This window comes from Paralichthys olivaceus, chromosome 17 (assembly GCF_024713975.1).
Source record: "Paralichthys olivaceus isolate ysfri-2021 chromosome 17, ASM2471397v2, whole genome shotgun sequence".
Taxonomy (NCBI): domain Eukaryota; kingdom Metazoa; phylum Chordata; class Actinopteri; order Pleuronectiformes; family Paralichthyidae; genus Paralichthys; species Paralichthys olivaceus.
In genome coordinates, this window is record NC_091109.1 from 13,780,913 (window position 1) to 13,841,860 (window position 60,948).

The 60,948-nt window shown below is 40.8% G+C and overlaps 1 protein-coding gene across 4 annotated transcripts; it reads left to right on the forward strand.

Moving 5' to 3' along the window:
- The first annotated feature begins 1,932 nt into the window (after nt 1-1,932).
- Nucleotides 1,933-60,526, forward strand: LOC109638397 (E3 ubiquitin-protein ligase HECW1). 4 transcript variants are annotated; one of them, XM_020101376.2, is made up of 30 exons: nt 1,933-2,388; nt 9,012-9,069; nt 10,123-10,444; nt 11,544-11,651; nt 14,893-14,987; nt 22,217-22,292; nt 23,332-23,501; nt 29,417-29,559; nt 29,897-29,997; nt 30,531-31,495; nt 32,087-32,651; nt 36,612-36,710; nt 39,832-39,985; nt 40,841-40,944; nt 41,134-41,240; nt 41,922-42,107; nt 42,391-42,525; nt 43,555-43,657; nt 43,772-43,868; nt 45,231-45,314; nt 45,449-45,555; nt 47,232-47,346; nt 47,956-48,069; nt 48,517-48,669; nt 49,576-49,674; nt 50,586-50,715; nt 50,920-51,066; nt 51,222-51,336; nt 52,893-53,091; nt 54,960-60,526. In XM_020101376.2, the coding sequence occupies exons 2-30, from the start codon at nt 9,043-9,045 to the stop codon at nt 55,069-55,071; spliced, it is 4,932 nt and encodes a 1,643-aa protein (XP_019956935.2). In that variant the 5' UTR covers nt 1,933-2,388; nt 9,012-9,042; the 3' UTR covers nt 55,072-60,526. The 4 variants fall into 4 exon arrangements, with proteins under 4 accessions (XP_019956935.2, XP_069368992.1, XP_069368990.1 ...); XM_069512891.1 differs by lacking the exon at nt 36,612-36,710 and having other exon boundaries at nt 1,934-2,388; XM_069512889.1 differs by lacking the exon at nt 9,012-9,069 and having other exon boundaries at nt 1,934-2,388.
- The last annotated feature ends 422 nt before the right edge of the window (nt 60,527-60,948 follow it).

Consider the following 60,948-nt stretch of genomic DNA (forward strand, 5'->3'; position numbering starts at 1 on the left):
ACAAAAGGGTCACGCCATGCAACATCTCAAATACATGTAATTCTGGATCTTTTTATAGAGCATTTAGTCAAAAACAAGTCAGCTTCTTCACCTCTAGGTGGCAGTGACGTCAAGACAATGTGGCAATATCAAGGTGCAGGTCTTTAAAATGGTCAACCAACCGGAGGGTTGTATTCAACAGTCCTTTAAATCAAACTTTAGAACTCCACATCTATCTATCTATCTATCTATCTATCTATCTATCTGTCTATCACCATGGCAGCAATCAACACTGCTCTGAAGGAACTGACGGTCAAAAGAAGAGGATGCTGGATGAGACAGACTCTTTAGTTACAGCGAGAAAGGAGAAATGACTTGACCTGCAGGTGAAGACTGCGAGAGTCTGAGCTCAAAGAGATGAAGAAGAGGTTGAGAGCAAAGGAAAGAAAGGTCAAATCCTTGAATGCTCATCTCTAACCCTAACCCTAACCCTAACCCCACATCATCCTTGAAAAGGATAAGAGTAAACCAATAAAAGCCAGTATCACAACAGAAAATATGTCACTTGTGGATAGAAATCTGGAGCTCATGGCCAAGCTGATGGCCGTCCACACAGAGAACCTCCAGAGCGAGACTGACATCAGTCAATGCTACATGGAGGAGAGTGTGAACGGGAAGAGAAGGAGGCATGCTTTGAGAAACTGAAGGCGCAGGAGACACCAAACACAAGATGTTTGAATATGTTATCTGACACTGGGTATTCCCTTTTCTTCACTATTTTATTTTGGAGTCATTAGATTCTTTTTACATTATTTTATGGACAAAACACAAAACTCTGTTGATCATTTGGAAAATGATCAACAGATTAATTAGTGGCAGCTAGTATCCATAATGTGGATATTTTGAGGGGTGTCCAAGATCATACTTGTTATATATAAATTGCATAGTAACTTCAGAAAAACAACAAAATTAAAATAAGCAGTGATTTATATTGTTTTTAAAGTGATTAAAGTATATATGATAAGTCATGTTGGATGACACAAGTATAATTGCACTTTGTTCTGTTAATGTTTTTATACAGTTTGTGGTTTGAGTTTGAAATGAAAAATGTTCATTGTAGTATTTGAAATTCCAATTTGTAGAGCGGAACCGAACAGTTACACATTTTAATAACTATGAAGCTTGGTGGAGGGATGCAGCATGAGTCAGGGAAGAACTCATCAAATTTTGATGCGGATACAGATCATGGCGCTGATCCAGGATTTTTTTTATTCCCAGGGAAAAATGAATGATGAGGGGAAAAAAAAAATTATTCACCCACAGGATTGCAATGCCATTAAAAGGAATTATTCTCTAGTCTATATCCCACCTATAGCCTGTTCTAACAGTGACAAGTGAGCGGGCCTCCTCGAATCATCTGCATCTCTCTGACAGAGGGGAGACACGAGCAGGAGGGAGGGAGGGAGGGAGGGAGAGACGTATGTGGATGGATGGATGGATGGGTGACTGGCGCGCGTGCGTAAGCTGCGTGTTTATGCGCGCGTTGTCGGGTGGAGGCGAGGAGATGAGGAGGCAGCAGCGCACGCGAGGAGAGAAGCGCCTTCCCTGATTGGCTGTAGGGCTCTGGTACCCAGCTACGTCAAGGTGGAGATGTTTACGTCGACTATGACAAGGGAAACCTTCAAAATAAAAGAGTATTTTCACACGGAATTGCGTAATTTGATCAGACTTGTCTTTGTTATTATTATAAATAATGATAATAATAATCAACTGCCCTTTAAATAAAATTCGGATCGAATTGCAAGTGAAAACACTCTTCTATTTTGAATGTTATTTTTATTAAAAAGAATAAATATGTTTTTCATTACAAAGTGCCTCATGACGGGGACAAATAAAAACAATACAAAACATCAGACAAGAAGCAGTGCCATTTAAAACCAAATACTTCAAATTATACAGTACACAATCTAAAAAACAAAATAAAGTAATTTGCAAAATATAAAAACAAATAGGAACCATTCGTAACAGGTGCGTTTTGAGGGAATGTTTTATTTATACTAATCACAGATTAGTTCAAATTTTAAATAAAACATCCAGAATATCCCACAATAAAACGTGATCGCCAAAATGTTTGAACGTGGTTTTAACTGTGACCGGAAATGCTCCGTAGTATTGTATCTACCTTGACTGAGGTCCAGAGGAAGAGGAGAGGATGTGACTCTCTCTCTCTCTCTCATGTCTCATCCCTCTCTCCCTCCCTCTCTGTCTGCTGTTGTTTGTCTCCCTCCTTCCTCGCTTCAACCAACGGGGGGAAAAAAAATGGAGCTCTGCGGAAATTAGCCACCTCTCCCCTGTCCTCACCGCCACCGTGTTTGGAGGATGATCCACCGGCAGCTCGTTTTGTCCCAGGTAGGTCTCCTCCGCGGCCTCCATTGTTGCTGGGTGAACGCTGCGGGCGATGCGATGGAGCCTCGCCGTCATGTCAGCCCCCAAGCAGCGGCCCAGCAGCTCTTCCTCGTCGGGGGGTGGCGGGGGGGACACGCTGCGCTGAATCCTGCTCTGGACGTCGAGTGTTCGAGCGGAATTCACGCAAACAGGAACCGGGGGGAGGACGTCAGGTTGTTTCTGTTTCTTGCCTCTGACTGGACCACACGGGCTTCACTGTCCTCCGCCAGCTCTCCACGAAACCGCCTTTCAGAGGCATCCTAAATTCTGTACACATCATCCCTCAAAGTTGATATTTCCTCAAATAAAAAAAAAGATTGCATTCGTCATTACGAGCGATTAGATCTTTGCCGAATTAAAGAGGGACCGCGGGCGAGAGAGGACATTCAGTCATCTGCCATGGAAAGAAAACTATATTCCCCAGTGAGCAACGCAACATGAAATTCATTAATTTTCTAAATGGTGTTTGGCGCTGGAGATGCCAGGGCCCCACAGCCTTGTCCTAGTTTCTCCTGAATCAGGGTCTACTACGACTGGGAGGCTTCCCCTTCCCCTCTTTGTGTGGGGGATTCCCATTCCCCCTGAAATCCTCTTAAATCCTGGAGCATCCCACCACACATGGGGGCTTTCGGTTTTTGTGGTCTTTTGTTTTGTTGGCAGCTTAGTGTTGAAAATCTGAATGGTGCTGTTATAATGATAATTATAATAATAATATTTCATGGGTGCCTTTCAAGACGCTCAAGGACACCACAGATATAATAATCAAAACACTGCAGAATAGCAGGACTACAATAAAACAACAAACAATCATAAGCCAATAGAATCAGTATGAAATAAGAAAAACCAGATTTCAGTTGACTTCTGTTATTATGAGGATGTAAGAAAAATAATAAAATGTATTTTCAAAAGAGCAACAGCAACAACTTTTTACAACAACCACTACCAATATCTATTTCTACCACTAACGTATTCTCTACTAACACAGTCACATCTCCTCTCACAGTGTGTGATGGTAGAGTTGGTGTGAGGTTGGTCTTGTCTCTAAAGCCACGTGAGGGCATGACACCCCGGAGTGTAGTGGTGAACCCAGGAAGTCTCGAGCTGTGTCTCAATTCAGGGGCCGCATCCTTAGGAAGGACACGGTCTGGTCTTCTGATTGCAGCACCAGCTTGTCCCGCCCTTAAGACCGTCGCCTAGCAACAGATACGGACGAGAAAGTTCTTTGGTTGATGAAAGATGCTGAAAAGATTTTCTTAACATGTGCACCGTTAGCTTGAGTTGAAGCCCATACGTAAATCTTCTCCTCACTTGCTGCTGCCAACAGTTGGTCTCTGAAGTGCAATGAATCCTGGGATAGGTTTTGCGAGGAAAGATCTACATGGTGGAGTCTCCGTTGCTCGGGGGTGGAAGGACACATTTGTCACATTTAAAGGTGCCTTGGAATAGGGACAGACTAGTTGGACCCGTCCCCTTGTAGATACAGTGCTGACTGAGCACTGTGATGTTTTGTCACAATGGCTCTCATCTGACACAGAACCAGCTGACTGCACCGCCTGGTGTGACGATTCTTAAAATTCATCATAGTGACGTTCACCACAACGCCCTGTCCACACTAATGTGGATATTTTGCCAAACAAACTTTTTCCTCTGTGTTTGGGCCTCTCGCCCACATGCACGCTGTGTAAGTCTCTTATTTTACAAACACTTCCAAAGTGCACTTTTTCAAAAGCTGGTTTCTGTGTATCTGTGTTTACGTGCAAAACGGACTGTTTGGGAAACAATGATGTCACAGCTTACTCAACATGTGTCTAATGTTGCTTTGTGTAAAGAGCTTGCACCAGAAACAACAACAACATTTGTAGCTATATAGCGTTTTCTCATTGTTTGGTTAGCACTGCTAGATCGAATTACAAGTTTGCAGCTGAAATTGCTGTAAAACTGTCACTTTTGAAGGACTGTGAGATTTTTAGAGACAAAAGACTTCCACAAATTATTATTTTCATCACTCATGACTGTGCATTAATATTACAGTTAGTACTTTAGTCAGTCAAATGTAAAAAAAAAAAAAATCACACTCTCATAGAGTTGAAGGAGACTATAAATTGCAGTCCTAAACCAAAAGATATTTTACTTATATGGATTAAACAGAAATATTTTGCAAATATTTATTACTGGAAATAACTCCACCATTTCCATTGTCATTGCTGCTCCCTTCATTTCTATCAAACATTTTCTTCTGAATACATACTTTGACACACCTCTATGGTAAAAACTGTTTCTTCTAATCAGTGTTGCAAATATTGTTATTTTGTTGATGTGTTCAGTTACACACAGCATCTATTGCACTTCTGTCCGTCCTGAGAGAGGGACCCCTCACATGTGTCTCTCTCTGAGGTTTCTATGTTTTTCCCTCTGTTACTAAAGTATTTTAGGTAGTTTTTCCTCACTCTTATTGAGGGTTAAGGACAGAGGATGTCACACCACATGAAGCCCTATGAGACAAGTTGTAGTTTGTAAATATGTGCTATACAAATAAAAGCAGCCATTGGAAACATAGTGAATAGGCTGTTTGCCTGTGGTGATGCAGGTTGCAACTTTCTTTATGACACTAAAAGTGACCTGCAATAGAACAGACAGAAAGGCAGACAGAGGTTTATGCCAACGGTATAAGTTAGTATGGCATTGATTTTCAATAGCTGTCCCTATAGTTTATATGATTGTGCTCATTACTCATCACAGGAAGAGAAAGCCCTGGTTCCTGTAGGTTATTTGAGGACATGGACATGTTCAACTCAGTCCACAGGCTGCCTGTTAGCACACTGCCCCACCCCCAGTGACAGCCACAGATCCAGGGTATGTGTATGCTAATTGTATTATTATTGAGATATGGCGTGTCCAAATTGCACCACATTTGACACTGGGCTTTCTTGTTCTCAACATGTGTGTTCCACACACAGACAGGTTTCTGTCATGTCACAATGCTTAAAAAGACCCCCTGTGATTTTATACTATATACTATGTTGTGAGATTAGTATTACTGATGCATTGATCTATAAGCAGGATGTAATTGTTGTTGATGGATGAGCTTGAGCTCATTTTAACTATTTTGTATCAGACTGCAAATAATGATTATCCTCATTTTTTAGATGAATCAGCTGATAATTTTCTCCATTAGTTGATTGACGGTTTGTTAAAGTTCACATGATAGTGAAGGTGTCATCAGTCAGTTCTCAAAACGATGATCAAAGATATCCAGTTCCCATTCTTTGTAGGTGCGCTGATTCTGTCTGTACCTTTAACACACACTCACTTAATGGGAACGTTTGTGTGTGTTTCCTTATGAGCTCAGATCCATCTGTGATCTACAAAGATGAGTGGTGGTCTCGAATGTGGCCTAACATGTTTGATGCACTTCCCCCTCCTTGACCTTTCGCGTCCACTACCCCTAAAGGCTGACCCAAAAATATGATCCCATTTGACTGGTTATTGGTCTGAATTTTACCCTCAGAGATCACACACACACACACACACACACACACACACACATCCAAGTAGGACATGAGTCATCTGAACCTTTCCTCTTCCACATTTGACAGTGGTTGGTGATCAGAAAATGTGAATTCCATTTTTTGGGCTGATATTTCTCTTGGTTTCTGTCCTTGCTGCAGGGTTGTTGTTGTTTCAATGTTTCAGTGAACAGTGATTGAGTTGCTCTCTCTCTCTCTCTCTTGCTCTCTGTAGCCTTGCAATTTGCAAATAGATTTTTTTTTTACCTCGTAGAACTGCAAGAAAGGTGTAGCCAAAGTAGCCATTTTAGTTTTTTTCACTATTGAGAATGAATATTAGCTGATAACAATTGGTGGCTGATTGACTTGAGCATTCTTATGATAGATAGATAGATGGATAGATAGATGGATATATAGATAGATAGATAGATAAAACTGTCCCTTTAAACAACCCCCTTCCACACCCTCCTCAATCAATTAAATCAGTTAGAAAGCAACACTTTATGTCTTGCAAATTTTTGGCAAAGCACGTGATATATAGGACACAATAACAGTGAGGAAGTCAACCTAACTCCTGTTCTTACAGCTGACTGACGAAGGTCAGAACAGGCCTGGCAGTTGTAGCAGCAGCAGATGCTGTGACAGTGTTGAGGAACTTTAAAATCCTTAGTGTCTTCTCTTGTTCTTGGAGTTATAATGGTCAAATCTAGATAAACAGACATCATACACATAATTAAGGCCTTACACTTTTTGAGATATCATTGTATGCGTGTGTCCACCACAAAAATAAACCATCTTGGACCTGCTTAAAAATAATATAAAGAAGATTGGGTCATGTTTCAACTTATGGTCAGTCACTGAATCTAAAGTAACTTTACAGTACTGGTGGAATAGTAGTTCAGTTTTGTGGAATATACACAAGTAATAATAGGACCGACAAGATGTATTATTAATTTGAAGGAAGGTGGTGTCAGTGTTCTCTCTCAACTCTGAAACCCACTTAATCATATAATGTAGCTGCTGTAGAATATGTTTCCATGACATTTAGGATGTTGTAGATACTGTATAGAATTAGTAATGATTCATAATAGGGTAGTAGATTTATAAATATAAGAACAAGCAGGCTTATTAAAAATGTTTGGCAAATTGTCTGGTTAAAGTAGCTAGAGTGGAAACTGGAAGCAGATAATGCATGCAACATGCTGTCCTGTGCAGCCCCTAAATGGCAGCCATTAAATTCACAGAGAGACATTTAAATAGTCACAACAGGGTCAGGAAAAAGTTAAATCCAATTGAGATATCTCCCGCTGTTCCTGATGTCTGACTATAAAGGGTCGTTTTACCTCTGTGGCACACATACCTAATGAACCGCCATTTAGAGTAGGGATCAATGAAACCCATCCAACTTAACGTTTGTTAAATCTACCTCTCTTTTTCTTTCAGCCTTCTCAGCTCAGCAGGGTGTCACCACCTTTATCCGTCGTTTCAAATTAAAAGCCCTCTTTGTTGGGCAGCTGCTGCAAAATGTATATAAGGGAAACCCTGGATCATTAATAATAAGCTGAAGGAAGACTACAATTAGATCGGTTACGGAGGTCATTCCAGAGCCATAGTTCTGGATCATCTCAGGTCCAGCAGAGGCTTTTTAGGTTCTTCTACATCTGCTCTACATGTGCACTGAATTCATAATCACGCCGTCTTGAATGCAATTATATCGGTTAATTACACAAGTGTCTGAGTAAGTGGGAAGAACAACTGGGGACATTTCCCTCGAGATGCCACTACCAGCTACGACATCGCAGTAATATCCTGCGATATGACTAATGAGGACTGTGGGGATTTGAGCGTAACTTTGAAATGTGTTTGTATAGTTTTCATATGTGCCCGACCCTGCTTATTTGCATATGTGTGTCACCGTGCACACCCTTGTGGCCTTGAGCTTGTATGTATTCCCACCTCTTTTGGTAGTCGTAGCTACAGTAGTCACAGCCACCGCTGGAGACTGTTACAAGATTACTACAAAAGTCCTCATAGACACAATATAAGAATGGACTCACTCTATTGACTAACAAGGGACAATAAGGATATATTGACCTGATTGACCTGGATCGCTTCTTGCGTCCTGTGAGGACAGTGAGAGTATCTGTGAGAGTATCTGCTGTTTGCAGCTCTGATAACCATGTTTGATGCTTTTCATTATTAATATCAACATGTGACTTGACTTGTTTCTTTTTGGGAAGAGAGGAAGAAGCAATATTTGGTTTCATTGTCTGATATGAAAATTCTCTTACAATAAGTTATTATATAGGTGGATTTATGTCAAACGCTACATTTTTGTAATTGGGATGTCATGTTGCTTTTGGAGAGAAATAGTTTGTAATTAATGTTTCCACAATACACCCAGCAAGGTGTGAAGCACAGGGAGCATTTGTAATGAGAGCCGAGCCCATGACACAGCAAGTCTTATGAATTCATTTCTCCACAGACGCCACAGAGTAAAAGGTTACTGTAGCCACAACTGACCAGAGGTTAAAGTCCTCTGATGAAGGACCAGTGTGGTCCTGATGAATACTGGCCACAAAAAGCACTTTCATATCCGAGGTGAACCACATTCACTGGCCCAATCACGTTTCAAACAAAAGCGTACACATCACTATGTTGCTGCTAATGTTGGCTTCATTTGCAGGCTTTCCTCTCCGCTGCAGCAATGCAAGCAAACCATGTGACCATCGAGCGATGCACATGAAAATGATGCCGAATCTGTCGCTGAATTTTTTTTGAGTTGTCCATCATTAGACGCTGATGTTGTTGTCTGTTTGTCGTATATAAGCATTCCGTCATTCTTCTGTGTGGAGGTCACAGTGTCTTTGTCTCTGTGTTTCCTGTTGTCTGTGCATCTGTGCTAACGCTCCTCAATAATTCATATTCTTATCTAACAAAGTATAAAAGTATGATGATGATGAGCATCCCCCCCCCCCCCCCCCATCCTCTAACACGAGCACACACACACTTTCACCTGCTACATTCACTTTTTGTTCTGTGGTTTGTAACACACCACCCTTCTCCTCCCACTTCCCGTAGGTTTTGGTCTGCTTTGGGTTGACTGGTCATTATGCTGATGCAGCTCTGTAGTTTCAAGGTCAGTGCCCCCGCTTCCACCTGCCACCACAATGTCCCAGCTTCTCTTGTGCATGCTGACCAACATGAAGCACTCAGTTTGTCTTTGTCAGTTTCACCCACCGCTATATGTATCTATACATATATCTATATATAGATATATGTATATATATATTTATGGCTTGTGTGTTCATATCAAAATTGTAACTGTTTTTAAAAAAGAACAGTGTTTTCCAAAGCAACACACTGGCAAACTTTAGTAATATAGTCATATCACATGGTGACAAAAGCAAACAACATTAAAATTGTATTGGGTATACCCTTCATCATCAACAGCACGCACACAGTGCTTCAGCATTTAGACCGATCCGTCAATGCTGGCTGAGTGGTGCCCTGAAGCTGCTGTCTAAACTGGAACATTCTCTGATCTGATCTGAGATGCCAGGGTGGAAAACTCTCTCCCTTGCATGTGGACTTCCTGGTAACGATGCTGCATCTTGCAGTGATCATAGCATCCACGCTGCACAGACACAGAATTCTTAGGCCACATGTTTAAACCATTTCTACAGGTTTGGCTAGGTTCATGTTGACAAGTTACTTTTCATTAACTGATTCTGAACACAATGCATTTGTGGTGTTTTATATTTTGGTTATATATTTGTTATATAAGCGTTTATTACTTAAAAAGTGTTTCTGATATTTTATCCACCCATTACTGGGAAGTTAATACAACGGACATTAATTATAGTTGTTTATAATTACAGGGTGTGTATGAGGTGATTCAGTTTTGTATTATTGACAAAATCCAGTGCCAAGATAACACACAAAACTATAATAGCTGTAAATCAGTATTTATTAATAAAAAAAATAAAAAAAACTCAACCTGTGCTCGAAGGAAGGTTGACATTTTGTATTTTTTAATGACTGTTAATTTAGCTAGCATTCTTTGCATTAGTATTAATTATTCATATTTTTGCCATATGTTGTCCATTGATATGATTTATTTGTCTTCAGAAAAAAAAACCTTTACCTTTTTATTCAGCTAAAAAACTTCTGGTGGTGTATTTTGTTGTAGAACTTGTACCAGAATCGGTTCCTGGGCCTAGCGGCTATGGCCTCCCCAACTCGCAGCAGCCAGACCCGCCAGCGCTGCAAGGGTGCGGTTCGTCACAGCTACGGCCCTGACAGCTACGCTGTCAACGGTCTGAACCAGGAGGCCTTTATGCTGGGGTTGGCAAGGTCCACCAGTGACACCGATCTGGTCTCGCCGGATGCCCGATCCACCCTCACCATCAGCTCCTCCCACTACACCATCGGCCAGTCTGAAGACCTGGTTATCACGTGGGACATCAAGGAGGACGTGGATGCTGGAGACTGGATTGGAATGTATCACGTTGGTAAGTGAGACAGGACATGATGACTCTGAATGTTTGATAAAAGATGAGTTATACTATTTGTCTAGTTTAATGACACTCGCATCAAAAGCTACAAAATAGGTTGACAATGAATCTTGTTTTGTTTATAATGTAATATAATGCTCATTTAATAATCTGCCTAAATACAACAATGCCCACTGGTGTGCAAAACTAAATTGTCTCTATTTATATAGCTCTTTTCTAGTCAGTATCTTGTCCAAGGACACCTTGTAAAGTGTAATTGCAGAGATGGGGATCGAACGGCCGACCTTCTGGTTAGAGGACGACCCACTCCACCTTCTGAGCCACAGAGCACCATAGACAAAGACATTGTTCATCGTCAGTCGCTGTTTACATTTGGACTTAGCTGTTAAGTGTTGGGTTTAGCTGTGTTAGCAGTATGACTCAAGGGATGACAATGTTGGCCTGTTTGTTGATCCATCACTTTGGTGGCGGGCCATGGCCGGGACAATTCCCATCTGGAACCCAATTTATTTTCGATTTCCAAGTGGCGTTATAACAGTCACAGAATATATCTACAACCAACTAGAAGGGAGCTCTGACAGTGTTTACCTCAGCGAAGGCTAATGCCCTATCTCACCGTGTCAATGCACTGTTTCCTATTAATTATCAAGACTATGTAGTTTGCCATATTCTACTTTGTCCTGCTACAGTTTCAAAATGAACCAAAAAAATGCTCACCCCTCTCATAATAAAGATCTTGTGTCCCTAAAGCTTTTACTGTCCGTGCAGACAGTCAGACCACATAATTTCAGCTGTACGGACCTGCAGTGCTGTCCTCTCTCATGTGGGAGCTTGTCTTTCACTCTTCACTTCAGAAAAATGTAAACAGACTACAAACTACTTGTTTGTTCTACTAGAGAAAATATAACATCCACCTCGTTTCAAACTAACTTGATAGCGGATTCAACGAACCTCTCCACAACTGTGACAGCCATCTTGGTTGTTAATAAATACTTCCGCGCTGCTCCCCTTTGGCAGTCCTCACTCAGTCATCAAGTGGTGTTATCAATACACATACAAGTAAGACTGTGGTTTCATCAGTTTCATCTCTTTCCAGATGAGGCTTTGTCGGAGAACTTTCTGGACTATAAGAACCGAGGGATCAACGGCTCTCACAAGGGACAGATCGTTTGGAAAATTGACTCCACCTCCAATGTGACCGACTGTAAGTGATAAAAACCCTGCAAGGCAACAAGTTTCTCATTAAAATCAACTCAAGTTAAGGTCCTTTATTAACAGCCACTATCATAATGTATGATCAATTTAACTACAAGTCTTAGCTGTTTTACTTTATCATATTATATATGATACAATTTTGCGCATTCCTGTTTGTAGTTCACTGCAAGCTCAGTCAGAAGCAGCTAAATTAACCTTCTATGCACAATATTAATAAATTAAAGTCACATAGTTGTTTGAAAGATGGACACATTCAGTCACTTTGTTTAAAGGTGCTGAAAATACCTGTCTGTGTCATGTTCACGCTGACCTCACACTGTGGGAAATATGAGGTCATGTGAAGATGGAAGAAACGTATTCATCGGTTAGTTACAATGATGTCATTCCACAGAGGGAAATCATTTCTGAAGACTGACAGCAGCTCATGCAGCAGTTTACTGGACACAGTGTGTCACAATGAGTTCACTTTACACTTCCCTGTTTTAGTTCAGTTGTCACTGTCATCAGTCTTATCTCCAGTGGCAGCAAGCAGACGTTTTCAGTTAATGCTGATTTAAGCTTTTGTTTCAAACAAAACAAACTGCAAAGCTAGTACCACATTGTCTTATGGTCTCTGAAGCCAAACAGACAAACACAGCAGAGTTGCACTGAAGGGGTCAGACGTGAGGCAGCTTTCAGCTGTTTTCAGCCATGACCTTCAGAGGATGTCAACAGAATTGTGTCCGGACTTTCTCTGGAGTTTGCCTTTCACGCATGCAGAGCGCAGCAGGGGAGACTCTGCTCTGATGAATTCACAACATCACAGGCTCTCTCAGAATCTCTGAATCTGAAAAATCTCTAATGCATGTCTGAAAGCAGCTTTAGTTGGAGGTCAAATATGAGTGTTCATAAATACAGTACTTTCACATATCAAGGTATCATTTTACAGTTATAATGCCAGGTAGACTTCACTGTGGTGCTTTCTCATCTGTTCTATCGAAAACAACAGATATATTTGCAGCAGCACGTTAACAACAGTCTCTGGAGAAGTATCAGCGATTCTTGTAGAAGCACATCAGAGTGAAAACGGATGCAAAAATAAGAGACAGTCACAAATGGTGCACAATTGCTGCATTTAGGGGCGCAGGGAACGGTGTGCGGGAGTGAGAGAGACCATATGGATGCTCACATGAAACAGTATAAATGTATGAGCATAAAACCGTGCAGGTGTTTCCGTTCAGTAATACCATCCACTCAATCACAGACAGAGGAGGCTTTTTACACAGAGTTTAGGCTTTATTGGACTGAAGCTGTTAAATTAAACCGTTATTGCATATTTATCTATGTCATGAAGCCTCTGATCCGTAAAACATATAATAAAAAAATGATGCACTCCCTTATAAATGTATTCCTCACCGATAGAAAATAAGTTCTAGTTTTCATCTGTATTTGGGAAAGAGAAATTTCATATTATGTCAGGCAAAAATAGCACATAAAGAAACAATCAAGTTCACAATTGATTGTAAAGAAAAACTGTCACAGTCACAGGTGGGAGTCAAAGGGATTGCTGAAGCACAGAACACATTCCACCATTTTCCATCATCATATTCTGTTCACAGATCTGTCTCTCAAAAAACAATTTCACATTCGATCCACATGTGTTTTGAACCTCAGACCCGACACAGTTTTTTATATATTTCCAAAATGAATTAAATATCCATTGGACATAAATACACTGTCTTTATTGACAGAAGCCACATTTGTAGACCAATTACGTCACAGCAACGCGACTAGTGTCTCAATTCGAAGGCTCCAACAAATGCGTCCTTCCACCCTTGAGTAAAGGAGGCTCCACCAGGTGCATCTGTCCCTGCCCAACATATCTCATGATCCACTGCGCTTCAGTGGCAACAGGTAATGAAGAGGTAATGGCGGCAGTAAGCGAGGAACAACAAACAAAACAAACATGTTAAAGTAAAAAAAAAATCAACTGAAGAACATTTTCATCCGTAGATCTTTTCCTAAGTGATGTCTGTAAGGGCGGGACAAGCTGGTGATAGGAAGACCAGACCGTCTCATTTTGGTTCTAGGCGGCTGTTGGAGGATGCAGCTGACGTCGGCTGCGTAGACCTGGTCCTCCGAAGGATGCGGCTGCTGAATTGAGACACAGCTTCTGTTTCTGAAATGCTTGGTATTAGTTCCCGTCACTTTAAGGCCCACCTCCTGATAAAACCCAGTTTGCTCTGATTGGCCAGCCGTTCCACTTCGTTGTGATTGGTCAACCAATTCCAGCTTGTAGAGGAAATACACTCTTGCTTAATCTGGTTTTATTAGGGGGCGTGCCCGACTCAAAGCAAATTGCCAATTGCTTAGTATTGGATTTAAGATATTACTCTATCAGTGTGGTGTGGTATTTATCATTTGTAGAATAAATAAGTTTAGAGCAGAGAATCTCAGGCCGTGAACCAACATGTTGATGACCAATGGTTCAAGCATTGAATATGCTCTTCATTAAGTTGAATTCATTTTGTCGCCAGCATATTCAGTGATAAAAGCATTGTTTGAAGAACTGTCGAATCTCTTGCGTGTCCTTTGTGAACAGCTCAACTGAAATTTTAACAGTTTTGACAATGTCATCAAACCATTTAAGGCTGCCAGTAGGAATGAAATTGTAGTATCATCAGTGAGCTTACACTGAAGTGTCGCTGTGTGTTTCCCCTCCTCTCATCAAACCATCTGAGTGTGTCTGGTCAACCAGGGGATTTACTATGACCTTAATCTGCTCATGTCCCCCAAGCATTTTGCTTTTTTTGCTCTACTTCCCCTGTTGAGTCCCACAAATCATAAATGTTGCTGACTAGTTATCTCTAATTACTTCAATAATATATCTTATATTGGTTCATTCCAATTCATAAAAGCATGAAAAACTGAAAACATGTGTGATATAGTATGATCTAGCCCCTATTCATTTATTAATGATACAAATCAATTATGTCAGATGTTTTAAATACCATTTGATTCGACCTCTGACCTCATGGCTGCCCCTCCTCAAAGTCAGAGAGGCTTTATTGACATGATCATAGTAAGATACAGAAATGTCAAAGCACCTTGGACAGAACATTTGTTGTGTAACAGGCACATTTGGGAAATTCAGGTATAAAGATGTAAAATTACATCCAGTGTTGAGATTAAACTAATCCTTGTTTGATTTTCTCCTCCCTCTTTACCTTCCATGTGTGTGTGCTCCTCAGCTGAGACCCAGGTCTGCTTCAGGTACTACCACGGTGTCACCGGAGCACTGAGGGCCACCACACCAACCGTAACCATCAAGAAGGGCCCAGCACCCGTGAGTCACACCATCCCTCATGGCTTTATTTTGACATATAGAGCTGTCTGAGAGTTGTGGGCCTTCAATGGTCACTCAGTGTTGTTTGTCCAGTGTCTAGTGGAAAAAGCTGTCAGCTCCTTAAGTTTGGTTTCAGGCAGTCAATCAAGCTTCGTGGTGAGGAAGCTTTGGGGCAGAAAAAGATTTTTTTCTAAAAACTTCATTTCTATTATTATTGACCAAGTCCCCTTCCCATTTCATACCTTCATACAGTGCTTCCATGTGCTCTGACTCACATCATTCACACACTGCTGGGAGTACCTTGGGGTACATTGTCTTGTCCAACGACATGTCAACATGTAAATTAGAATACCTTATAGTTAGTGTATGACTTGGGGTGTGGGGTATTGGGGGGCTAGACCCTAAACCATGGAGGGATTGTTTTTTTGTAAAATATTGCAAAAGTGTAGGTAAGTGATAATCTGGAAATGTTCTTCAGATGGAAGATGGCTGGTTTGTGATTTGATTTGATATGTTAGTCAAAACAGATGGTGGAGTATAGAACAACACCTAGATTAATAGAGCAATAGTAACCCTTCAGCCCCATGCACTTTGTATATATTTTTCCTCATGACCAGCATTAACTAGTACTACATAAAAGACCAGATATCATCAGATAGACAGTTTTTGACAAGAGGGTCAAAACCGATTTAGCAGAACCAAGATGTTGAGTTTTTGTTCAACCATTCTTCTTCCATCCACATTGCAACGCGATTCTAGAATGTTATGCTAGTGAATGCTTAATGGAGCCTCTAGCTTCAAGCAGAGATGAGGTGTGGGCTACAGAGGTCTAGTTAGCCCCATTCTTTCCAACTGTAGGTGCAGCGTGTGAGCATGCCTGTGTGTATTACTGCACTTAATGTTTTATTTTCTCTTGAAAATGGAAAACAAAGCTGCAGAAGATTTTAAAGCTGCAAACATGGGAAGGATGGATGAGAGTGGAACTTTATGCTTTTTGCTCTGTACTGACATATTGTATGAAAACATCACAAATGTGTTCTCACTTGTCAGAATGGATAAAGGTTGTAGATAGTGTGTTGACCTTTTATGGCTCCACGCAACACTTTGTGTGCCTGTTGTTGTATACATGGGTGTAAAAGAGATTAAAGAAAAAATATTTAACAAAGATAAATGTACACACAGGCGACATGGTGGTACAGCGGTTGCCTCAAAGCAAGAAGGTTCTTTGTTTGAATCCTGGTTGCAGGGCCTTCCTGTGTGGAGTTGAATTGTTTTACCTGCTTCTGTGTGGGTTTTCTTTTGGTACCTCAGCTTCTTTCTCTAAATCCAAAAACCGGGTTAGGTTTTTTGGAGACTCTGAATCAACTGTAGGTGTGAATGGTTGTTTGTCTTTGAATGTCAGTCCTGTGACACGCTGTCCAGGGTTTAACCCGCTTCTCATCCAGTGTCAGCTGGGATTGGCTCCAGTGAGGAAAATTAAAAAATTTAAAATTAAATAGATAAAACGTTCTGCATTGATAGTAGTACCCTTTCCATTTAAAACAGAAGTAAGTATATTAAGTACTTGAGCACAGTTTCTCAAGGTACTTGTGTAAGTTGTTTCAAGTGTGTAGGTAATTTCATCTCGGTGAACTATCTGAGGTTCTTTTCTGGTCTTGTGTCTCCTTTTGTAACCGATGAAGTAGAGATCAGGGCTCTGTGGGGGCCACAGCATCTGCTGGAGGACTCCGTCTTTTTCTTTTCACTACAGCAGTTCTTTGTGACTTTATGGTTGTATTTTGGGTCTGTGTCATGCTGCAGATTTAATTTGTTATCAGTGATGAATGAGAACCTAAACATGGCTTAAACTGTTCACAGTGTTTTATATACAATTAGTGAAATGACCTATACAACTATTTTACTTTTAGCTATTAGCTGCAGTTGATTGATGGAGATAATTGGCACCACTAACACATAACCTCTTACATTAAAGTTGTGGAAAGCTTTGTTCACAGCAGTCCCTGCTGCTGTGGGATCTCGTCATGAATCTGCAAGTAATGGGGCATTATTGTTATAGGTAAAATAGATTCCTATGCAGAAATAGTTGCATTCTTTTTTTGAGCAGCAGAGCGACAGTGTTACTGTCACAATATCAATGTTGTCATTGCTTTTCCAAAGCTTCTATCAGTTGCACCCTGTTATCAGGAGGGTGTCCAGCTGGGCGATTGGATTTCCATGTTTGCCTTCCCATTCTGCTGCTGTGGGCCTCTGGAAATGCTGATGGCTCCAGAACTTGATCTGCACTTGCTTCCTGAGGACAAATGAATAAAAATAACCGCCATAGGGAGGGAGGGAGGGAAGGGAGGGAAGGAAGAGTGGAGATAACAGGCGATAGCTCAGCTTAGGTAAGTCATTCAGGTTTTTGGAGGCAAGAGGTAGAATGCACCAGGTTAAATAGCTTGAAGTTGAGAAGGAGAGGAAAAGGTGGAAGAGATGGACTGACAGAGAAGCAGCATAAGGACGTTTGTTTGCTTCGATTTTTTCACTCTAGCCAGACGGTGCAGACAGACAAGACACAGCATTTGTTTGTGTATGTGTGTGATGGATGGTTTGTGTCTCCAGCTGGGACTGCTGTCTCCCAGTCATCCCGAGAGGAGAAGCGTGAGGAGAACGAGGCTCAGCTGGATAGCCTGGGTAACCATAAATGTGTTTCTCTCTTCTCTTCATATGCAATTGTAATACCTCAATCATTCACCTGCCTTTTGCTGTTTTTTTCTGCTGTGGATTATAAGATGTGTGTCAGATTGCATTGATTACCATTCATTAGCTTGATTGGCACATAGAAATGTCTGATAGACATGATAAAACAATGAGTTAATATTTGCATGTAAAAATTATGTTTGACCATGATATTGGGGCATTCTGGTGGCGTCTGCAGTTTATTGTGCAGTTAATTGGCCCCTAATTTGTACATATTATTAATCAATCTGATCAATAATATAAAGGTTATATAGATTAACAAGAACAGATGAAACACTGGAAAAATAGTTCGGAATTTTGGCATGTTTTCGAACTAAGGACAGAGTCAGGCTAGCAGTGACCCCTGTTTTCAGTCTTTATGCTAAGCTAGGCTATTTACCTTTGTACTTAACATACACACCAAATTTGGAGGTGGTCTGGGACACATGTGGCCCCTTTATATTTGTGTAATGAATGCACATCTGTCCTGGGCCACATATGAGGAATCACTCAGCTGATGTCCTCTAACGTGCTACAGTTTCGCAATGTATCTAACGTAATTTTCCGCTTCTCAGAGCCTTTAAGTTGATTTTATTTGTTAGCGATTTAAAATCAGATTCCATCGTTCCCCTTGCCAAAAAACCTATCCCCCTTACACATCCTGTCAATTTTGCCATCTCCTCTCAGCCATCCCCTATCCCTTATAGCTGTGAACTCATGAGATCCTCCGGACAATTCCTGTACTGCATGAGACTGTATGTGAGAACACAAATGAGTTTCTCCAGCCAGTCCCCTATAGTGAGAAATCTGGATAATGTCCGAATGAGCCGATATTAGAATACGGCAGGAGATCCTCTGCAGGATGGATAGGTAGGTGTGTTGATGACATTTCTAACACAAAAGGAATACAAATAGCTCAGGATGAAAGAAACGGTACCATACACGTAGAAAACACTGACGCAGAATTCTGCCGCGCCACCTCTCACCTGAACACTCAGGAAAATGTTTGTGTTGTTAACACATCTGACCAGAGAATCTCTAATGATCTCGTCTGGACCCAATTCTGCAGACATCCTCTTGAGCTCATGCCTGAAAATTGCTTATGAGAGAGAGGGCTGCGTGTGAGGTGAGTCATCAGAATCATCCCCCTTAGTATCCCCCCGTAGTTTTTTTGCCAAAAAACTGAATCTGACTTATAATAAATAATAAGCAATAAATCTATTATCTTCATTATAGCAGTTTGTGTTTATGCTGGTAAGGTATGCTGCAGGGGGCAGGGGGCATCTGGCAACCCCTCCCCTCCCAAAAAATAGGGGAGATTAAAAGTCCACCCAATTTAATTGGCTTTTCATTTAATTTGTTTTAAATATTTAGGTCTCTTGGGTTTCGCCCCTCTCAGGGTCAGGAAGGTTTTACTGTAGCTAATGGTGAGAAAGATGTAGGAGATAAGGCGGCTCTGTCAGAAGCTACAGGTGAGACAGAGATCTGTATACTGCATATTCTTCTGTCGTTTATTTGACACAAAGTATGAGGCAATTCAAATATTAGAGGAGGAGCACCTTATAATTCCAATTTACAATATAATAAAGCACATTCAATCAGTGACCACCACAAATACCTTGTAATTCCTTGGAAGACACAGAGTTCACCGGCGTATTGGTTAACGCTAATTGGTACATTGGTGTACTGTGGAGTTCTCCAAATGTCACGGAGCACCAGGTTCATTGCTACTGCTGAGTGACTGACATTAGCCAATGGCATTTGATAAAACACCCACCATAGACCTGCTCTCAACATTGAGCTGACATAAACTCTTCTCCACTATCCTGTGCTGTGATTCAGCCACACTCAATAAGCTAGATCACCAAGCTGCTCTGCTTTTAAAGCCACCGGAGTCCATTCCAATATCTTACTCACACTGAGGTCCTCAAATGACCTGTTATCACACGTGGATTCATTTCATGTATGTAGCCTCTTTAAAATCTCTTTTCTCTTGAAACATTTAAGACGGTACATGCATTCAGTGCATTTTATATTTTGATAGCAGATGGGTTTTTGGTCTTCCTGTACATTCTGCAGCCGGATGTTAGATTATATAAAGTGTGCTGCAGATGGATGAAGTTGTCATTCAGTTTATCTGTGAGATTAGAATCGCTGAGGAGACCCGTGCTGGCGCTTCTCCCTCGCTCTGTGCTCAGCAGAGCAGATTAGCATCTCATTAAAATGAATTGGTCCAAACATCTGTCACGTCCTTCATCCCTTTATCTTGTTGTTTTCACTGCCTGTTTTTTTTCCTTTCCAGCCAGTTACACAAGTATTTAGACCTGACATAGAATTAAATGAGATACTGCAGGATTCTCAGAGTTTCACACTAGTTATTTGTGGCCACAATATCAACACTGACTAACAAGTATTCTTTTTTTACTGTTTCAATTTGGTATAATCTTATTTCGTTGTATAGCTGGGTACAGCAGATTAATTCACTAATACCCCCTGGCCTCTCTCCTTTCTTTCTCACATATTGACAAAAGACCATAATGTAGACTGACTACATCCCTTGGTCTCTGTGAACAGAAATGATGTATGTGTGTATTTGTATACTGAGTGGGGAGTGAGATCTGATCACAATTGGTTACTGGAGACATTTGTGAGAGGATCACTAAAGACAGATGCTAGGGCCTAGGAGTAAGGCTGTGCTTCCGAAACAGTGTTAACATCACCAGCATGCTAACATGCTCATAGTGACACTGCTCACATGTTGATGTACGGGTTAGTGAACGTATAGGTAGATTTGCAAGTCATAAAGCAATGTATAGGACCAAGTGATATCTGATGCTGATGCATGAGAGGGATGATTGGCTGTGGCTCAGGAGGTAGGGCTGTCAATTTACCAGAGGGTCGGTGGTTCAGTCCCTGGGTAAGAAACTCTACCCCAAATTACGACAGCTGTGCGTGGTAATCGCTAGATATAGAAGCAGTATATGAATGAATGTGCATGATTAGATAAGTGCAACTGTGAAGTGTTTTGAGTGGTCAACTATAAATACAGTCCATTTACCAACGTCATCATAACTCATCTTTAGGGGGGCCATGGAAATGTTACTGAATTTCATGGTAATCCAGCCAAAAACTAAAAAGTCAAATCCCTGGTAGCGCTGAAGTAAAGGTGAGAAAATCCCCAAAATGATTAGAATTCATCCTGTGGGAACCATGAGTATCTGGTACAATGTTCACAGTTATCCATCAAATAGTTGTTATGATTTGCCTGATGCCAGTTGACATCCAGTTCAGGTTTTTGGGAATAACTCTGTCCTATTGTCCCACTGCCATTGCTAATCTGTGAGTAAAGGGCTTATATAGACTTGTGACCTGTCCAGGGTGTACCCCACAGCTGGCTCCCCCTCGTCCAACCCACATAGGTTAAGTGGTCTGGATGGATGGATGTGATATACAGTACATGTCGATTCACCACGTGTAAGCAAGGCACAGGTACGGACCTGCTCGGCCTCTGATTCCTCTTGGCCTGTCAGCCTCCTGCTTAATCACCCGTCCATCAATTACACCTATTTATCGTGGACGGGACCATGGTGACAACAGAGCACCACAGACAACCTTTTCCCCAGCAACATTCTCCAGCTTTCCTCAGGAGATCTCAACACATTTAGGAGTTAGTCCCATTTCATGTCTTGTTACTTGTTTATATTTACCTGCTGCCAGATGGTTTACATATTGTACAAGTGATTGCTGCCCTCACATAGGATTATTTGGGGAAGATACCGCAGCTAATGACTGTCTGAATTGTCGCACCAATTTATGAACAATACACGTTCACAAAGTTGTAAATGTTGCTCAGAGCTGACTAGTGATCTGAACATTAAACAGAATCCAGAGTGTGTGATGTTATGATATTTTGCGCATCACATCTCTTTTTTCTTATTTGACTGGTTTAGGTAGATACGGGACGTCAAGCAAAACACTGTACGGCGGAGCTGACGCGACACAGTATTTACACTGTGCTCCGCTTTCTCCACTCTCCATCATCTCCACTGTCTCTCCCCCCATCCCCCTCACTCCTTCTCTTCCTGGCTCAAGAATCAATGTCAGGATAATGAGGACTAGAGTATTGATCGCAGTCATGCTGAAAGTGGAGCCTTAAAAAACACTGTGCTGAAATGAGATTGGACGGAGTGTCCCTACCTAAACTAAATGTATTTAAAATCATGTCTCGGATTTGAAGGAATGTATTTATAATGTATTAAATTGACATTCCTATGTTTTTTTTCCTATTCAGTTTATAGCTGACTATTACTCCACCAAATAATGCCTTCACTTGTATACTTTAATTTTTTTACTTGCATACCATTGTTTAGCTTCAGTGACCTACTTTTCTGATAGGCCTCATTAAAGTTTCATCTTCTAGGAAAGGAAGGAAACTGTAGAGGAGAAGTCTGAGTGTGTTTTCATGTTCCTCATGTTCCTATATTAACCATACTGTCTGTCTGTGCCTTCAGATATTAAAGCCAGTGGTTAGTCCTGAAGTCAACCATGGACTGGGCAACAGGAGACTCATTAACTTTTCCCTGTCAGGTATGCCACACACATCGGACTTTTTCTTTCTAATCTTTACAAACAGATTCTTCATGTGAATATACAGACTGCAGGCGAGGGAGGAGGTGTTGGGGCTGCAGATTGCTGTTACGATAGTGATCAAGAAACATGTGAAAAAAGGAAACTAGTTGGACTGTAAACAGTGTACGGTGAAAGAAAGAAGTCATGTCCTACCCAGATAATTGACTGTCTGATAATAACCGACGGGCCCAGAGATTGGTGTCTTTCCATCTGTTCCTGTATTGCTTTATTCCGAGAATCCGCACCCTTCAATCAGTGTGTTCACACACTCTGTCCTCATCTGACCCGTCTTTTGAGCTGCTGCTCTCTCTAGTGATATCATATCTGCGCTGGCTGTAGAAAAGCAGCAGTAGCTTTGACATTTAATGTTTCCATAATGTGGCAAAACTCGAATACACATTTTTGACATAATAAATGATATATACAGTCAATTTACTATCGATCGATTCTAATCTGACTCTACAGTGTCCAGTGCAGCAGCAGTTCTTTGCTTTTAGTGGAAGTAACTCTAGCTTTTAAACCCTCTACAATGAAATTAAACGCACATCACTATGGCGACACAACATACCAGTAGACAGCACAAATATGAAAGACACAATCTCAATGGTAGCTGCAGCCTGGTAATCATCCTCTGTCCACAGTGACTGAAGAAGCTTTTCTCTATTTGACCATTGTTTTGAACATTCAGCAGGTACAAAACTGGAGAAAAAAGAGAATGCAAATGGGATTCAAGAGCTTTCGATAATAAGACAAGACAGCAAACAATCTCCTGCTGCTTTACTTTGGGCTGTAATTTGATTTTATTGCCCAGGCATCTGCAAACTGTTTCTGTAAGAATCATTGCAATCAATGCATTTTGATATCAGTGGTCATTTGAATCATTAATGAAAGACAATTTCACTTGTCAGGTCTAACAAGTGAAATTGTAATTTGCTGAACAGAAGCAGTTTCTTGTCATTCATATAACATCATCCTTGTATAATTTCACGTCCTTCAGACCTCCAGGCAGTTGGTTTGAAGAAGGGGATGTTCTTCAACCCTGACCCCTACCTGAAGCTCTCCATCCAGCCTGGAAAGCACAGCATCTTCCCCTCGCTGCCACACCATGGCCAAGAGAAACGCTCCGGAGTGGTGTGCAACACTGTCAACCCACAGTGGAGCACAGAGGTACGCACACACACACACACACTCTTGAAAATGTCTCTGTTATATTTAGACATCTAATATATATGCTCAGGGCCAGAGTGGGTCTTGTGGGTCTTATTTTCAGCTCAGGAGTTTCATGCCTCAGACCAGCCTATTTAAATCCACAACCTATCATACTGGAGATCACAAAAACAATCTACCCCTGCCTCCTGACCACCCACCCCATGCGTTTTTTCAGTAAACACTAAATATTTTTCACTGATAAAATTATCACTGGTATGTTGATGTGTTAGGAATTAGGAATTCGGTGCGGGTAAATCTCTGTCACTAGAGAATTGTTATTTAAGTGGCTATCTCAAACATGTCTAATACATTGTATAAAGCCAGTGGAGTAGACTGCACAAAACTGTGGAGGGAGGATTTAGTGCTTCTTTGGTTTCTGTAGTGGAGTAAGAGGATCAATGTAATCCATGAAAATCATGCTCGCTTTGTGGAAAACAAGATCAGCCGATTGACTTTCTCATTTAGGACTTTTTCTTGGAAAACCATACGTTTCTGGAAAGTTCATTGCTGGTCAATCCAGTTATGGACACTGCAGAATAATGACATTAGCAATATGGTTGAATAATGCTAAACCACTCAATGTTTTCTGTATGTAGCATGAATCCCTCTGAGACCTCCCTTTACCCTCTCGGCAGATCAATGTTGGAAAAAAGATTTTATAACAAGCTGTTTTATGTCTGGAAAAAGTATAAAGAGAAAAATAAGAGACAAAAAAAACTTTTGGTAGTTAAGAATTTAAGAAAAACTATCCATCAATTTTCTCTCTTCTTTGACTATAAAATCAATGCCCAAGATGTGTGAATAACTGCAACTTGTCCAACCAGTTGTCAGTTTTCAGAAGCTACAGAAAATGCTGTTATTTTTAGATAACTTGTCTCAGCCTAACCTAAATAACAGACCCACAACCTGAATTGGGAGAAGATGACCCTGGTGGACAAAGGTTTCTCAGGATCTGCAGCAGGAATTTCTGCAAATGTTTATTTTATATAAATGATATGTGAAGAGAACAGGAACTGATGAGAGAAAGTTTAGACCATAAACTTATGAACCAAAAAAACCAATGCTTATTTGTGTGGTGTTGGGCTGTTGCCTGTCTGACTGCAGTGAACGTCTCACAGTGCTCTACCGCCACAATCTCTACCCTTTATAGTGTCCCTCACGAGACTCCGTACACTGATTTACTGCAGTGACCCTCTTGGCAGCATCCACTCAGCTCAGAGCCACTTTCCTTTTCCAAACAGCTCCCATGTGGAGTGGAACTCCGGCTGCCAGGCAATAATGCACTGTATAACTCTAATGGGTCTCCATAGCCTGCTAGCTCAGTCACTAAAGTAACTATTGCAAGTACGGTTAGTTTAACACTAAGCTAGTGACTCCAGTCCCTTTCAGATTTATTCTTGAATAATCTTAAGTGAAAATAAATGAAGAAATAATATAGCCCAACAAGAATTGATTCTTGGAAACCTGGAAAGTTTGTTTGATGGAGTCGAATACTTTCTTGAATAATTGATGTTGGGTTATATTTATCTTCATCCGTCAGCTAAATACATTTTGACCTTTATTAATGTCACTGTATGTAATATGATTTGATTGACTGGCAGTTAATCAGCAGAGTTTTACTCCTCTTGAGGTTGTCTTGGGGATGTTTAAGTATATGCATGGTATTCTGTAATAATACATTTAAAGATACTTCCTCTTGAGGTTTTTTCACGATTTTTCCATTATAGTGTTTTAGCTCATCAAAAGACTTTAGGCGTAAGACAAGACTGGAAACCATCTTCTCTGAGAAAGGGTTGTTGTATTGCTGCATTTCACAATAGAGTCAGTCTGCGGGGGAGGGACTTTGGAAGTTGGATCAACGAGAAAAATCTGTGCCACACCACTGTGACTGTCAGTGAGTGAAGGGTATCTGACCCCAGCAGAGATTAAAAATAATTCATCCCTAGCTGCTTTAATTTCTGCTTTAATGTCATTTTATGTTTTGGATAAAATTTAAATTGCAAGTACTTAATGAGTGGGGCTTTTTGACATAGTTATACTGGTCCTCACCCAAACTTGTATCCCTCTCTCAGTATGAACATAGATTCAATAGCTAGATTCAATAGCTGGATAATACTACACAAATACAGACAAACAACACAATATGTACAACTACCTTTATGGGGGAATGAGGTTCTGGGTGACACACTGTACGTAGAGTGCATATAGATACAAGCAATTTTGCCATATTATTCCAGTGCAGCTAAATAGATACAGTGTGCTTCAATAATTGAGTATAATACGTATATGTGTATTGTGGACGGACTTTTAAAATGTCAGTCTAAACACAAAAGCCACATTTCATAAACAAGGGCATGTTGAAACTGTATAGTCGTCTTAAAATAGGGACAATTGCAGCCTGACTATTACCCGACATAAATGTGACATAAGTATAAAGCCACTGTGCTGCGCAGGGAAAATAACCTTTATTTCCGTGATCCATGCATACCTTTGCTGTCCCTCATTATGTGCCGCACTGCAGGTCATATACTGCTGAGTGGATAGTGTGGCATGCTGGAGTGAAGTTCTCAGTATCTACCTTTTGCATGACCAGGCTACATCCACACGTTTGACATTTTCAAACTAAAACGATCTCAGTCCTCACAAGTGTTAAGGCTTCATATCAGTTTTAATCTCCATCTATACTCACTCTATATGCGTATCACATGACCACTCATGCACATACCGGTGTAAAGAGGAAGGGACGCATGTGCTGGTGTAAACAGGAAGCATTTGGTTGTTAGTTGCAGAATTGTTGCAGATAGCTTGAATAACAGCTCGTCTGCTAGGAATGTAAACAGTTTTCGCATAGTTAGATGCAGGATTAATTATTTTACAATAGTGGTTAGCAAAGACAAGAGGGTGTGTCTACTTTATTGTTTCCAAACATCTCCCTTGCTCCCCGTTCAAAAAGCAAGCCTGATGTTTTTTAAAGGAAACATTGCCAGCGGTGTTTCCAAACTTCTCCACTTTATATCGGCCTCCGCAGCTTCATACAACTTCTCTTTCTACAGATTAAACATGAAAACGTATACTGCAACAACAAAACACACCGTTATCTCAGCCTCTCCTCTGTCTCCCACCCTCTCAGTTTACTAAGTTTGTCCCACATCCTCCATTCAGGAACACACACTTTTGTTGTCTGCTCCCTTCTGGCTCATCTTGTAAATTATTCACTCTCTTTCTACCTTCTCAGTCCCACACTTTTCATTTCATCCCATGCAAGCACCTATATTCTTTTCATTTCTTTGCTCTAGTTTCTTCATTTCACTCCTCTTTCCTGCCCTCATATTGTTTCCATTCATGTTTCCCTTAAATTTTCCATCTGCCAGCATTGGCTCTCCACGTGTAGAAAAAGCACAAGAGACATTGATAATTGAGAAGAAAACAGTCAAAACACACATACACTTTAAAACATAAAGGATAAAGCAAGTTGAAGTTTGTATAAGAGCATTTAGCCTCATGCTCTATGTTGTTGGTCTGCTGAGATATTGTCAAAAAAAAGTCAGCTGCTGAAAGAGAAGAAGAAAGAGCAGAGAAATCCATGAGAGAATCACTAAAACTGCATGAAAACAATTTGCAAACAAAATGTTATTCATGTCATTTGAGGAATGCAGAAAATGATGAAGTATATCGACAGTGCATGTGCAGATAACTCCCTACGCTCACATGATAACTCATAAGAAAGCAGCGGCTACAACTGGTGAGCTAAAGCTGGCGTTTTCTGAATAATTCATAAGGCAACATACACAGTTGAGATCGCCATGACCACTGCTGCAGTCATTCCAACGCACATCTGTGTCTCTGCAGCCACTTAGGAACCCAACATCTCCTCTCTCAAACACACACACACACGTAATATCTAGCATATCTATGCTCTGAAGTCCGTCTATACCATTTTTTCTATAAATAATATCTCTCTCTATCTCTTTACACTTTTTAACAAGTAATGGGGTCATGTTCTGCCATCTTCAATTGGAATAACCCATGATCTCTCACATTAATCAGTGACACACCTTTGTTACTGTAAATAACTATTGCATTGGGATCCATGTTTCTTTAAAACACATCAACTTCTTTGACTGTGTACTCTGGCTAAAATACTAAAATGTATTTTTACAAGAAAAGTACTTTATGATATTCAGCCCAACATGAGAGAATAGTCAAATAAACTAAAATCATAGCAGGGATATAAGACAGTTTTCAATTCACAGAAGCACTCTGAGGTCTTAATAGAAACCTGCGCAAAACTCATGTACTGTAGTTTTACATCAGGGCCAGAATTTGACGTCTGCTGCTTCAGCTTCTGTACAACAGCAGAGCCCTTCTGGTGCTGTGAACGCAGAATGCTGTTACACACAGGTCCCTTGAAGCCTCGTCCTCAGATGAAAAATAGGTTTCTATGAAGGCTCTGGCGGGAGCAGTGTGCTCAGAATATAGAAAGGCAGTGGCATTGGGTTTGTATAACATTTCTGAAAGAAAAACATTAGAAATGCCTCCAATTAGAAAAACAAATCTATCCTACGTCAGTGCTGTTGCTCATTGATACTTATTCCGACTTTTCAGACATGTCCTTCTCCGGAGCGTGTCATTCACAGATTCTCAGCTCAGGCACGTTCACAACAACACAGAAAGCTATACCAATACGTTTGAAGTGAATTTAATGAAAAATCTCTTCTCAAATGAAGAGGCAGGATGTACCATTTTACTTCTGTTGTGGAGATCACGTGTTTTTGTTTACAGCACAACAACATCTGCTAATACCACCAAAAGCTCTCTTGTCATCGTCATTGGTGTCAGGGAAAATACTGTATATGCTTTGCATTTATCATAAAAAACACTAATAAAGCATCTAATAATATGATGAATAGTAAATAGGTGCATATTAGGCGCGTATTTGGCTGTGATAAGTGGTGGGACACTGCTATAAAAAGGCAATGCCAAGGAAGAATAAACCATTATCATAGTAGACAATTTCTTACAAAGTCATTAGTCCACAGTGAACACATGGATACTAAAGATGTCTTGTGACTAAAGATCAATTAAGAGGCAAAATTAATAATATTAATTTTTAAAATATTTATATATTTGAAGGATGTACCACTATGGACATTTTTGGGTTCAAGTTTGGATGAAATAGTTTGTGCCACCAATTATTTGATTTCATTCATTTAGAGATGTTTTCTCAAGGGCTTGAGGCAACAATCCGTGTTTTCGTTCGCATTTTATTTTGGTAGGTGTCGGAGAAAAAAAAGCTTTGGAGGATTTGGATGGTTAAGTCCCAGGCTCTGAAGCTCTGAAGTAACGCTTTAAGAAGCTTGGACAGCCACCAGACCACCGCTGAGAGAGACAAAGAGAGGAGGAGGAGGAGGGATGGGAGAGGGAGATTACTTATTATATCCAAACTAAAACCTCATACATCTCTAATTGGCTCAGAGAATAAAATACAGCTCTAAATTAAGTGGATAAAAGTGGAAATAATTTTTAATCTAGCTTCAATAGAGGACACATAAGGACACACTTGAAGTATTTTGTTGAAATTTTACAAAGATACTTCTAAAAAGTCTTTTAAAATGATTTTGTGGATGATCTAAAACACAGTGCAGGAAAGGGGTCAAAATTAGCATGGTCATCATTATACCATATACTGCTGATCATCGCTTTATCTCAATATTATGCAGCATTTCCTATACATATGTTTATTAGCTATATAAAAGTCATTTCCAATAGACAAAGTTGCCAAAAAGGATTTATTTTAGTGCACAGATGAATATCATACTTAAGCAATGCTCTAATCCTTAAATTTTCCTCTGGGTGTGTGTCTGTTTCCCCAGAGGTTTAACTTTGTGTCTCTGCCTACTGACGTCCTGGAGATCGAGGTGAAGGACAAGTTCGCCAAGAGTCGACCGATCATCAAGCGCTTCCTAGGGAAGCTCTCTGTCCCTGTCCAGAGGCTCCTGGAAAAACATGCCATCGGGTAAAACCCACACCCACCTCACACGTGTGGACCTTGACTCTGTCATCAGTCCTCATATTATTCTTCTGCTTAATGAGTCCAGCCATCAGACTTGTGGAATTTGTCCCTACATCCACTGACTGAGGCATTTTAGAGGCTGTCGTCACTTTAAATCTCATTTCACCATCTGATAGCTGCGGTTTCATTAGCTCTCAAGTCTTAACTGCGTGTTATTGCTGGTCAGAATCAATATTATCACGGCAACATCTGCATCTTCAATTCTCTTATCTTTGTCCTGTCTCCCTCCGTTTCACCCTTCCTCTCTTTCACTCCATCCGTCTCTGTCTTTCGCCTGCAGGGATCGGGTCGTGAGCTACTCTCTGGGCCGCAGGTTGCCAACAGATCATGTGTGTGGCCAGCTGCAGTTCCGCTTTGAGCTGACCTCCTCCATTCACCCAGGTACCTCAGGCACCGTGACACCCAGCAGCATGAGCAGACATTATCAATCATCAGTTGATATTCACACACTGTTATCTCAAGTCATATCCTAAGTGTTTAAACTTTGAAGCAAACGACTGCACATGGAGGTATCATTTTTTCTCACGCTGCATGTTGCTATCTTCTGAAGTATCTGATGGCAGGTAATATAATCTCAGTTGACCATATCGGTGTGATCATGCAGCGTAAACCGGATAAGATGTCAGGTTTCCCTTTTTTCGTCTGTCAGCTGTTGCCAGCAGGAGACTGTATCAGCTGCCTGTAGAAAAATAACATTCAACCTCCATTATGCAAATGTAGTGTTCAGATCTTACTTTAATCTTGCAGTTTCAGATATCTCTAACATTACAAAGGATTTTCAACAAGTAGATGTGATGCTTCATATTATGTATATATTATATGTAAGGCATGTCAGACCGTTTGTTTTAACGAATAATAAGAGTGATATTTATGATTGGTGAACATGAATGTAAACATGTTGGGCCTTTCCTCAGATGAGGACTCCCTGGTCATAGAGTCAGCCTGTCCTGAGGGGGAGAGTCCAGAAGATGCCAACCATGCTGCTGAGGCACCTGATGACGACACCCTGAGCGTGGGACCAGACATGCCTGACCTGCCCTTAGATGCCTCTCCTAACCCTGAGACGTCCGCACCTCCAGCCTCCACAGCTGAGGAGTCAACGCCTGAGGAGGTGCAACCTGGTGCTGAGATGGAGATGGAGGCGACCCCAGAGGAGGAGAGCACAGAGAGGCAGGAGCTCCCGTCTACTGAGCCACAGGTGGAACAGGAGGAGGGGGCCTCAGCTCCGCAGCAGGAGGAGAGTAGTGGAGTAGGGGAAAATGAGGGAGGGAAGGAAGACAGGCAGTCGGAGCAAGGAGAGGAGGAGCAGATGGAAGTGTCAGCACCACAGGTGGCGGAGGGAACAGAGGAAGAAAAGGAGGTTGGACAGGAAACTCAGCCAAAACCAGACTGTGACAGTCCTGTAGCAGTAACAACAAATGATGGTTGCACTACTGTTGAGGAGCCCACTGAGGAAACCCAGGACGCTCCTGCAGAGCCAGCAGGCAGTACCCAACAGGACGGGACAGAGGGGGGAGAGAGAAGCTGCACCCCCTGTTCTTGCCAGTCCCTATTCCCAAACTACAACTCCCATGCTCCTACGCGCCGTAAAAACCGCCCCTGCTCCCTCCCGGTGTCAGAGCTGGAGACGGTGATCGCCTCGGCCTGTGGTGAGCCGGAGACGCCGCGATCCCACTACATCCGGATTCACCACCTCCTTCACAGCCTCCCGTCGGCCCAACAGAGAGCTCCTAGCCAGGAGGAGGAGGAGGCCGGGGAGGGAGAGATCACCACTCAAGATACTTCCTCCACATCACCTACGCTGAAAACATCCAAAGACAGAGAGGAGGAGGGGCAGGAAGACGAGGAAGAGGATGATACGACTCAGTCTCCTTCTCAGGTAGAGTCAGACATTTAGAATTTGGCAAAACCCGTCACAACAATTCATTAACCCCCCACCACAGATCCCTACAGGCTACAGTGGCCTAAAACTGACAATTATTGAGGTCATATTTTTGGAACAGAACCAAACCAGATCAGTGTAAAAAAGTTATCTACCTACTAATTCCACAAATGTCTGTCTGTATGTGGAATCATATCTCACAAACTGTTTTTACTTGCCAAAATATTTCCATATAATTTGTTTTTTTGATCACTGCTTTTATATTTCTGAGTGGCTTCTGTTTTTTCCGCTCTATGAGCCTTTAGATTTGATTTTTTCAGAGGATACCTTGAAAAATGCATGGGAATCACTTGGTTACTGCAACTTCCAAAAGTAACTTGAAAGTTTTATTGTAGAGCATGTGCTTCAGACCAGCACAATCTGAATGGTGGTGCTAACAGCAAAGTAACTTACGAGAGTGGAAGTAAACTAATTAAAATCAAAATATCTTGTGTATGATGTTACAGTCCAAGTGTTAGGGGTAAAAAACCAAGTAATATTTGTAATGCATGAAAATAATTAAATCTTCATGTCTGTATATATCTGCAGGTCCCGGAGTGTCCAGGTCCCTGCTGCCGGCGGGCTCTCCCCCGCAGCCTCTCCATCGAACGCCTCTCTGAGCTTAACCAGCTCCTGGAGGGTGAAGGAGGCCACCCAGCCATCAGGAGGATCTCTCCTTCCTGTTTAGAGAGCGAGGAGGGGGACTCTAGTAATGGAGGAGGAGGTAGAAGAGTCGGCGGGAGCACCCACAGACCTCCGAATGAAAACGAGTGCGAGTTTTGCGACACTTCCTGCTACAGTACGTCCTGCTACAGCACTTCCTGTTACAGTACGTCCTGCTACAGCAACTCAGGCTATGAGGGGAGGAGCCGCTTCTGCAGCCACACCCGCCTGTCATCAGTGGACAGCAACAGGCTCTCCAGCAGCACTGTGTTCTCCTCGCAGGATGAAGACGATGATGAGGAGAGCGCCTTCGAGTCAGTACCTGATACGGGCAATGCACCTGAGGGCCAGGAGGCGGGCGGGGCAGGAGGCCAGAGGAGGTGTAAGGAGGCCAGAAGGGGAGAGCAGGTGGAACCAGCTGTGGCCGGGCCAAGCGACAGAAACAGCATTGGTGAGTAAAAACCTGACTTTCTCATTGGTTGTCTGCTGGAGTCTCAGCTTAATTGTGCGTTGGAATACATTTATATTGTTTAGTTAAATGCATGTCGAAACAACAGTTTGGTAGCTGTAATGCTTTTATTTTGAAGCACTGGAGTCATAATGTGCTGTGATAGTGACAGTAGTGTAAGTACACTGAACACAAGAGTAAATCCCCCCTCTGGATGAAACCCTCATCATTAGTACCTCCCGATACACAGCAGCATTAAAATGTACTGCCATGAATTTACGATCAGAGACATTATGATGAATGTAGTGGAAGTGAAAGTAATAGATATAAAGAAGTTCAGAGGTCAGGCAGACAACACACAGCCTTCCTGCAGGAGTAGGGGCTCATTGTAGGAACACATGGCTAGGTTGTCACAGAAGGTGCTTGGTGGTGTGTCGTTGTAAAGCTTTTACTCGCTGTTTCTATCTCAAGGTCGCCTCAGAAAAAATGTGTTAAAGTGGTACAAACATTCATTTGGAGTCAAGGATGAATTCATTAGATTTTGGATTTCAAAGGTTAAGGTCACTGCGACCCCACAAAGCACAATTTGACTTGAAGCTGGTTGCAAACTATTAATGGAATTTCAGTAATATTTGCACAAACTGTATGTTCTTGTTACATCTGAAATCTTCCCTTGATAAGTCCAGAAGAAACAACAATTGAAGATTGTTCCCACCTTTGTGTTTATCCAGTGCATAGTACCTGCAGTTTTTCTGACTGTTTTCATTTCACTGGATACCTCTTCATGTTTTGTACTGTATTTTACATGACGGCTGTTAAAGACTAAGATACAAAAGTAGGTCACATACACACACAGAAAAATGAAATGCCCTCTCCTGTGAAATGTAATCAGCATACTGTTAGACTCCCTGCCACGTTTATTCTTTCAAATGCTTCTCATTTCTCTTTACCCTCCCGTTTCCTACAGAACACAACAGCACATACTGCACCTCAAAATTATTATTTATATTGAAAATAAAATCCAATGCTTATTCGAAGAATCTCTGCATGTTTTTAGCTGGTTTTGCACTTCAGTGAAAAATCAAACCTCTTCCTGTTACTGGTATTAATCTCTCTTATTTTTGGCATTTTCAGAAATCAATTTGTTCCAGCCTCATTCTTTGAGAGCTTGATTCAATCTAATTGTTTCTCTAGACCTTAGACCACATACAGAAATGATGCACTCACACACACACACAGGTACTGCTATGTATTGCATGCTAAGTGTGAAATACTAGCTGCTGTGCTGAGTTTTTGTCGTGCTGACCCGATTTGTTTTCACATCATCACTGGAAATGATTTTTGGTGTAGGAGTTAGGAAGTGGGTCTTCTGCCTCCTCTAACAGGAGATAAACATGGTGGGATGGAGGACCAACATTCAGCAGAATAAACAGGGAGGTGTGTGAGTGAAGCTGTGACAAGTGCTGAGTTGTAGCTATTTAGAGATATGTGCAGAGTATGCATTGCTGTAGGTTGTTATTTTTGGATGGAACTGTTGGTGCTTGTGTTGGACCTGTGGGTGTGCACTGGACAACAACTCTGGTAGAAAAAAACAAGACGGATATAAAAATCTGAAAAAAGTCAGCAAATCAGAAATACTTGATTGATCCCCTGGGGGGTTAGGTAAACTCCAGCACCTCTTATATCAATTATAGATGTATTCTTGTTGCATTATGTGATGAAATAATTTATATAAATTCCACTTCATACGTGTTCTGACTCATATTGTTGCCTTTAATGACTTTGATTTTGTTTGGACCCAAAAGCAGAGGCTGATACAGGTGAGTAGATAATTAAAGAGTTTACTGCTCAACATAAAGCAAAGAAGAGCAGGCAGTGGAGGCAGAGAGCAGGCTGTTTGGTAGAGTCCCAGTGTCGGAACGAGCACATGGAAAAACAAACTGCACTGCAGAGATACAATGTAAGGAAACAACAAGCAGCAAAAAACACAGATAAGGTACTTAAAAAAAAACAAGAACACTGAAGAGTCACAAAGAATAAAACACACAGCAACTACCGAATCACACAGAACGATCTGGCAGAGGAGTGAAGACCAGGCTTTTATAGGCAGGTCGACGAGCTGAGTGGAAGCAGGTGTACCTTGTCTGCTGCAGGAGAAGCTGGCCACGCCCCCTGCCACACACATGCCCTGCAGGAGAAAGAACTAATTAAAAAAAAAAAGTATCATCACAGAACACAAAACACAGAATCATCATAAAAGAAACATGACTTAAATCTATCTTTGGACCTTAGTTCATTCAGGGACATTGTTGTAGATTTTATTTTGCAGAGAAAGGGCAAAGTCCTTATAAAATCTACTTCTGACCCATTTAAACATTTTTAGAATACATTCAATTCTTGTTTGTTGCAAATATTGTTGATTTCAAAGGTTCATCTACTGGATAGAAGATATGTCCAAGAAACTTAACTAAACTAAACTTAAGTAAACCTGTTGACAAATTAACCAGTCAGCTACATCAAGCTGTTCAACTCCAGACCACGAGGCAGCAGTAAGTAGAAGACAATATTAACAATATTAATATTATAACTACGATTACACAATATGAAACTGGAAATATGTCTTATTCAAAGTAAGGTATCTTTCATGCTGCATGCCCTTCCTGAAAGATTCCTGTACTTTAGAACAACACTTACCCCGGAGCAGGGACTTTTGACAACATCAGAGAGTATTCTGGAAAAGTTGGAAGTTAGCAGAACATCTCTGGTTGTCGATAGCGTTATTTATGGTGACTTTTTTGACTCAGTAATATGATCGTGTTTCTGCTTTGGCAATTTCCACCCAGTGGAGTCAAGCTTCCTCATTAAGGTGATAGCAATGTATGGATTACCAAGCTGACTGCAGCGGATCTTACCTTATCTCCATCTCAGTGCATGTTCTGTTTATCTCCACTTTGCATCAGCACACATTTCTCCTCATCTGGAACACATATTCAGTCGCAAATTGTGTTTTAATAGCAGACAGAAGCGCTGTCAGAGATTAACTACGAAGAGACCAATAAAAGTGCACCTCACAGTGAGTCAAGTATTGTGTAATGTACTGGGAGACACTTAATTACCTTAATTACCGAATTACCAACCTCATCACTAGACGATGATGAAATGTCGCATTTAAACAATTCTTCAACATAAATCCTCAACTCAACGGAGACACAGAAAAACTACTCTGAAACGTATCACTAAGTTATTTTTTATTGTTAAGGTCTGACTGAAGAATCACAAACCAACAGGATTGCTTCAAACTATTCTTTAAATGTATGTGTACAGATTGTGGTGAGATTTGTGAATAGGCTTAACCAAATAAAAACATTTGAATGAACTTGTGCAAATGTTTCATTATGTTATTGTGTTGTCTTCCTGCTTTGGCGCAGCAAGACCCATCTCATTCATCCCATTCATTCCTTGCAAACTACATGATACTAGGTGCATGTACAGTTTGGCTGTTGTAGCTGTGATAGTGTCTCCCTTAAGGATAGAAAAAAAAACCATTATGTAATTCAATATAATACTTTGCGTATTTAACAGACAAACAGCTGTATGCTCTGCTGAGGAGTTGGTGGAGACCAAACCAGAGCTAAAAGTAAAGTGATTAATGGACTTTTGAAAAGTTAATGCTAATGTTAGTCACTGGATGCATAAATAGGAAAACGTTGCTAAAACATTTGCCATAGTTTTATACATAGCGATAATATGACAATGTTTACAGTTAATTCCACTGCCTCTAGTGGAGAAAAATCAATTAAGTCTACTTTGCATTTTGGGACAAATTTGGAAATTATGTCAAATAGAAAATTGGGAAATTTTGCATTAAGTGTACAATGAGTCTTTTCCCAGTTTGTGAGGGGGTACAGCGTATCCCAAGCTTCATGGTCATTTATCCCACACTGTCTCTCTGATGTCCCGTAGGCTCAGACTTCTCCCCTCCTGTCGGCCATCTTCCAGTCCTGCGACCCAGCCATGACCTTAACCATTATCCTGCTGCCACTGATCAAGCCTTACCTCCAAGTAAGAACCAACAGCTCCCAGTCTTACTCTGGAGTCTCATCCCAACACCTTGGTTTGCTGTGACTGTGGCTCATTGTGTGTGCATGCTGCCATGAACCTTTACTTTCCTGATATATTCCACCTCCTCCTTGTTTGCCATCATCATCCCTTCTTTGCATATTCCTGTAGTGTGAGATGTAACGCCCGGGCCACACCCCGGATGCAGAACATCTTGCTTTACATTCAGGTGCCCATGTTTCCACGCAGCAGACTAACTCCATATGTTAATAACAGATGTGCACGAGACACAGCACATCAGCAACGCTGCCGTCACACGCTGCACATGCACCTGATGTGGCCCCGGGCGTGGTACTGCTCTGTGCTGCTTGGTTCATGGTTAGATTCGCACTCAGTATTCAACGGATGCAGGAATCACTAGTTCTCATTTATTCAGGCCCAAACTCCACTTAGCTTTTATGGCATCCAACTGAGAATCCCTAAACAGTTTCCTTCTCTAAAACTCATTTTTGTGATTTATAGTGTGGACGCTGTCTGGTTCTTTAAATAAAGCTGTTGTATAAAGTATTACTCAGCATTATTGAGTCATTTATCAGTGTTTTTCCGAACAGAGGACCTGCAAAGCTAGGCTAAATAGGTCCTGACTCAGCGGTGTTGTAACATTCATGAAAAGTGGTTTCCCTCCTCCCTTCTCATTCTTAGAAATAAAACAAATGAGTGTGTTTCCAAACTGTTTAAATCACGATCAGAGACACCTGCATGTGTCACTAATGAGTGATCAAATGCTTGCTTTTCAACCATACCAATCCAAATTCTTTAAACTTGGCTTTTTGGAATACAGAGTCTGGTTTGATACTTAAATTTGTAGATGAAATGTGTATCGGACTCACTGACATTACAAATGTATACTACTGAACTTGGCAAACCTTATTTTTCAGGAGGAAAACCCTAACCCTAACCTGGATCCACGTTAAAATCCTTAATTACAGATATTATTGAGTTTATGTTGAAGTGGGAGATGGATGTTGATACCTGATTTGATGCAGATGTACCACTGGGTCTGGAGTTCCTGGAACTACAGAAACTCAGCGATGGATACGCAAACAGCAATTTTAGACACTGCCAGCAGAAATCATATTAATCAGACAACACGCATGATTATTTTTATTGTCACATGATTTTCAGTATAATGTGTTTGTCTGGTGAAACTGACACATGCTGGCTTAAGAAGCTAACCTGTGACTTCCATGATTTGTAAACTCAATGAGAAACAAACAACCCATTGAGGTGTCAGCCCTCACCAGACATTCAGTATTGAAAGGATCAGAAATCACAGTCAATCAAATCTGCACATATTTTGTGAGATGTTATTTTTTCATTTGTGTTGAGCTGGATTACGAAAAAACTACTTCACCGATTTCCATGAGATTTTATGGAGGGGTGACGCATAACCCAAGGAGGAACGGATTGCATTCTGGTGTGGATCCGGATCAGGGGGCAGATCCAGGATTTCTTTTTCATTTCATTTTTTTGTTAGTTTACATTTCCGCTGATTTCTCAAGGGAATAATTCATGAATCTTGATTAAACAAATCTGGCATATTGAGGAGACTGATACTTATGAGTATGAAAATCCATCTTGTGAATTTAAACGTGGTTTCATATGGGGACCTTTGGGCCTTAGCAGAGGTATGTTCAACTCAGTTACAATTCACACAGATACCATTCACCTCTGATCTGCTTAGAAATCATACAACAAAGATGCTGAAATTCCAGAACTTCAGTTTTCTTCAGTATCACAGTGATTCAGTGATATTTGAAAACAGGAATATAAACTAACCTGTTCTCTCTTACTGTTGCCTGTTTCCCAAAGATATAAAAAAATAAAGGAACACAATTTAAGAAATAGAGCTCAATGTGTATTCCACTGTAACACAAGCCCCAAATTGTCTACTCCAGAATATAACCAGTGTGAAGTTCATTCCTCCTCAGCGTCAGTGTGTGGAGGCCAGTCGCAGTATGATTTAGTCAAGTACTCTCCAGCAGGGCAACGTTCAGGCACCTGACACCATGGATTGGACCCACTCATTACACATAGAGGCACGACAGCACTTCATTTACATGTAGTGACACTCAGCAGTATTTTGTGCAAAGCCTACATCCTGACCAGAGTCGGATTTGTGTAGAAACTAAGAGAACATGTGAGTGTCAGTGTTAAATCACACTTAGAACCTGATGCATGTCACCGTCAGCCTGAGGAAATAGAGGAGGACCAAAACGCTGTGTGTGTGTGTGTGTGTAAAAGCTGCTCAGGTCCTTGTCTCGTACATGAACTCTGTGGTCATTAACAAGCCAATGGACAAACTCAATGTGGCACATCAGACAGCCACAACAACAACAACAAAAGCTTTTCAGTTTCAGGCATCAAACATTGACACAGGTTATAAAAGGTACAGTTTGTCATTTCAGCGTTGTCCTTAGAATTCTTCATGAATCAACTGTAATGAAAGAGTGGTTCTTGTAAAATATCCAGAGAGCTGAGAACAACTACAGAGGTGACTCTCTGTGGATTCATCATCACAACGTTGTTTTGGTTTTACAACAACTCAATACCGTTGGTGTCCATCAGCAGCAACAGCCGGATGTAAAAGAATATATACTTATATTATATTATAAAAGACAGACTAGGTTAGACAGTACATGGTCTAAAGCACTTAACACAAGTGCATTTAGTTCATATTACTGCAAATTCTTCAGCAATTTGCTGAAATGCTGAGTCATCCATCTGTTTTTGATTTGATGTCATACAACATGCAGTGTGTTTCTAAAAATAATTAAAAAAGACAATTCTTTGTTTTGTTAAGAGGTGCCTTCAGATCGTGTGGTTTCTACAGGTTTGAGGAAATTAAACTACAAACCAATGTGTTTCTAACCAGGTAATGTCACCCTTTGATTAAAACCACCAGGTTCAACTGAGATGTGGAGCTTCTCTTCATTTGTCATATGGGTTAATGATATTTATAAGGAGTTTTGTTTTTATCTAATTCATTTGAGATGCACCACGTTCTTAACAGTGACACAGAAATAACTCTGTTAACAACTCCTCACCCTCTCTGCTGCCACAGACTGGGAAGCTCGCATCGACAGCCACGGCAGAGTTTTCTACGTGGACCACGTCAACCGCACGACAACCTGGCAGAGGCCGAGCAACAGCGGCAAGTGTAACCACGGCATCCCTCGCTCAGGGTCCACCCAGCAGATGGAGCAACTCAACAGGAGGTCAGACTCAGAGGAGAGAGAGAGAGAGAGAGAGAGAGAGAGAGAGAGAGAGAGAGAGAGAGGCTGCTTTTGTAAAGTCAAAATAATCAACTTTCCTAACCACTATTTCTTGACCCAAGGTCAAGGAAAGATGTGAAGCAGAAGACTAAGGGAGTTAGGAAAGGAGAAGAAAATCTGGTTTCGCTTCCACTCTTATCATGTTACAGAGAGAAGCAAATGGATTTAGAGTAATAACAAGAACATCTCTTGAAATAAAAGATAAAATGATCCTTCATCATCATAAAACTCAATTTGACAACAATAAAAAAATATGTTGGGCTACATCGCATCTTAAAATGATTGTTATTTTATCGCAGGATTGAGAAGTAGTAATGGTGGCAACAATAAGCTGCTGTAAAAAAAACACCATTAATGCTATAATCTTCTATACATGTTGAATGTTTAATTTCAGTGTCATGTATAGAAATAATTACACTACACACTGTAACAAGAAAACCCACCTTAATAGTAAATACCAGAAAATGTCTCATTGATATAAAGTTCAATGTTGATCAGGAAGTGTTGTCTGACGGAAGAGACAAATACAGGTCCTGTAGTGGTGTTAGGCTGACATCTTGTGACTGAAGATGGAACTACAACAAACAGCCTTTGTGTAACTTCATGTGGAAATAAGTGCAAAGCAAGGCAAAAAAAAAAAAGTGCTGGAAAAATATGCAATAGATCAACCTCAAATTATAATTTCAGTACAAGTAGTACTGAGCAAATATTCAAATGAAATGTTAAAGGTGCAGAAACACTTTTAGAACTCAGCAGTGGCTCCCAAGCTAAATACATTTCCTCCTCATGACTATGCAGGTACCAGAACATCGAGAGGACGATGGCCACAGAGGAGGAGGGAGGCAGTCAGAGGTTAGAGAGGAGCGGCAGCACCGAGACTGATTCTGACTCTCCTCAGACAGGTACACGACTGATCCTCCTCACATGTTAAAGTCACGTGGTCCGAACGCAACATGCCAACTGCACCGACAGATCATTTGTGGAACCATTGAATTGTTTTGAGTATATATAGAGATAATTCATGATAAATCAATACATATGTATACTGTAAAATATGAAATATTGCTGTCTGTGTGTATGTCTGTCTGTAGGCCCATCCTCCCCTGTCAATCACCAGAAGATCAGCCACCTCCTCCAATCACCTGCTGTCAAGTTCATCACACACCCAGAATTCTTCACTATGTTGCATAGTAACTATGTGAGTAGTAAACACACACACAAACATTCTTGCATTCTATCTTAGTGAGGACACTCACCCTAACCCTAACCTCAAACGCAGCCTCAAATAGTCCTAAATGGTTTGTCACTGAAGTGCAATGAATCCTGGGATATGTCAGCCTGTGACGTATCCACCCAATGGACGTTTGTTTCTCGGCCGCATTTGGAGACAGTTTAGTTTAGATTCATATTAGTTGTATCCTTTAATCTAAATTTATTTATTTTGTATTTATTTTTTTTATTATTTTTTTATGTAAAAGTTGCTGTTCGGGAGACATTTGTGATTCTCATATGTCACAGCATCAAACATGAATCTAAGTGGAAGAGTCTGTAAACACCAAATACAATCCTGTGTCATATTATAACTATTGGAACATATATATATGCTTTAAGTTCTTTAAAGCTTGACAAGAACACACAACATATACAAGACGAAAAAGATAAAGCTCTAATTAACACAATTCTGCAATTGTTGTTGTTATACCTCAATTGGGCATGTTTCTGTTTCTGTTAGTTGCTTAAGTTCTGTTTAATCTTGTACCAAACGAGAGTGTAATAAACAATCAGTTAAGTTGTGTATTCAGTTTAACATTAAGGAAACATTCTGGGGTAGATACACCATCTTTCCAAGTAAATCTTACAAAGTTAACGTGTTTTCCAGGCAGCCTACAGGATGTTCACCAGCAGCAGCTGCGTAAAACACATGATCCTGAAGGTGCGCCGCGATGCCAGGAACTTTGAGCGTTACCAACACAACCGGGACCTGGTGGTTTTCCTCAACAAGTTCGCAGACATGCAGATGGAGCTGCCGAGGGGCTGGGAGATCAAGACCGACCCCCAGGGCAAGGTATCACATCACACACATGTAGAAGACGTTTGGATTGATCCACAGGAGGGGATGGATGTTGAAATTACAGACCACAATATGAATCCAGCAACATGCTCTCTCAAATGTAATGTACTAGTGATGGTCTGTTATATTAGAGGATAATGTTGTAGTTTTTGGGTTGTCCTTTTCTCCTTGTAGTCAGATAATCATTTGAATATGGAGAAGTAATTTGATTCAATATTTCACTTTACATACTGTATTAATATCATTCCAATGCATACTTTTTCCCCCGGCTCCTCAGTCTTTCTTTGTGGACCACAACAGTCGAGCAACGACCTTCATCGACCCTCGGATCCCTCTGCAGAACGGCCGGCTGCCGGGCCACCTCGCCCACAGGCAGCACCTACAGAGACTACGCAGCTACAGCGCAGGGGAGGTACGTACACACCAACTTCATACAGTCTGTCTATGTCCTGTCCGGTCCTGTGTTAAAGAGCAGCACTGTTCAAGTAGTCGGAGATAAAGCTTGAAATTATGTTGGGAGAATATTTGCTCGTGAACCTTTTACTGCACCTTTGTGATTGGTATATCTTTAGGGTTGTTGCTGTTCTATAATCTCTCGATAATTTCTTCCCCATCTTCCCGAACCTCTCTCTGACTCTCAGCTCCACTCTGGCTTTTTCTAGTCTCCAATGAAAGCTTACTCAGTATTAACAATGGGTAATATTAACAATGTTCTCAAACCCTGCCATCCAGGGAGGATTTACTTGCAGGACTAAAGTGTAGCAAGCTGGCAGATTGTTGCAGGTGTAAGAACTTGTAGCGGAGCCAGAGAAGCACCAGTGCTAATGCGCTCCATGTTTCTAAAGATAGTGTAAGGGGAGCAATTATGTTCAGAGTGGGACCAATGATTTATGGTTCGCAAAAAACAAACCTGAACTCAAAAATGACAAATATTATTAAACGATTAAACTCCACTATTTAGTACAACACACTTCACAGTTTTTTCACGTTTTTTTTACATAGCAATTGCTTTCTGTATAAAGGATCAAGGTCCTTTACACAGGCTTTAGTCCTGCTACTGATAGTCGTATACATAGGCTTGAGCGGGTAGATGTTGAAAGCTGCTCGTCTCTGGGCCGGCTGCCACTCCCCTGGTGTCCACTGACTGCGGGGTCATCAGCATGATGTTAATAATAATAGTTATCCCTGGATATTTCCTTGTGCAGAGCACCTCATATAAAAAAGACGCTCCTCAAAACTCACTTGAGAATCATATTGTTATATATATACATTTTCTGCTCCAGTAATCCAGCATGTTTAATTGCACCAGTTTGTCAAAAAAAACTCTTAAACATAAACTTTCTGTTAACATCCCCAAACATCATTGGGGGGGTAAAGGAGAGGTGGTGTACTCTGTGACTCTCTTTGACATCTTCTGTTCCCTGTTCCTGTTTGTCCTCAGGCCTCTGATGTGTCCAGGAGTCGGGTGGCTTCTCTGATGGCCCGGCCAGGAAACAGTCTGGTAGCCGCCATAAGAAGCCAGCATCACACTCACTCACAACCAAGTAGGCACTGTCATAACACGCCCTGTTTACTCTGGATCATTGTAACTATTCTTTCTGAGGACTTTTTATGTTCAGGCTGTGCTAACGTCTCTGTCTCTCTCTCTCGCTTCTCAGCTTACAATGACAAGATCGTTGCATTCCTCCGACAGCCGAACATTTTTGACATGTTGCAGGAGCGACAGCCCAGCCTGAGCAGAAACCACGCACTGAGGTAAGAACTGATTCATATTCATAATGACATGGACCTGTCTGAATAACCAACACTTGAGGAAACAACAGGGTCATATCACACATACACCACTCTGACTGCCCTGTTTGTGTGGAGGTGACCGGCTGATCCTGATATGGAAAGGAGTTCGGTTCATTTGGTCCAAATAAAGGAAATAATTATCCATTATTACCTTTTAGCTATATTCCATTTCTTTTTCACTTTTTGGTGAATACAGTTTCTTATCATATGCACTGACATGATGTTATTGGAAAGTTTTTGGCGATATTAGCCTGATTTTCCAATCTCCAACAAAAGCCCCAGATCGGAGCCAAACCAGTATTTGATTGGCAGTTGCCAATCGTCATGTGTGAACTCTTTAAAGATGTGATTTGAGAGGCTCACCTCCTTAGACCAGATTTCTTGCAGGCTGATTAGATTAGATTAGATTCAACTTTGTCATTGCACATGTCACAAGTACAAAGCAACGAAATGCAGTTTGCATCCAGCCAGAAGTGCTTAAACATTATATAAATATATGTTACAGTAGGTTTATACATACAGATATATATATATATATATATATATAGATATATATATATATATCTGTATGTATAAAGACAAATCTGCTACCACTACAGAGCAGAGGTGAGGGTGAATCTTTGAAGACCGGACATTATAGTCTGACCGATAGTCAGATAAGTCATGTAGCGTGAATGTGGCCTCATAAAATACTCTCTGTCTAGTTTAAGACCTTTTCAGACCTGTACTTAGTTTGCTGTGGTCTAAATCAGGTGAGGAGTTAGCTTGATTTTTTCCTTTTTGAAAAGAAACAAACTCAGAAAAATGGAAAAAAGTTAACAGGAAGGCATCACTTCACTCATGAATAGACTGTTCACAATCAGACACACATTCAGACCTGAAGGTTTCCCAGAACAACTGCAGTTTTGTCTGGTCGTCACTGGAGCAAATTTCCTGTCTGGTTTTTCCTGCCAGTCCAGGATCAAAGCACACAGTCTTCACACAGTCTCTCTAACCTTTAGTCAGTGCTGCCCACAGAATAAATAAAAACACATAGGTCACTGAGTTTCATTTTTCCAAAATACTGTTACAAATTAAATGTGCCAGGCTTGAAGGATTATGCTGCATTGATGTCATGGAAGAATAATGGTCAGTTTGCTTTGACAGTTCACACTACTGGAGATAAAGACTGCGAGGATGATTAAACCTTCATTGATTCACTTTTTATTTACTTCCATGAGTATGGTTACATCAAAAAGTCAGAGAGTGTGGGTCGCAGTACCTCAAATATTGAACAAGAAGAACGTGAGATTAAATTGGACTCTTGTTTTGTGGATTGTTCAGGGAGAAGATCCACTACATTCGGACAGAGGGGACCCAGGGGGTGGAGAAGCTGTCATGTGATGCAGACCTGGTCATTCTGTTGAGGTAAAGAACCTCATTGACGTCAAGTTAAAGCAGTATCAACCTAACATCTTGTTTCTTCACTGTAGTAGCCTCTGAAATATCACCTACAACTCTATGTGCTGTCTTATCTGCTTCTCTGTCTGTTGTTTGTGCAGTTTGTTTGAAGAGGAAATCATGTCCTATGTTCCACCTCACCCCATCCACCCCAGCTTCAGCTTCTCTCCTCGCTGTTCTCCTGCCTCCTCACCACAGAACTCTCCCGGTAGGTGGCCACTTACAAATGTCTCCAGTTCACAGGTGTCAAGCACATACTTAGCTTTTATGATATTTTCACTATTGACTGGTATGATTGTAAAACAGGCTGTAGACTTTATTGCGGTCAGTCTTATAAATGTCTTTAAAAGGCTTAAATTCTAGTTAGCGAACTACAGTAAATAAGTATAAATAAGTAAAAGTAAATGGCACAAATGTGTTTTTACACACACACACACAGAAACCCCACAATAACAATCACTGCTGTTTGACCGAGCGTGCTGTGCTGTGTGAGAGTCCAATTATGTTATAATGAGCTCCACTATTGGGCCACAAGTGTGTGTTTATGTGTGTGTGCCTGTATCTGTGTGTTTGTGTATATTCCATTGATGGAAGGTTCTATAAAGGGAAACTGGGTCACAGCAGGGAATCCTGGCTCGTAATTGTGCTTCATTCGTTAGTTGTATATTGTCTCTGTGGAAACGTGACCTGGAAACAGAGTGATAGGTGTTGAGCTGAACTGCTCCATATCAATCAGTCTCACTGGGAGAAAGATCCATCAGTCCATTTCGTATTGAATTTTGAAATACGTGGCAGTGTAAAGATCCAGACCAGGCTTAAAACCTTTAACCCGTCACCATGACTACATGATCAGGAGTAACCCTTGGATGGTTTGCGCCACAATTTATATTAGACTGATGCTACAATTACTTGAAATAGGAAGAGTGGTGCCACTTTCATTCCCACTACTTCTTTGATAAAAATTGAAGGTACAGTGTGTAGAATTATGTGATATCTAGAGTTGAAATCACATGTTGCAGCTGAACACCCCTCACCTCACCCTCTCCTTCCAAACATGAAAAAGAACCAGTGGTAGACTCTAATTGTCATAAAAACTCAAAAGGTGTTTAGTTTGTCCAGTTTGGACTAATGTAAAAAACATGGCGGCCTCCGTAGAGAAGGTCCCCTCGATGTAAATATAAAGTATTTAAATATAAAGGACCTTTTCTGGAGTAAAGAAAACTACAATTCAAACAATTTAGATGAAACAAACTAGTGAAAACATCATGAGGATTATTCTACATTACATTCCTGCCAATAGATCCCTTTCACCTAAATCTTACACACTGGACCTTTAAGACAATGCTGTCCTTATGCAAAACAAATTGATTGAGTCTCGATCTGAGGGTCTGTCTTCTATGTTAGAGTGAGATAATCCAGGGTTTTATCAGCTGTTTATATGATTTGTGTATTTCTGTTCACACTGATCTATGTGTACAGTGATTATTCCAACAGAAGTTGAATCAACAGTTGATCTGTACATTTTTTTAACTGCCTGATGTCCACTGGGTGTCAGGACTCACTCTGCTGCAGTTGCTGTACACAGAGCAAAGTCAGCTTATTGTTTGCCACTAAAACCTTGTGATGAAGTATGGCATCATTAAAAAGAAAAAAAAGTTAATATTAAGTTATTTTTATATGTTTACAGTGGTCAAAATCTATTGTTTTTGTATGTGTGTATTCAGCTCTTTACATCTGTATTCATTAAATATTCAGCACATTGAAGCTTTATCATTTCTACCTCCAATATTTTACATTAGTAATATTATCACAAGTCAAGTTATATTAATATAGATGTTGTATCAATTAATGAAATCTTTTAAATCTGTGTGTGTGTGTGTTCAGGCTTACAGAGGGCCAGGGCTCCAGCTCCGTACCGCAGAGACTTTGAAGCCAAACTGAGAAACTTCTACAGGAAATTAGAAGCAAAGGGCTACGGCCAAGGACCAGGCAAAATTAAGTAAGTCTGGTTGTAAATCACACAGATGAAAGAAGTTATTACAACATCAAAATAAAGCTGAATAACTGACAATCATAGTACTGCTTTATCATGTACTCCCATTAAACTATAACACTTGCAGCGGACGTCAAGATCTGATTAATGAAATTAGAAAAAATACTTTCTCCTTTGACAGTGATTTTATAATCACCATAATCTGCTCCCAAATAGCAATATGTATCACAATCATCCACATCCACATTCTGTATATCTATAAAACACTTTAATGTATTTTTTACAATATTTTGTACATCTATCACACAAGTATTTTGTCAGTTGTGCTTTGGTGACAGATACATTGCCAGAGCATGTGGGTTTCAATTTAAACTGAAATACTTAATGTAAATAACCACCAGAATTCCTGGCTCCGTAGAAATGGAATTTAAACATAAAGTACATGATAGAATTTATAAATGCAATAGTTAAATAATTAGAAATTAACAATCCAACTTATTGAAAGATTTTAGGGACATATTTTTGAAGTGGTTATATTGGGGGAACTTGTTCCCCCTGTGTTTTTAAAGTACATGTAGTTCTTGTGTGATGTGTGGCCTGTTGGGGTTGTTGCAGGTTGCTGATCAGGAGAGAACACCTACTGGAAGGGACCTTTAACCAGGTGATGGCGTACTCCCGGAAAGAGCTGCAGCGGAACAAGCTCTATGTCACCTTCCTGGGGGAGGAGGGGTGAGGCACATACGTACACATGACCAGTGATGTAACAGCTAAACGTGTTGCGCTGCTGTCAGTTACGTGGTGACAAGCCCAAATTTTTGGCGATGTTGCAGGTATTATAGCTGTTTTCAGACATGCACTCTGGAGAATGTGTGCAGAATTAGGTCTGGACTTTCTCTGGAGGTGAATCCTGCGGTGGATGTCCTGCTGTTTCCTCACGTCGACTCCTTTGGACATTCTCCAGAAAAAATATTCTTGAATGTGAATTACTATAGTTTTGTCCTTCATTTTGTTCTTCAGTGTTTATCCAAAGTATACTCTCGGTGAGGTGTAAAACATAATGAAACAGTGGTGTTTTTTTAATAAAGCAAAAACACGGCTATGCTATCAGTGTCATGTCTAAATGTACTATGAACTAAATATATATAAATGCCTCCTCCTGTCTTCCCACCTCTCCAGGTTAGATTACAGCGGCCCATCCAGAGAGTTCTTCTTCCTCTTGTCTCAGGAGCTGTTTAATCCGTACTACGGCCTGTTTGAATACTCAGCCAACGACACTTACACTGTTCAGATCAGCCCCATGTCAGCGTTCGTAGAGAACCATCTGGAATGGTGAGCAGCCAAGTACACACACACAAACACACACACACAGTTATCTATGACCAGTGTTCTATGAAACAATACAATTATTCTACCAGTTTACTAATAAGGAAACATGTGACTGAAATGTCACAAATGTTCCCGATTTTTATCTGTGGTGATAGAAGTATATATTTTTAATGTTTCATGGTTAAGTTAAAGTTTCACTGTTTGATGATTTTAATGGATGATGCAACTGTTCTCCTTGACCTGTGAGAGAGAAATGTTTGGAAGTGTGATGGATTATAACCGTTGTATATCCTCACACATTACTGTATATGCCCCTATACTGTATTATGTATATATAGTGTATATTTCATTATATCTGTACACCATTAAGAGCAGAGAGCCTGGCTAATTCCACAGATACTCCCTTCTCTCTCTAAGCTGTACCCAAGGTCAGGTTATAGATAAAGGACCAACCAACAGAACATTGTAGTGTCTACGCTTAGATACTTTCATATCTACCTCAGATTCCTCAGACAGACAGAGAGGCACCAGCTTCAACTCTTTTGTGTATTACACCAGTGGCAACACATAAGGACACAATGTGATTAAGGAATGCATATTTAGACTTAACCATCCAATAGGATGTGAACACCTACATGGAACATAGAGAGTGACAGCAGATGCTGTGGGAGACATCTTCAGACTTGAAGGTGACAATTGCTCATGTTACTCTGTTAGTGTTTGTATATTGTTTCACCTTCTGGTCCTTGATGCATCAAGTCTACATTAAAATCTTCTGCATAAGACATCAGCTGCTGCCTGAGTTCTCCTTTCACCAGCTTCCAGAAAACTTCCGTAACAACCGTCATGTGGCACATTACTGATTGTATTCACATTTCCATGTGTGTCTGCGTGTGTGTGTGTGTCCAGGTTCCGTTTCAGCGGTCGTATCCTGGGCCTGGCTTTGATTCATCAGTACCTGCTGGATGCTTTCTTCACCAGACCTTTCTACAAGGCCCTACTCAGACTGTTAGTACCCCCACAACACACACACACACACTCCCACACACACAATACAGCATTTTTCCATCATCTACTTATTCACTTAGGTAAGATCACTATGCGAAAATTTTATAAAGGGTACAGCATTAACATGAGAAATCATCAGAAAATACTATCTTTGGCTAGAGTTGTAAAGTAGGATGAGTGTTTTCAGCATGCAGTGAATAAATATAGCATTAGTTAGTACTATAGCTCAAGATAATAAAGATTTGACTGTTTCTTTGAAAAGGTAGAGGCCTATTTAGGGTTAATTTTTGTAAGAGTCATGCAATCACAGAGGTTGAACTTCTATTACTTTAACTTGGTAATAGATTACACTTTAATCTAGGAGTGAGAAAAATGATTGAACATCTGCAGGTTATTTTGTAAAATCCAGTTGCAAGCTAAAGCTGCCTCTGACTCTCATTTCAGTATTGGCTGAGGCTCATGGGTAATGAAGTATTTACATAATGAGCATGTCAATGCTAGAAACAGATTTCTGAAAAAAGTTGAAATAATACTAATAAAACTGTTAGATCAGGGACCTATTGTATTTTGAATTTATTCAGGACAAACCTGATTTTTTTTGTTGGGGAACATTAACAATATCTAAAAAGATGTCAACATGAATTTGCAGTGGTGGAGATAAGATTAATTTGTGTCAACTGCTACATTTCTGAAGTGTCAACATAGTTCTGTGTCAAATGGCACTGATTTTCAAAATGTAACAATTTGCAAAGTTTCTTTCAGCTAGATTGAACTTCCCACCAGATTGCACAATCTATTATGGATCTTGCCCTTGACTTATTTTGGAGTTACAGCTTGAGCACCAGTACCAGTGTATAAAAAGTAGCTTTGTGTGTCACATGTTTGAGCTGTGTGTGTGTTGTGTCCTACAGTCCGACAGACTTGTCTGATCTGGAGTATCTGGACGAGGAGTTCCACCAGTCTCTGCAATGGATGAAAGACAACGACATCACCGACATCCTGGACCTCACCTTCACCGTCAACGAGGAAGTTTTTGGCCAGGTGTGTGTGTGAGTGTGGGCGCCTGACACAGCATCAGGTCAAAATCTCCAGTCTGCCCCGTGTGCACGTGATCTGTTCTGCATGTAGCGCTCTCGTTTCTTCATGATGCTCATAGTAGTGTTTTACATGTATTTATCCTGAGATGCAAACTTTCGCTATACCACTATAACTCACTCGTCAACTCCACCCCTGCTGTGTTGCTAGGTAACGGAGCGTGAGCTGAAGTCAGGCGGTTCCAACCTGCAGGTGACGGAGAAGAACAAGAAGGATTACATTGAGCGAATGGCCAAGTGGAGAGTGGAGAGAGGGGTGGTGCAGCAGACTGAGGCCCTGGTCAGAGGCTTCTACGAGGTAATCCACTCTCAAATGTCAAGAACCAACAAAATAATACCTGCTGTGTCATATTTTTATTTCACTTAGAACTGTCCTGTGACTATATCATAGCCCACACACACGTGCGCATGAATGCAATCGCACACTGAAACGTTTGCCTGTCTTTGTCCCAGGTGGTTGACTCCAGGCTGGTGTCCGTATTCGATGCACGGGAGCTGGAGCTGGTTATTGCCGGGACAGTTGAGATCGACCTCGGTGATTGGAGAAGCAACACCGAATATAGAGGAGGTGTGTATGTGTGTGTTGCAACAGAAACGTTTTTTTCATTATTGTGTCACGGAATACTAAGTTTTTCCTCATTTGGATGGTGCTCTGCATCCTTCCACACAACACGGATGTAGTAACGAAGTTTGCATGAAAGTAACATAAGCAAGCATGCAGGAGAGTGAGTGTGGCAGAGAATGTTGTGATTCTGAACAACAGGTTGACTTTGACCGGCCAAGACAAAACAAAGACCTTGTAGATGTAGTTAAAAGTGTGACCAGACAACCACACTCTGAAAATCATGACACGGACCGGTCCCCACAACAGACCCTGACACCACAAACCTTTTTTACCATGTGCAGAAGAATCATGTCAAACATTACAGCGAGAGTCCACGGTCAGGAGACACGATAGGACGGTCAAGAGCTCAAAACCAACCCCAGACTCAGATGTCGCATGACGTTTCTGCTTGTGACGAGTAAAGAATCTCAAAAACAAAAGGAGCAGTCACAGCTTAACATCTGCAAAGACAGGACCAGAGTTTACATGGTCCCATGGTTTGATTATCACATGACAATATTGTCATCAGTATATGGAATCATACAGCCCTATCAAAGACCCCACACTCATGGTATTAATATACAAATCCATATGTGGACCTAACGGGCTGGCTGCATCTCAATGTGTTCTGGCACTCACTGGATTTGAGTCTCAGCCAGTTGTTGATGCAGTGTTTGGTAAATGGTCTATTTGTGTCGAGCTTTTCTCATCTTGTGCAAAGTGCTTTACAATTTGAGTTATACATTATAGTTAGTGCCATTCACCCATTCACACACACATTCATACTGTATCTATGTGCAGCACTTTCCCTATCACACATCAATCACACACTGCCCAAGGACACTTGCAGAATGGGGTAGACTGGGGGAGAACCGCTGACCTTCTGGTTCGTGAGTCCATATCATTAGTTTAACCTTTTGGGAAAAATGCTTATACACCCTTTTCCCCAGAGAAGATCATACTAGTTTTTACTGCTGTACACTGTGTGGTAAATATAAAAATGGAGCCGCAAGTAGCCATTTAGCTCAGCTTAGCATAAATAATGCGTGCGAAATCAATGCAACATGTACAGGCTCGCTGCTTGCCTCTGTTTTCAGTCTTTATCTTTCACTGTACAGATGTGTAACCCATGTGAATCTTCTCATCTTACTCTCAAAGACCCACAATGTCCTAAAATGTCAAACTATTCTATGAAGAAAAAAAGTCCCCTCATGTTGAGCTCTCTGTCAGCGCTCGAGTAAAGACGTAGTAGTTAAGTGACCCTGTCTCCAGCATACTCTGAACCAAGCTTTACAAAACTGGACCCTGATTGGTCAACAACAGCGGCTTAGTTTGAATTGACTTTGTTAAATGTCCGGATTTAATTTTTCCAAACTATTTTGGTGAAATTGTAGTGAGGAGAGCAAATGTTATAAGTAGCATTCATTACAAATGAATAGTTTTGATCATGTACACTACAGTATGCATTGATGTGTGTATAGAAATGGGTAGAGTCAATGTAACTTCCTGACCCTAACCAGGTTACCATGATGGTCACATCGTGATGCGCTGGTTCTGGGCCGCCGTGGAGCGCTTCAACAATGAGCAGCGCCTGCGCCTGCTGCAGTTTGTCACGGGGACATCCAGCGTGCCCTATGAAGGCTTTGCCGCCCTGCGTGGATCCAACGGCCTGCGGCGCTTCTGCATCGAGAAGTGGGGCAAAGTCACGTCACTACCCAGGTATCAAACTTTGGTTCCTACAAAGTAGTGCTCCACGATGTTAGGAAAACTTTGTTGACAACAATATGATTGCAAAAAATTAAACAAATGCTTAAGTAGGCTATATAGTGTTAAAGTTGTCCTGCTTTGGGTTCGCTGCAAACATAGACCCATGCAGTGAGTCGCTTATGCAGACACTGAACGTGGACAGGACAAAACGTGATCACTAGCAGTTTCCACTAATCTAGAGGTTTGACAGACAATTCTCTGAATGGAAAAACCCTGGACAAGCCCTCAATGATCTGAATATCTTAAATTCATTAGTTAGGGCAGTAGGGCTCCATCTGATTGGTCAAATATATTGACATGCAGAGCGTGATTGCATGGCACATGGAACACCATTTATCGCAGTTCTTGTGCAATACGTATATCGTGCATGTTGAATATTGGATGACGGTAAATTTCTGATATATTGTGCAGCCCTACTACAAAGCCATGTTTACACTCTTTTGCCTGATCTCCTCATCTTGTACATCAAACAGGTGCTACAAGCGAAATGTAAGGTACACACACAGCATCAGTTTATTAGGGGCCACATGACGTGGAAATGTTTTGTGTGTGTAAGGAGGAAATATTTTCCTGTTTCGTAAAGGTTTAACCTATCGATATCCAAAGATGTCTTTAGATATGCACTGAACTCAGCTGATCCCCTGGACATGGAGGACATACGCAAATATGAAAAAAAAACTAACTGAACTCTGGACCCAATTCTCTGCACATCCTCCCCACGTCATGTCTGAAAACGGCTCTATATTAGCATATTGTCTATATTAACAAAGAATCCTACAATGAACTGACCCATTGTTGTCTAAAATGCATGAAAAGGACATCAGTAAGCTACACTGTTTGGACTTTTGTCCCCAAAGGTCCTGTGCTGTTTCTTGACACTTTGGACCACAGCTTGTTCCCTTGACTCAAACATTCAGGGAGCCTGATGAAATAATAACACTGCACCAGCACCTTTGTGTTTTGTATACAGTATTACTGGCGCTTGGAGCTTTATATAACTGCTCTGACATTGCACATATCAGAACACAAACAATGTACCGACTCAGCACAAGAGCTGTTTTTTTTTTTTTTTTCACCTCCTCTGCAGTGTGAGTAGATGTGATATTGTTCCAGGCGTGTTCCTCTGACCTTACTGCAGGGCATTCATTAGGTAAACAGCGGTTAAAATGTGAGAGCGCTCAGCAGAAAGAGAGAGCTATGGGCTCACATTTCATGAGAAGTAGCACAGTTTGACCGCGTGGACCGTGAAAGCAGGCAAGCTGGCATGATGGTGACGTTTCTGACACCCCACAGATGAAAAGCGGAAAAAATCCAAAAGAACAGTAATATCTCAGGATGAAAAAGAGGGCACGTACACGAAGACGTGTGGTGTAAACAAAGACATATGATCTCCGCAGTGGAATTAATACATCATGTCCTGTCTCCTGCATTCTGCACTACCCCTCGCCACAACAATGCAGAGATTGTTGTGTTGTGAAAGCATCTGAGTGGAGAATCTCCTTCTTTGTCTCCATCTGTGGAAGACAAAAAACTAATACATCATCTTTTTCTTTCACATTAAAAAAGAGAATTCAGGAACAAACCTAATACAAAGCTTTCTTAGTTCAGCCTTTGCTTTGCCTCGTGTTATTGAGCCATGTTAGATTACACTACTGTTTTAAAGGAACCTATTTGCAAATCAAAAACTGTAAATGTTTGCACCTGTACAATTGATACATCTAATTTGAATACATTGAAATATGATTTGAGCTCCAGGTTTTCCCTTCCAACCATCAACCCCTCTCTTTTTCTCTCTCTCTCTCTCTCTCTCTCTCTCTTAGGGCTCATACCTGTTTTAACCGCCTGGACCTGCCTCCATACCCATCATACACCATGCTGTATGAGAAACTGCTAATTGCTGTGGAGGAAACCAGCACATTTGGCCTGGAGTGACACAGACAGAAAATGAAGAATCAACACTGCATCTGTCCGGGTATTACACTTGGCTGGGCCATAACGCGAAGGAAAAAGCGGTTCTGGTGGGCTCATGTCGTACAGATACCTGGATTGCACTGAACAAAACGGTTTTGGTCGTGTGGATGTATGTATGTATGTCACTGTGGGGAAATCTTTCACTTGGCTATGCTGATGTTTATGACAGCACCCAGCACTTAGTACACTACAGAAGGACTAGAGTTATTTTTATATTAATCATGAAGACTGGATAATATAAAACACTGATATGGCAGTGCATGTATACCCAAAGAAAGGGTATACAAGATGGATTCAAGATCATTTATAGTTGCATGTCCCAAAATGCATAATCCACCCAATGATAAAATTACTTATATGTAGATCATAACAAAAACTAACCACAAATAAAGATAAATATATACAAAGAAAGAAAAAACAGTAACATACCTGGTTTGAAATTTTGAACTGACAGAAAAGATTTAAGTAATAAATGAATAAGTAATAACAGAAAAAGCTTATACAGGAAAATACAAAGAAACAAATCGAATCAGAAAGAAAAATAAAGGTATAAAGACAAAAGAAGCTTTAATATAAGCATGTTTGACAAATGAGGGTTGGAAAAGTAAAATTACACTTTTACGAAAATTTTTGTTTTAAAAGATTTGCATTCTGTAAATCCTTCAAATGTTGACGTCGAAATTTGTCAATCCGCTTTGTGAATTCAAACTTGAATGCAAAGTCCTGCACACAAATTCTCAGGTGGTTTTGCTGCTCGAATATAATTCAGATAATAGTAAATTATTTACTCATCCATTCAGATAATCTATAAATGTAACAAAAGTGTTTCAGAGTATAATGCGGAAGTCTAGCAGCAAAAGGAACAATCATCTTTGGTTTTTAATCTGGAGAGACAACAAGGAACTGCACTGTGGCAGGTCAATAGGATCTCAGACTGGGACCTTAAGAAATGCTGGATCAAAGAAATGCAATGTAGCAAGGCCTCCGGTAGAGCCTTACAAACAAATCTATAATTAGAACTAGTGTAAAGATGCTTAAAAGGATATAGACCTTGTCTGTTTGCTTCATTCTAAGAAGTTGTCAAGTCGCACAATAACTTGAGCAGAAGGCATTTGGAAAACAAACACCAATTATTAGTTATTCTTATTAGTATTACTCTTTTCCCAACCCACAAGAATGCAAGGGTCCACTGTGCAGACATCCATGTACCCTTCAGTTTGTGAGCGTTGATTTGCTGGTCCTTGGGGCCATTATGCTGCAAGGGCGCCAACTGCTCATGCACTTATCCAAGCAGATTCCTAATGGACCAGAAGTAAGCATTACAACTACGCATCTCTGATGTCCATAGCTGTTCGTCATCCAGAGATGGAGGTTCAAGAAACAACACACAAAAGTACAGATTACTCTTTTTAGACGACAGCAGCTGGGGAAATAAAATAGAACCCAAAACAGAACCGTTGAGGATTTGAATAAAATGACAAAAATAATATGACTGTAAAGACCACTTGACCACAGAAGGGATACTTCAATGTCAGAAACAGTTAACCCATCAATCCACGTTAAGTTAAATTTTATTCAATTCAATTTTATTTGTATAGCGCCAAAACATAATATACATTATCTCAAGGCACTTTACATAGAAGGTCAAGACCTTAACATCTTTTTTTAATATAGAGAAACCCAACAGTTCCCGCAATGAGCAGCACTTTGGTGATTGTGGAGAGAAATACTCCGTATGTTAACATCTGCCTCGACAGGTTGTTATCCTCTCCAAGGCAATTCAGTGTCAATCATTTGAAAGCAAACAACTCAGTATGTAGCAGAGACACCGGAGAAGTGCTGAAAGAAAGAAAGCAACTGGAATTCACAAAAGTATATAATACTTCACACAACAAACATCCTTCAGTTAAATCGCGATACAGCACACTTAATAGCTAATCCATGCTAAAGGGTGTGTCACAAATGGTTGGGTCTTATGGTTAGTTACAGGTTCTGCAGCTACTACAATACTTTGTCCAGTTCTGATACTCAAGAAGTATTGGTATGGGCCAGATAGGCCAAGATCTGGACCTGCATCTTTCCTTTCTCTGTGTCCCAGGGGCACAAATATTTCATTATCTTTGGACAGGAACAGAAACAACTTCCAACAGTCTCTCCAAGCCGCTTGGCTCTGCAAGGCTTTCGACAGCAGAGACAATGATGTCATGTCTCCTCTTTCAAAGTAGCCATCAATTCCAAGACAAGGGCTTCTGGGATTCCCTCCGTGGAGTGTGGTCACGTTGACCCAGCAAACAGGTAGTTCATGAGTCCTTGACTAAAAAGAATGCACATGTCTACTCCAACTGGACAAAGGGGACATTGTATGAATCCTGTTGGCCAGAGCGGTGCTTCATCTGTCAGCATCTCTGGTCCTGCTGTTTGAATGGGAGCTTCTTGTACTCTTATTCAGGTCTTCCACTGATGAACCTCTCCGTGTCTGTGTGCCGTGGTGTTGCTCTGTGCACGGAGCAGGTACTCCAACATCTGAACCTTTACTGTCTCAAACAAGGTGACTGGTGCAAAGCAGCATGTGGGTCTTCAAGGGCTTCATCGGATCGGGATCCTTAACTGATCAAGCTGTTCGGCTATAAACTTTTCATGTGGACAGGGGCCCTTGGATGAACCAGTGTAATATATGCAATAGTTAATAGACTGCAACCTAAGTCTGTTTCACAGTCTGCCATATTTCTTTCGGACAGTGACTCACTGCAGTGTTCCCTCCACATTCCTGACCCTCTGTCTACATCTCTTGACCAGTAATGAAACTGTGCCTCAGTTACTTACTGCCTCATATGTGGCCTGTGATTTTCATACTTGATATCAGAAAAGTCCTGAGTTCAGAATTTTGCATTGGTTCCTTTTGAAAACTGTTAGCATGTTCTCCTGGTGTTCACGTGGCTTTCCTGTCACGCTCTAAACACACAACCCTGGTTTGTCAGAAACTCTGACACCCAGTCAACACGAATCATCTTCATCCGTCTTCATGCACAGATATCAAATATCTCATTTCCAAAAAAGCTCATTTAAAAAGGCAACCAGATGCATCGAAGCTGGATTGGAATCTGACACATTTTAGCCAGATGTGTAAAAGGTGTAAAAGCTTTATCTCTCAAAGCCACATACTGTACGTTACGGTTTGTCATTGCAACCATTGAATGAGCTGTAAGCTTAAAGGGAAGATCCACTGATTTGAAACTGACACTGAAGTGTTCTCAGGTGTTGCGAGGTACCACTGCATATGTGAAAACAGTTGTACAAAGCCTTTTTCTAAATCTCCAGAGTGAGCTGTGTGAAGTCTGATAAATGTCCTCAAGTTATGTCCCTTGTTATACAGTGTCAGCTGGGTCTGAAGGGGGCAAGTTTGAAAATGAAAACAATCATGGCCAGTTAAAAGGAAGTTAGTTTACCATTCGTATGTAGCCCACTCCTCATCTCTGCTTGAGGCTTCAGGCTACATTAGCCTCCATCAGCAAATCAGACAGTTGCAATGAGGAAGAAATTGGGAAATAAGAAAGACAGATTTTTCTCATTTGTAGTCCATTAAAGCGTGTGTTCTTTAGCTTAAATTACTCATGTCCTGGAGCTAGTCTCACCAGCTGTCCATAAATTCAATATTATATATAGTTATATAAAACTTTCTTCTGTTGGTGCTGAACTGTAACCACATCTATTTGCCATGAGGAAAGTCTTTCCCAACCTTAAACACAATGTATTTGCAGAATATTGTGTAAAGCGTGGATTTTTTTTTAAATTGTTGCCCTTGGATGGAGAAAATGAACATTATCTTGGATTTCACAGAAACAACCAATAGAGACAGTGTTGTCTCGCAATGGGGTTAAGAAATGTGTAAATCCGAAATTACACGGATTGGCAACCTGCTGCCCTGTTGCATACCAAGAGCAAGCTGTAACAGCTTCAGCCACCCATCTCCGACTCTTTTGTCCCCCACATGACGTTATACTTTTTAATACACAAGATCAAAACATCTCGAAGCTTGATACGATGCTTGCTGTGTTTTATTTGCTCAGTAGGAGAATAATCAAAATGGGGTAATAGGGGTGCTGCAAAAGCAACAGAACTGCAGGATATCATGTTTTGTTGTTGCAGGAGCATAGACCGCAGTATGTGTGAAGAGTAGACAAAGCAAGTGCAGGAATAGATTTGATCAGTCAGATATAACTGTACTGGCAGTGAGAACATTTGCAACACTGTGGCGAGGCCTTATCCACACATCTCTCCAACCTACAGGACAAGGCTGTGATTATGTTGCATTCCCAGTCTTTTTTTCTACAACTCTTTTGTACTGTTATTTATACTGTACTGTAATTATAAGTGAAGGAAAGTCCTGAAGCTCTCCTTGAATGTTTTGTTTGTTTCCTTTTTCTTTAAAAAAAAAAAATAAGCATCAGTCCAACAGTTTGCCTTCACTTTCGAAGCCTTTGTGTTTTAATATGTGTCTTTACAATTATCTATTAAACTAGCTGGTTATCTGTCGCTACATCAAGCGCCGCATTAAGCTACGTTTCCATTCAGTTCACGGCGTCTCTGTTTTTCTATTCACCACTGTCACTGGTGGCATCATCCCATTCATTATTAAGGTTCTGTCTATGCCTTCACTGATTTTTCTTCCATGTCATAGCTTATATATATATAGATATATACATATATAGATAGATCATTTTACTGTACCATGAATTTCAAAGCCAAGTGTATTCAGTAAGTAATCTGTGCTTTGAGCAATTTTGACAACAAATGAAATGCATAAAAATAAGAGATTTTTGTATGTCATTTGATGTAAAATGTAAAGACAGTGTACAGAAGTCTTGCTCTTATTAGGTGTATATGTTGAATACATACATTGTAGATCTTCAACACTGGTATTTGTTCTGGGAAAAGGAAAAACACTCCTCTAACACTGATGCATTAGTGCACTGATTCAAGCTATTATAGAAATATTTAATAAAGCTTCTGGACAAGTAATAAATCATGGGGCGTCGACAGAGGGGTGAAGTGGTGGCAAATTGTAGCAGCAGTTTGGTATTTGTGTGTGTTCAAGTTATTTATTTGTCCATTTTTATTTAACAAAAGGGAATTTTAACCAAGGGAATATGTGATTGACAAGATGGATGGTGGCAAATAATGGGAAGTGATACCTAAGCATGCATATTTTTTTTGTGTGTGTGTGTGAGTATGTGTGTGTGTGTTTTCGTGTGCGTGTCTGAGAAACAGAGAGAGAGTGTATTACACATTCTGTATGTACATAATGTTGAATAGTACAGCTCTGTCTGAGAACAGGTTGCTAAATACTCAGGCTGTGCTAATGCTCCACCATAACATACAACTGTTTATGAAGCTCAATAAAAAGGTCACTTTGTTACCTTGCTGCCCTTGTGTGTAAGTATTGTACAGACTTAAACTCCAAAAGATATGACGATTAAAAGGTGAGCGTCAAATAAAAGGAGACAGTTTAAAACAGTTTTGACTAAATGTTAGAAGATCTTCCTGCTGACGCACAATAACCCTGTGACGAGAAAGTTTTCTCTGTCTACAACTTGCTTCTGCTGGAGCTCTCAGCCACATTTTGTGATCTGGAGCTGTTAGGGGGGAGTGGATTTCCACTTCTCAGCAGTCATCTATAGGTGAGTGCAGTCTCATAACTGACAGGAATAATGTGATTAACTAATATCCTTCAAGAATAAAATATGTAAGGTAAAGGTGCAGACCCAGGGGTGTCTCTAAACAATCCCAGGGGGATAACCACAAAAATCACAGTAGCGATAGATTGGAAATGGGGGAAAA

Excerpts from the sequence above, each read along its gene's own strand:
- LOC109638397 (XM_069512889.1), top strand. The coding sequence starts at position 2,359 with ATGATCCACCGGCAGCTCGTTTTGTCCCAG. Across the intron at positions 45,315-45,448 it reads GACCTGGTCATTCTGTTGAG|TTTGTTTGAAGAGGAAATCA; the intron begins GTAAAGAACCTC and ends TTGTTTGTGCAG. Across the intron at positions 51,067-51,221 it reads TGGTCAGAGGCTTCTACGAG|GTGGTTGACTCCAGGCTGGT; the intron begins GTAATCCACTCT and ends TCTTTGTCCCAG.